Source organism: Neomonachus schauinslandi, chromosome 7 (genome assembly GCF_002201575.2).
Source record: "Neomonachus schauinslandi chromosome 7, ASM220157v2, whole genome shotgun sequence".
NCBI lineage: Eukaryota > Metazoa > Chordata > Mammalia > Carnivora > Phocidae > Neomonachus > Neomonachus schauinslandi.
This window is the reverse complement of record NC_058409.1, coordinates 126,155,088-126,227,176: the sequence shown is the minus strand read 5'-3', so window position 1 is coordinate 126,227,176 and position 72,089 is coordinate 126,155,088. Positions and strand designations below refer to the sequence as shown.

At 45.1% G+C, this 72,089-nt stretch overlaps 1 pseudogene; it reads left to right on the top strand.

Annotated features, from left to right (window-relative positions):
- The first annotated feature begins 13,944 nt into the window (after positions 1–13,944).
- LOC110584946 lies at positions 13,945–49,101 on the top strand (annotated as a pseudogene).
- Positions 49,102–72,089: the final 22,988 nt, after the last annotated feature.

The window sequence follows — 72,089 nt, the reverse complement described above, 5'->3', positions numbered from 1 at the left end:
CTTCCCTTTGGCAGAATGAGGTGGCTAATCATGCATAGAGAGATGGGGGACTTTTCCCCGATAACTGGAGGCCACAGTGACCAAGTACCCAGGATCAGTGACCCTGGGAAGTCAGTGTAGAGAAGAAATGTCAAGAGAGCCAAGGATTGGTTGACAAGAGGGCCATCGTGGCAGGCAGGGGATGATAAAATGGAGAGGGGGATGTGTTGTGAGTTGGGTCTTCCAGGAAGCAGACTCTGAGTTGGAGATTTGTGCATAGTCAGTTGATAAGGGAGTGATGCTGGGATCAACACCTGGGGAAGGAAGAGAAGAAAGCACAATTGGGCAGAAGGCGGAGTTGGTCTGTGATGCAGTCTTAACAGAGGCCTTAGCCAACCCCATGGGGAAATCAGAAGCTGAAATAACTCTTCAGAGTTGTCCTGAATTGGGGCAAGGAGCCTGGATCTTTATTTTGCCTTAAGAAGAGGGTGTGCTATTCTGCATGGAGCACTGGGTGTTATGCACAAACAATGAATCATGGAACACTTCATCTAAAACTAATGATGTAATGTATGGGGATTAACATAAGAATAAAAAAAAATTAAAACTCAAAAAAAAAAAAAAAAAGAAGAGGGTGTGCTTTGCTCTTTTTAGCTAAGGCAATTCCCAAAGAGGGCTAACAGCTGAGTACTAGCCCTGAAGGGGGACTGTAGGAAGCAGTGCCCTGAGGTATCCACTATACTGTGCAATTTGAGGAATCACAGGCAGGATGCCCAGAGAAAGGGAATCTCCCGAAGGTCTGTGAAGAATTAACAAAAGCTCTCGTGAGGTATTGTGAGGGCTAGACCAAGAAAGGGTCTGTCCACACCCCTGTTCCCACCCTGTCCCCACCCATCCCTTCTTTACCTTGGTAATTTCACAGGAGCACTGTGGTTGGCATGAGAGAGGCCCTACCAGGATTTTATTTTTTTATTTTTTTATTTATTTATTTATTTTTTTTTTTAAAGATTTTATTTATTTATTTGAGACAGAGAGAATGAGAGAGACAGAGAGCACATGAGAGGGGGAAGGGTCAGAGGGAGAAGCAGGCTCCCTGCCGAGCAGGGAGCCCGATGTGGGACTCGATCCCGGGACTCCAGGATCATGACCTGAGCCGAAGGCAGTCGCTTAACCAACTGAGCCACCCAGGCGCCCCCTACCAGGATTTTAGCCCACCTAGGGCCAACAGGATGTGACCAGCTCTTTTTGCAAAAGATTGGACCACAAAGGTTTTGACTTTGCAATATGCTGATCGGGAAGCTACTCCCTACTGCCCGGGTTTCTGACATTGGCTTGGCCCCAGTGTGGCATCTCTCCAGCTGTTAGCGCAATAGGTTTCTAGAAGACTGGCCAATTTTCAATTGTCTTGACGGTCATTTCGGAATAAAGTTGAATCTGAATGAGCCCATGTGCCAGCATGTATGCTTAGAGAAAACAGTCAGGCCCTGTTTCATTCTTGAAGACTGAGAGATTTTCTCCAAAACAACCTCAGGTGTGATTGGGGCCAGAGACGAACTGATAACTTACTATATTGCATTTTGTAATGACCCCACTGATGTCATCTAAGTTTTAATCATGTGGGAGTACTTGTGTGTGTGTGTGCGCATGTGCGAGTGTGTGTGCGTGTGCGTGTGTTCACTCTAAAACAGTGCTTGCTCCAGATATTAGGGGCCCATTGGAGAATGTTTTCTCACCTGGCTTCTCTGAGTTTCTTCCACCCATTCTGCACTTGCATCCTCTTACCCTTCACTGTACCTTAGTAGTCTTCAGTCCATATCATTTGCTACTGATAGTTTCAAATGTAGCAAGCTCCTTTCTGATGATATATATCTCCTTTCTTCAGTCTTTGCAGCCTCTTCCAGTCTCATTTTAAATATTACAGCTCATCATTTTGAACACTGCAGCACTTTGAATGATTTCATTGGCTATGGTTTAGTTTTTGTGTTAAGATTCAGTGGGTTTATTTAAAAATAAGTGTCATCTTTGATGGGTCTTGGAGATAAAAAGTGGGTATTTCACAGATGCCACATAGACATGGCTGATGAAGTTGGTGAGCTCATTCATGTCCACTCTCTTCTTTGTCTTCCATTGATCTATGGAGTTGCCCATCCTCAATAAATTCATAAAGAGTGATAGAAAATAGAACATTCCAGGGTACCTTGTGCTTACAGAGGTCATGAAACTTGTTTTGGATAACTTGGAGGAAGTTTGATCAGGTAATGGAAACAGAGCTCCCCTCTTCAAGACAATGCAGAATGCATATTGCTTACTGTATGAGACTCCAGCATGCGCTGGAGGGGCAGATTACTTGGGTTTGAGTCCCGGATCTCCTATTAAATGATGGTAAGTGCACATAATACAAGGATAATTGAAGCTGAAAGAGATCAAGTCAAGCCATTTAAGATGAACTAAAAATTTAAGTGAAGCTTTTTTAATCTAAAAAAAATAGAGCTACAAATTATGAAAATAAAAATTTATCTTATTCAATAGAGCATAGATTATAATTGCAACTATGTGTTCATTCTTCGAATGAACACAGATAAATTTCACATGGCTATTTTGGCATAATTTTTAAACTAAAATGGTACGTGGCATGATATAACAGCTTTCATTTAATGTATGATTTTATAGAAGAAATTTTTTGGCAAATATACTAGAAAGCTCCATTCGTTTTTCCAAGGATCTTTCATAATTCCTTGACATTTAAGTCATTGTTTTTTGAAACCCACATCCTGTTACCATCCTTGTTGATTTTTCTTCTCCAAATGTTAACTGCTTTACCTAGTTTGTCAATGGTTTTTCATGCATTTTTAAGCAATATTTCAATACTTTCATCAGCTTCATAGACTCTTGAATCTTTTGAAATAATTTCAAAGATATTTGTAATCAATTTGCATTTTTATTTGCAATGCACTATGTTCTCTTATTTTTTATTTTGAAATAGTTTTAGACTCACAGAAAAATTGCAGAAGGAGGACGGAGTTCCTGTATACCCTTTACCCAGATTCCCCTTAATGTTAACAACTTACATAATTAGGAAACAGTCAAAACCAGGAAATGAACACGGGCACATGATTTTTAACTAAAGTATACACCTTACTCAAATTGCACCAGTTTTTCCACTGATGTCTTTTTTCTGCACCAGGATCCGATCCAAAGCCCCCCTCCCATTGTGCTGTTCTTTTACCTCCTCAGTGCCCCCAGTCTGTGAGGGTTCCTTGGTCTTTCCTTGTCATTTACCATCCTGACATTTTGGAAAAGTATTGACCAGTTATTTTATATGCTGTTTCTCAATTTGGGGCACTTCTTATGCTTTCTCACAATTATATTGAGGTTATAGATTTTTGGTAAGATCTCAGAAGTGATGTACCCTCTGGGCATCCTATCTGGGGGGTACATGATACTGATATTTCCTATTGTGATGGCGTTAATTCTACTCACTTTGTGGAGATGATGTTTGCAGGGTTTCTCCACTACAAAGTTACTGTTTCTACCTTTGAAATTAATAAATATCTTGAGAGATAGTTTCAGAGTATGCAAATATCCTATTTTTCCTCAAATTCTCATTCTCCAATTTTAGCATCCATAGATGGAACTTGCATACAACAATTATTACTGTGGTGTTTGACACATGGTAATATCCTATTCCCCTCATTCCTTCTACACTTATTAATTGGAATTTGGATTTTGAAGACTTAGTACAAAAAGCAGAATGTAAAATATCTCATTAATAGCTTTTATATGGGGGCGCCTGGGTGGCTCAGTCGTTAAGCGTCTGCCTTCGGCTCAGATCATGATCTCAGGGTCCTGGGATCGAGCCCCGCATCGGGCTCCCTGCTCTGCGGGAAGCCTGCTTCTCCCTCTGCCGCTCCCCCTGCTTGTGTTTCCTCTCTCGCTGTGTCTCTCTGTCATATAAATAAATAAAATCTTTAACAAAAATAGCTTTTATATGGATTACATGTTGAAATGCCAATTTTAAAATACATTGGGTTAAACAAAACATATTAAAATTAGCTTCCCTTGTTTCTTTTTACTTTTTATAATGTGTCTACTAGAAAACTCAAAATGACATGTGTGGCCACATTTGTGGCTCATAGTACATTTCTATAGGACAATGCTGCTCTAGGGAGTCAGATAATGAACTTTTGTGCTATCTCATAGGATGATTGTAGGAATAAACGAGAGTGCTATATAAAGTGCTTGGCATAGTGCCTAGCAAACAGTGAGTACTCAGTAAAAATTGTCCACTATTACTGAGTTACGAAAGGACAGTCATTCTCATGAACTCTCGACATCTCAGGGGGAACTGAAATGTTTTCATTAAAGACATCAGTCAATCAGGACTTCCCTAAGTGGAGGAGAACCTGCTAGAGACACTGAGCTCCTTCTCAGGCCTAGAGGACCTGTACTTTAGTTGAGAGCCAGTGGAGAAAACCAGAGTTTACTTACGGAAAACTGGGCTCGTTGCTGATTCCAACAGGAAATCTAAGAAGACAGGAGGAGAGGGAGGAATATACACGAATTCAGCCACTGAGAAGTGCAAAAAATGTGTTGCCTTGTGGGACAGAGGCCCAAATGAAAAGACTTTTTGTGAATGATGGATAGGGACTCACACCAGGCCTTTGGTTATCAGTGATGGATGGCCTGCTTAAAAGGCATCTCATCTTTCTGGATCAGCCCGACAGGTAAGGCCACCTGGTGCTCTCCCTCCTTCTTGGGGCATAACTGATGAGCTTGCCGGGCTGAGTCATGTACCAGAATGTGCTTTTCCAATTAGTAGCATCCCAGGTGTATTCTCTTCCTGATGGCAGTTAAGACACAAGCCAAATTCCTTTGATCTAATGATTGGCATGGCTAGCAAAGCTTCTCTAGGATCTGTTATTTCACCCTAGAAGTTACTTGGGTCCCAAGCAAAAAAATGATGAAAAATCATGGAATGGTCAATACTCCAGATGTATCTGTCTAAAGGTACATGGATAATTCCCAAAACAACTTTATTCAACTACCTTACATAGGTAGTCTTACTAGGCTCTGTTCAAAGTGCTTTGCTTATAATCACTCATTCAATCTTCATGTCAACCCTGTGAGATAGATACTACCATTATTCCCATTTTATAGACAAGGAAACAGAAAGCACAGAGAGGTTAGATTAAGTTACTTTCCCAAGATCACATAGCTAGTTAGTGGCAGAAGTGGGATTCAAACCTAGGTAGTCTGGTTCCAGAGTCTATGCTTTTAATTATGACTCATATTGCCTCTCTATGGGAGCTGCCTTCTGCCCACACCCCCCCACCCACCCACCCACCCAAAGAGAAAACTCAATAGTAGTTTTGTATTTGAGGCTTTAAAATTAAAGCCCCTGGAGATTTTTGCTCATCTTAATGGGTAATTGCTCCCCTCTTTACCAATTTTCCAGAGGAGGAAACTGCATTTTCCAGGGGAGGAAATTGAGAGGGTAAAATGAAGGGTTGTCTGTGATTTGCTCAAAGCCTTGGGCACTTTCTTTTAAGAAGGGGATAGAGAGTCTTCTATATTGGCTGTCCCTTAGCTCTAAAGAGTGAATTAGTTTGGCTGGGTAGATATGTCTCTCTCTACTCCTTCGGCTTTCTGTGTTTGTGTGCTATCATTTGCTAAAGATACGACAATGTGCTCTTTGCTTGGGTTTGCAGCTAGGAGACCTATGTGTGTTTTCCCACCTCCCCCAGGAATGCAGCTAGAAAAAGTAATAGCATCCAAGAGCCATCTGGGAATGTGTCCCAGACCTGCTCCAGATTGGGGCACAGAGCCAAGTGCACACCCACCAGCTTCAGAGTTCACCTGGATTAGACGCACTGCAGAGAGGTTTGTCACCAGGAATGATTTATCTGGGATCCTAGCTGTTCAGATTCTGGCAGGTGACCCTCTGGGAGGGAAGTAGCCAAGATATAGCTCTGAATTTGATGTGTAAGGTTCAGAGTCGAGGTGTAGCTTTGACCCTGCCATCACCAAGCTTTGGAATGGGGATACATCTCTCACTTTGATTGCTTCCAGACTCCTGTTGTCTCCCTGAGAAATGTGGAGAACGGCACCTAAGCTCATATCAGCCAAGCATGCAGACTGTCTGAGAGGTAGCTGAGAGATCTAGAGAAGCACATGAAAACCTCTTGATGTGATTTCATTATATTTATTTAGGCAACGGAATTGTATGAGTCAGGGTCCTATCAGAAAACAGACAGCACATTCACACAGGAATAATTGGGGAGATTTTAATTGACAAAGGTGTGGACAAGTTAAGGAAAACAAAAAGGGATAATGAAGCATGCCAAGGCTAGCAACTGCAGGGAGCTGTAATTACTGTAGGCCAGAATAAGCAAGAGGAAGGAGTCCCTACAGAGAAAGGGCCTGGTAAGAGTGATGGGAACAGAGTCACTGTCAAACCACAGCCCAAATGAGGAGCCAGAGAGATCACTGCCTTCTTGCTATCATGCCTCTGATTTCCCTTTGGGGGTGCCCAAACCAGAAGGCAAGAAACAAGGAGGAACACAATAGGAGGTCAGCTTCCTGAGGCACGGAGCAGAATAAATGATGGGAAGTAGATCTGGAGGGCAAGCAGGGATTATCTAGCCTAGGAAACACATCTTAGTATGACTTTTGGTTTCTAGGATTGGATACATTGGTTTGTAGAGGTCTCACACTATGAGAAGTCAAATATGCTTGTCATAAGCAGCCAAACAGAAGAAATCAATTGAAGAACAATTCATGCTACACGTTAAGGAAGAAAATGCTTTTTAGGTACCTTTTGTTGTTGTTGTTGTTAAATTAAGAAGTCCAGGAGCAATGCAAAGTAAAAGCATAATAATACTACTTTGCCAGCACAAGGCAATTAACTAAATGGTCTGTGTGTATTAACTCCCAGTATCATGAGCACCTTATTATGCTTTTGCTACTCATCCATTTATTCAACAAATATTTTCTGAGTACTTATCTTGTGCCAGGCACTATGTCAAGAACAAAAACCTACATTTCTGAACCAGATAGACAAAGATTTTCTGCCAAAATACCTGCAGTCTATATTTTTAAAAAAGCAAACATTAAAAAAATAATTTCACAAAGAATGACAAGCAATCAAGACAAATGCTTTAAAAGAAAAATACATTGTGCCATGAAACAGGGCACCCAACCTGGGAGAAAGAGAAGGCTTCCTGGAGGAAGTGAGGTCTAGACAGAGCCCTGAAGAATAAGTAAGAATTGGATGAGGGGCAAATTGAGGAAGAAAAAGAGCCTCCAAGACAGAGGAAACAAAATTCTCCAGATTCTGTAGAATGAAAGAGCATGGTGTGTGGATCTGAAAGGCAGATAGCACTGCTGGGTTTGGTAAGCAAGAGGCAGAGTGGTACAAGGTGAGAATGACAGGTAGACAGGGGCCGATCACATGGGGCCAAGCAAACCAGGCTAGGGACACTGCATTTCATCCCAAGCAGGATGTTTCTGCACTGAAGAATTCTAAGCATGGTGATATGAGATTTTTAAAAGATGACCAGCTGTACGGGCATGAGCCTGACAACAGAACACCAGGCTTGGTACAGGGTGCATTCAGGAGGTTCCAGCAATAGTGTAGATCAAGGATTGGATGGACAAACTTTCTCTATAAGGACCAAAAAGTAAATATTTTCTGCTCTGTGGGCCATATGGTTTCTGTGGCAACTACTCGATTCTGCTGTTGAAGTACAAGCAGCCATAGACAATCCATAAATGAATGATCATGGCTGTGTTCCAATAAAAACTAATTGCCAACCGCTGGTGTAGACAAAAGATAAAGGTAGCTTGGGCCATAGTGACAGAGCCTACAGGTACTTGAGAAAGAATTGATAGGATGTGCTTTTTGGAGATGAGGCGTGAGGGACACTGAGGCTCTGGGTTTGGACAAGGGGGAGTATTAGAGCTCTGTTTATCGGGGTGGTTAACAATAGAAGGGAATTTGTGGGGGAAAGGGCATAAGTTCAGTTCATACTTATATAGCGTGAGGCACCTGCAGGAAACCCAAGTGGAGAGATGTCCCTGACAGAAGAAAGAGGAAGGTGGGTGTTGATTTGGGGAAGATTTATTAATCTGGAGGTAGGAAGTTAAAAGGGTTCTATCCCATAACTTTGATTTTATCTGAGAATTAGAAAGCAAGGTCGTCTTCAGATAAAGAGAAGGTAAGACAAGTGTAAGACAGGAGGAGTCAGAAATTTGAACATGGTGAGGAAGGTTTGAAATACTTATTGCATAAATGGGAGAGTGGGCTGACTAGAGAAATAGCAGTGGACACTGTTTAGAGCTGGTTGTGATAGGCAACCAGGAATTCACCATCTACCCACGTATGGTTTAGGGGTTTTGTTTTGTTTTGTTTTGTTTCTTCCCATCAGTGCTTCAGCCATCAGGCAGTGGTGCAGGGAAAGGCTGGTTTCATCCTGGAATGGAGTTTTCAGGTAGGTGCAACCAAGGCACAAGATAGTTTAGATAAGAGAGTGATAGAAACGATACGCCATAGGCCCAAAACATGGGGGTCCTTACACCATTCCTGACCTGGAGTTGTAAGGTCATGTTTGTTTAACCAAATACACAGACTCCACTGGAGAGAGCTGCAGGGAAAGCCGTGTCTTCCCTGGAGGGTAAGAGTCTGCAGGCGAGAGTGTTGAGAAAAGAGGGTGAAGGAATAGGGATGCTTGTCGATGACAGAGTTGGGACTGCCCGTGGCAATATAGGGGAGGAAACTGCATTGGAGTGGAGGTAGAATAGCATGGATCTGAGAGCATGGCAAGTGGCAGATCACCAAGAAACACTCCTAGTAGGGATGGACTAACGCAAAAGTGAAGAAGGCACATTTACATCTCCAGTGTGTCTTGGAGGCTGCCGAGCATTCAGACTTACCACATTTCAGTTGAGGTGTAAAAAAACAGAAAGTGGACATGGTAGGGCCAGGCCTGCCTCTGCTGATGGTCTGTGAAGGTTGACAGTTGTGCTCGGCAGCATGTGTGTGGTCATCCATGGGGCAGGAGGCAGGGCAGCGAGCGTAGCCTTGCATCATGGGGCATGGTGTTTGGGCCCAGCTGGCCCCAGGTCACCCCCATGGACATTGGCAAAACCTAGACCGCTCTTCGACTGTTGTGCTATTAATCACCATTGCTGCATCCCTGCTGAATCAGCATCCAAACCTCTCAGGGGTCTTCTGCATTCTGTGTGTTTGTCAGGGAACCAGGGCCAGGGCTAGAGTGAGACAAGAGAGGTGCCTAGGGCACAAAATTAAGGCGGCTCAGTCGGTTGGGCGTCTGCCTTCTGCTCAGATGATGATCTCAGGGTCCTGGGATCAAGCCCCCACATCAGGTTCCTTGCTTGGCGGGGAGTCTGCTTCTCCCTCTGCCCCTGTTGGTCCCTCTCTCTCTCTCTCTCTCTCAAATAAATAAATAAAATCTTTAAAAAAAAATTAAGGCAGTCCTCACTATCAGGATTAGGCACAGCCCAGAGAGTGAGCGCCCAACCCTAAGAGTGAGGGCTTCTCTATATTTTGTATCCTAGGCACCTCTCTGACCTCACCCTGGTTGGGCCCACCAGAAACCTCTAATATGAAATGGTATCTATGGGACCATTCACTTTAATTTTAGAAAAAGATTTACAATTAGCAATTCCAGAAAAAAAAAAAAGTTCAGTTTTGGAGTAGGTTGTGAGTCCTTGTTAGACAAATCTATGCATGCCAAAGAAGCAAACTTTGGGAAACTCTGCTATATGATGCTCTGTGTTACTGCATTTTCTGTGAACTTTTTTGATCTCTAAAAGCACTTTCTTGCAAATTCATGCTGGAGATACAATATTGATAGGCCCCATGACATTCTGACTGATGGTACATGTCTCAAAAGACTCTAATAAGAAAAACATCATTCTTTAAGGAGCATTTGGAATTTATCATAAAGAATTAATTTATAGGTCTGCTGCCTTCTGTGGAGAATATTTCCTCTACTCTGGCATGAGACAGAGGTATGTCTGCACCCTTCGACGGCAAGGGAACACAGATACCCTCAGTCCTTGAAGTCAGGCTCTCTATCCTCAGAGACCATCGTCCTGAGATGAGTCATCTTGATTGTAAACCAGGCATTAAATAGGCATAATTAGCATTTTCAAAATGATGGGCAGATTTCCAAAGTAGGGCAAGTTGATTCCTAAGGAGTCTCCTTTGGGCTCTAGAATTCTGAGCTCTCGGCGTCTTGTGTTGGCTTTCATTCTTTTGTTTCTTCTCTATTTCCAGGTGGTCTGATTGTCTCAGTTACAAAAACAAATTATTTAAAAGCAATTTAGGTTATTTGCTTTGTTGATAAGTACACAGTAAAGCAGAAAAGAGGATTCACTGCTCCCTGGATTAATGAAAAAAATTTAACAAATAGAGCAAAGCATTTAACTATTTTTTAATGGTTTTCTATTAACCAGAAATGAGGAGGACCCCATGACTTAAATAAAGGCCAACCAAGAGCATGATCCCTGGGGCTCTTTTCAAGAGCAGCCTTAGAGGAACCCACTCAGATGGGCAATTAGAAAGAAGGAGGTCGCTATTAGTATTTGCTAAAACAAACAAAAACAAGCTGTTCTCATATATTTTCCAATAGACAATGACTGGCTTTTTTCAAGTCCACTGTATTGTTTCTTCAAAGGTTCTGCTTTCTGTGGACCAGTATATCACTCCTGAACGCAGCAGAGATGTAAAATGCATTTCTTATGTTTGGCCCACTAATTCATACATCATGTAAATAAGTTGTTAATGATGATTCATCAACTGCCTTATCTACTGCCCTTGGTGATTCTTGCTGTACACTGAGATGAAATGTAAATCATCTTAGTCATGTATTTTCTGTGACGAACTGAAATGGCCATTCAAAGAGCTATTGCTCTCACCTTCTCTCATTTGGAGAGACCTTTATAGTTTTTCCAAGTATTTTTGCATCTATGATTTAGTGGGGGACTTGAGATCCTAATGAGATCTTTCGAGGCAAGTGTTATTACCCCCATTTGAGAGAACCTTGCCTGAGGTAACCCCACCCTTTACTGAGTTACCGCAGAACACCGCACTGATCTGTGGCTTTTGTAGGCTGGGTATCATTACCTGGCTTTCATTTCCGTGTCCATTTCAGTTGTCCCGGTAAAGACAGATGCTGAGATTGACAAAAGAGACAATGAAGAGTGAACGTAAAATTAAGAAAAGGACACAACAGCAGCAACAACAACAACAACAAAAACAGAAGAGAGAGACTAGTGTTATGTTGATTTTTATAATTGCTTTTTTGGAGATTATTAAATGAAGATATCCGGAAGGAGAAGTATCTGATGAAGGAGTAAAAATAGCATATGACTGACTTGGAATGATGCCTTTTCATAAGTAAGTAGAGCAGAACTGAACAAGGAGAATAATCAGCAGGGGAGATAGGAGTTAGGAATGAGAATGTGTTGTGCACAAAATGAGGAGTTAGGAAATATCTTACCTAAATAGTCTACCAATTTAGATGCACAGTGATTTGACTGAATTGGAAGAGCCACTGGGGGAGGACACAAGCTTCCCAATTTCTGGAAGGAAAATGTCTTTTACAAGTGTACCAATAGGATCGAAGCCCCAAGCCCCGAGAAGATCCCCATGTCCTATCTCTTGTGTAAATTCAAAATAAAGACACTGGCCAACTAGAAAACAAAACCTATGCATATGTGGAACTTTAGATATGCTGATCAGTACTGGTTATGTTAATCAAAGCTGAACCTCTCTGTCTCTCTTCAGTAGCCTGGTTTTACCGGTGCCCTGAGCATATAGGGTAATTCAGCACTGGACAGAATTATTGAATCATCTATATAAATTGTGAAAATAATAAGCACTATCTGGTCTGCACTTGCTAGTGTATCATTCATTTTTTCCTGCCAAAAATTTTAGTAAAAAAAAAAATTACCCTGGCAACCATGCTTACATAGTATAAATGGAAGGCTGAGTCAAAGATAAAATAATGGATGATTTAGCCACCTAAATAAATAGAAGGAGAGATAGTATATTCTGTATGGGACAGCCCCCTAGGAGAAAATCATAAATTCTGCATGTGCCATAATATTGTACAACACTGAAAACAACAAAACACATTTGCATAAGTTCCAATGTCATGCTTGCGGACACAGTGAAACTCATCTTTTTCAATATACACAGGATGAAAAGTACTTAAATTGTTCCCCTAAACAAGTATTTTAAAACAGGATACATCACATGTAGGTCCATTTTGTGTATTGGCTAATAAAAGATGTGGTCTGAGAATAAATATTACAAAATTTTCATCAAGGTTTAAAATAAAGTCTATTGGCACTAAGACCAAACACTAGAGTATGATCTAACTCGGGCTCCCTCCCATTTTTAAAGTCACTCTATTTCAGTATTTCTTCGGATATGCTCTGTGGGTCACCCAAGTCACAATCACAGGGCACAGATTAAACATGCAGTATCCAGAGCCGCCCTGCAGACTCAGCATATGATGATCTCAGGGGCTGACGCCAGGGTATCTGAATTTTCAAATCTCCCAGTGATCTTTAAACACATTCCAAGTCAGGATCCAATGAATGAATGCTTTACTGTCATTGTTCCTCAGTGCTCTTCTTAAACCCTTCCTTGGCCACCGGATGGCTCATTCCAATGTCAGTTCCTGAATGGAAGAGTTAGTGGCCAGGAATTTCCAGAGGAAAAAAAGGGAGCCTCATTAGCTGGGTAAACGGGAAGCTAGAACCTGTTCTGGAGAGAAAATGAACCCACAGAGGCTTCCCAGAGGAGGGAATCAAGCCAGTTGTTGACAAAGTCTCCTCGTCCCAACACACTTGGGGGAGCAAGATGGGAAGTGACCTTCAAGATTTCATTTGAGTTGGTGATGAAACTTCAATTCAGTTAGAGCTGCCTGGTGGGGGTTGTTTCTTCTTCACCTAAGAGGAAAGCTCAGAGGTAAACCAAAGGTCGCTGCAGCCCGTGGGGATCTCCTTGGAGTCCCCTAGAGTACGCTGCATTCTTTTACCTATCATTGATAGATTATGGCCCAGACGAATACATGTTTTTTTCCTTGGTTCATTATTTTAATCTTCTCTTGTCCCTAACTAAGCCTTAGATTTTCTAAATCCAACCTCCTCCTCCAAATCATGTATATTATGAGTAATAAATTAAAACGGCAACTTGGATAGAAGTACTAATCTGTGACTAAATATTTAAAAAGGGGGCAGGAGAAATTTACATTTTGATCTTCAAACACTGGAAAATAAATGCCCTCAGTTGTGAGTTTTCCAAACTGGCGAGACTGCAAGGGCAAAAGAAAATTTCCATGCATTTGACTGACCCCTTGAGAGGTGAGCTATTATTAGCAGCAAGACCTTGCCAAAAACTATCTGGAAAATATTGGATGAAAAGTGATTGAAACTAGAAGTATTTTAAGCTGGTCAGCAGAGCCATGTCTGAAGGAGACAGATGAGCAAATATTACATATGCATAAATAATATTTATATATAGTATTTATGCCTGCATATAACACATATAACATATCATATATATCTGTATATTTAATGATTCCTTTTAATCCAGCAAATATTTATTGAGTGGCTATTAGGGGTTGTGCACTATGCCATACTAGGTTTGGGGAACACGAATAATAAGATCTAGGTTCTTTTTCCTCCAGGAACTCACAAACTGGAAATGTGTGAGGGAACACTATGATTCCTACAACTTAATACAACCTGACAAGGGCTATATTAGCAACTTACAGAAAGGTTAATAGAGGAGAAGAAACCTGAGGTTGGTGCCAGTGATCAGAGAAGCCTTCCCAGAACAGGTGACATTTAACTCTTTGGGATTTCAGCAGACACAGAAGTGTGAGAATGTCATCCTGGCAGAGGAAACAATTTGCAGGTTAGGAGTACATGGCTGGAATGAAGGAGCTGGGGATGCATTGGGTAAGGAATGGCCGCGCTTATGGTTTGAGTGATAAATTCATTTACATATTCATTTATTCAGCAAACTTTCAGTGGGTGCTGAAGGAGGTAGGTGCTGGGTACAGAGGCTGAGGAGACAGGTTTTGCCTTTTCGTGGTTCATGTGCTAGGAAGAGAGTGGTGGAATATGGGACTGGGACTGTGAAACAAACAGGAACCACCAGCCCTGTCTGATTCTAGAAGGATTTTCTGTGGTGTCCCAATAGTACCTTCCTGGGTAATAGCTGCCATTTCATCCAGCATCTCCTAAGTGCTGTGCTGAGTAGCTGTGTCACTGCCAGTCCTTACAATCCTAGCTCTGGGTGCCTGACCTTGCACAACTTACACTATAGGAAGCTTGGATTTCTGCAGACATTGATCTCAGTGGCCTGGTAATTATAAAAGCTGAAGAACAGTTATTCAAGTACTTCCCCACCCCAGCCCCTGTGGAAAATACCATCTCAAATGCCTTGGGACTCCCCTGGCCTCTGATGCTGCGGGACAGCTCTGCACAATCTGTGCAGGTGATCTATGTCGGTCTGCTCTTCTGAGAGACCGGAGCTTATTGCCCTGCTGGGCTGCCCCGGATCCCTGCCCCACCCCACCCCATCCCCATCCCCCCAAAGCAAAGATTTCCAATTACTGCTCTGCAGCAAATGTCAAAAGCATTATTCAACTATTCATTATCCCAGGTTTTCTCATTTTTCATATGTTTTTAACTCTTATCTGCTAGCGCTTGAAAAAGACCAGCTTTTTCCTCTTAAGAGAGCTTAATTTGCAGAGCTGTGCAGTCTCCCTATTATGTTCTTATCATCCTCTCCCTGTGGTAGGCAGAATGACAGGGATGACAAAAAAAGAACCAAAAATATTTGAAGGGCTTCCTGAAATCCACGGGAATGGAGGATCCAAAAAGCCTGAGGCTTCTGTTCCTCGACTGACCTGGAATAAGGCCAAGGGCAATCGGCATTAGCTCTCACAGTCCACTCAAGCAGGGGCTCTTGGCTAGTTGTCCCAGGGACCAAAACCACCACTCCAGGGCCATAGGACTTTGTCTCTGAGGATTTCTCTCAGGAGCTTAACTAGGGGATTAAGCAGCTCTGAGGTGCCCAGCGGTTACCCCGAAATTCCCATACCAGTGTTAAATCAGTTTGGGTATCAGAAGAACCAGAGGCCAAAGCTTTCTTGGTGTGGGTGGTTAGTCCTTCCCCCATCTCCTTTGGCCTCCCCACCCCATTCTTGTGTAAGGCAATTGACATTTTTCTCGACGCTATGCAAAGGCAACTTCAAGTCCCCTAGCTCTCTCTTTTTCCACCTAGATGGCGCCCCAGGCCCCGCCATCTGGAAATTCTGAGCCGCCATCTCCCTGGATCCTTTCCTCCCAGGATCCCCAGGTTTCTGAAGACAGCGCACCAGGACTCCGGGTTCACCCGGAGGGACACTGCACGCGGTGTGCCTCGCTCAGGGGGGAATCCCCGCCCACCCTGTCATTCCTGTAGGGGAATCCCCGCCCCCCGTCCCTGTCACTCCGGGAAGGGAGTTCCCGCCCCTCGAATCTACCAGAGGGAGGGAATCCCCGCCCATCCTGGAGGCTCCGTGGATCCCCAGCGCCGTGCAGCTGGGAGAGCTGGGCGCCGGTGCGTGCCGGCCGCGGGCAGAGAGACGCGGTGGGGTGGCGGCTGCAGGGACCCGCCGAGCCGCGGGCGCCGGGGATTGCGCCTCCCGCGGCTGAGGGCGAACCGCGTCGCTGCAGCTACAGGCAGGCGCGGCGGCGGCGGCACCGGCGGTGGAAGCAGCGGTGGCGGCGGCGGCGGCGGCGGTGGCGGCGGCAGCGCGGAGACCCGCCGGGCGGCGCCTGGGTCCGGACACACGAGGAGCAGCGGGAGGCTCCGCCGAGCCGCGCGCAGGTGAAGCGACCGTCCCGCTGCGGCCGGGACGCGGGGCTTCGGATGGGCGGGGGAGGGGCGGTTTGGCAACCCTCCTTCCCACCCCTCCACCCCCCGAGACCGAGCGAGCCCGGGAAAGTTTAGTGACAAATCCCGGTGCGGGAACCCCAGCCCCGGCACCGCGGTGTGTAGGGAGCCGAACCCGGGTCGGGCGGCTCAAACTCCCCTCGTATCCGGCCGGGGGCGAGCAGGACGCGGCCACGGGAAGAGGGCCAGCGAGAGCGGGATGACCCGAGCCGCACTGCTGGGCACACTCAGGACAGGGCCAGGAGCCCCTGCCCGGGCCTGCGCCCCGGGTCCCCCATACCTGGGCCGTCGCCTGGTCCTCTCCTCCAGGGCGGAGGTACTCAGGCTCCCGCGCTTCCTCATCTCTCGCCGGGTTTGTGCCCGCGCAAGAGACGCGCCGGTAAAGGGAACGGAGGGGGCGCGCAAAAAGCAAGGACGTCTTTGGGGGCAGTATTGGCATCTCCCAGGGAGATGGGGAGCGTACACATGAGGAAATCCTGCTTCCCTGTGAAGTCGAGTTCCCCCTAAAATCTGGCCTTGTTCCTTTCTCTCTACCCCCGCCCCCTCTCTCTCTCCTCTCCCCTCACCCCTCTCCCTCTCAGGTTTGTGTTGATGTTTTAGGTCTTTGGGTTGCTTGTCTTCCTGCAGAGCTAAACTGAGTAGGGGGAGGGTCCAGGGTCCCTGACTGGAGTTTGCCAGAAGCCTGTCCTCAGAGGCCTGATCAATGTAAAGACCTTGATAAGAGACCCTGGAGTGTAAGAGGACAGGTCTGGCATGGGCTGGTCTCAGAGACTGGAATGGCAGGCACGAGGGCATTCCAGAGCTGCCCTGCACTGGGACTGGAGGTGGCCGACCGCCGAGGGAAGGAGCCTCATCTGTCTCCCGCCGCCGGCCTGGCCTCTGCCTGCCACAGAGTTAGGTGCTTTGGGTGGATGTGTTTCCCCTGACAAAGCACGATGAAGCTGGAGGGGGTCCCTGAGTGGCTGCAGAAAGTGATGCCGTGGATCTGCTTCTAGAGAGAGCTCCCCAGGACCTTCCGTGCTGCTAGTCCTTCCCCACTGGGGTCTCCCACATTCAGCCTGCTCTGGACGGGCTCTCTCCCAGCTTGCTGTTTCCACTGGGCCAGCTAACCGCCTCCCACCGCCCCCCCCACCCCCGCGGTGGCTTCTGGGTGGGTGTCGAATAGGTCCAGGTTAGCAGGTGTGGTGTGGGAGGGTTGCTTGCGGGGGCAGAATAGAATGTCTCCGAACACACCCCTGGCTGTAGGTGGTTGTTCTAGCTTCATCAATTCCTTCTTCCACTGCTGCTCCACTCATAACCACATAGTGGTGTGAGTGTGTGTAGGGGGGTGGGCAGACAGGGAAATGGAGGAGTGGGGGATGTGCTAGGAGGGGAAGAATCAGAGCCGTGTAAAGTATATACATTCACCTTCCCTTGACATAGTTAATATGCTCCTGGAAAAATATTGAATTATACTTTAAATCTTTGTCATTAAAATAGATTTTGCATGCACTTAAGGCAGTTTACTATTTAAGGAAACTTATGATAATTTCTCTATTCATTTCAACCATTTTATTTTTGGGGTACCTGTGGTTTGCACTGCATAGGCCCTCAGAGGTTCCTGGGGATGCGCAGGGGCTCCCTCCTTGAGCTCAGAGTTTCAGTCTGTCAGGAGAAGGGAGATGAATAAAATGACAGCTCCCACCCAAACCAGTGCGTGTATATAGGCATGTAATAGGTGCCCTGTATTTATTGGATGATGGGGATGATCTAATGAATAAGGTACCCGAAGAATGGTCCAGATAAAAACACTTTAGAAGGACAGAGGAGAAAGAAGTCACTTTTGACTGAGGAGATCTGAAAGGCTCTATGGAGGAGAACTGAGGTAGAGAAGCTGTGGGCTGAGGGGTTGATCCTGAGTGAGGATGTGGCCCCAGGGATATGATGGAAGAAGAGGCTGGCCTGAGGTCTTGGGGAAGCTTAGTTCTGCAGCTGATAGGGAAATATTTGGGATTTTTGAGCTAGGGATTGTCGCTTTGTGCTTCAGGGAGATGAATCTGATCTCTGGCAGAAAGAATCCGAACTGGGAGAGATGGGAGGTGAGTTGTCCAGGGAGAAGGTTATTGTAATAAGATGAGCACAGGAGGTCATGGAAGTCTGACAGCAGGCTGTGGGAAGAAAGGAAAAGTTCATTAGACATGGCCTTGAAGTATGGGCACTACTTGGATTTGGAGTAAGGAAGAAGCAAAAATCACCTGGAGGCTCGGCGGGCATGTGAATACATAGGTGACTGAAATAGGGAGTTTGGAGTTTTAACATTCAGCAAACGAGCAGCCTGAAGAAACCCTTCCAGACCCCTCCTCCCTCTTCCCACTTCTACTCAGTCTCCCAGACCTATCAGTGGCTCCCAGGATGCAGAATAAATTCCAAATCCTGTGTGCCTCCTCAGACTTCTTTCCTGCTATGTCCCTAACACACACACACACACACACACACACATACACACGAGCTGTAGACCTCCTGACCTGTCATACTCTCTGCCTCTACAATGCTGACTTGCTGGGGGTAGTAGTGGGAGAATTGAGGTCCTGGAATATCCTTTCTTCCCTGATCTTCCTGATGAACCACTTCTTACTCTTCAAGATCCAGCTCAAGGGTCTCCTCCTCTGTGATTCTCTGTCTTTCTCTCCCAAGTTGAGCAGTCTTACCTTTGGACTTGGCTCTACAGAGCCTGTTGGCACACTCATCATGCTGCCCTGGGCCTGTTTCTTTAGGACCATATCTTATTCACACCCAGATAAGGCCTCCACCAGCCGTCTGCTAGCTTCCTCAGGGAGAGAGGCAGAAGCAACACTCCATGACCTCCCTCTCCCCACCACCAGCTGATTGTACTTGGTGTTGTCCCAGACCTGGTAGGCTGGACAAGATAACACAGAGCTGCAGATACTCCCTTGGCCCAGATCACGTGGGCCTATGTAACTTAGACTATGGTGTGTGTGTGTCGGGGGGGTGGGGGAGGTCTCTGTTGGAATGTGGCCTCAGGGCCCTCTTACTGCACCAGTCACAAGGGGAAGCGTCCCAAGGAAGATGAACCCATAAAAGGTCAGGACAAAACTCAAAGAGAGGCTGAATCTCTAAAGACAGACTTGGAGACTGGACAGTTTTTAACCTCTTTCTTCTGCCTTCCAAAGTGTCTCCATAGGACCATGTAGGATGCGGCAGGCAAGCCCCTGAGGGAGGTAGGCAGGCAGGTAGAGGCAGGAATGTCTGAGAAAGGCCAGTCTTCACAAAGACTAAGAACAGTGTCTGTCAAGGATGGTCATGGGAGCCAGGTTCACCGGATGACAGAGAGAGTGATTGCCAAGATGATTGAAGTCTGGCGCATAGACACTGGATCCAGAGGTGTGCCAGTTAAAAATAATCTGGAGGGTATTTTGAGGAGGTGGTAGTGTTGTGGGAAGGTTTATCCAGGAATGTTCCCCAAATCCCCTTCCCAGGCATGTGTGGTAAACAAAAGAGCAGTGGGAGAGAACGAAGACAAGATAAGGGGTGTTTGGGAGGGAAGAAGCCAGAGGTGAACAGGAGCAGGTGCAGGGAAAGAAAAAAAGCTGGCATCTCCCTTCCTGGGAAGGTAGGAGGGAAGCAGAGGTTGGGAGAGGCGCTGGAGAAGGAGCCTGCAGTGTAGTGGAAGGATGTGTCGTCTTGGTAAAATGGGAGAGGTGCCTGGCTGCTGGGGGCGGGGGGCAAGAGGGGGTGGGGCAGGCGGAAGTACTGCTGGCAGCTGGGTAGGTGAACCTGGTGCCTGGCACCGGCCGAGGTGGCCAAGAAGGAAAGGAGGGTTTCTGGAATTGGGGTCAGAGGCTTTGGCTGGAGTCCTAGCAGTGCAGAAAACCTCTCACTGGCCGGATCATTAGAAATATTGAAGCCTCGGTCTCCTCTTGTGCAAGACTGGGACAGTAGCAACTTCACAGGGTCGTTCTCAGGAGGAATGAAAAAAGATCCTGAGGTATGTATGCAAACCCCTCAGTGACAGTGTCTGCTACAAAGTAGCAGGTCCTTCTGTTAGTGCGTGGAGAAATGAATAAGCCTCTTGTCAAAGCCCGTGACAGCCCAGTGAGTGTACAAGGCAGGACTTTTTAGCGGACCCAGCCGAAGCTTGCTTTCAGCTTTGGATGCAAAGCTCTGGACTGCTGGGAGCAGCCTCTCACCTCCCTGTTCCCACTTTAAGGAATCTTTCAGGATGTCTGCCTTTTTATTGTTGACTTGTTTCAGTGGATACATCTGTACTTCACATGTTGCCATGGTCACATGGTCACGTTGCCAGGCTCAAAGCAGGGAGATCCTGCAGAGTCTCCCCTCCTCTGCGCTTTGGAAGGGGTGATGCATTCAGACTTGCGAATTCCCGTATTGGAGGAACCCGAGGCCCAGAAGAGTGGAGAACTTGCCTCCTTCTAGCACAACTAGAAGTAGAATCACATCTGTAGTGGCTAGATTTGCAGAACTGTTGTCTTCAGTGGTAATAGTGCAAGATGCAGGTGGGTGAAGAGGAATTGAAAATATGTGTACCCCCTTGGTTTTATGAATGAATCATGATTATACTTAGAAAGATTAAATATTCTCCCCTATTAGTGAAGAGCAGAGGAAAAGGAGCACTTAATTTGCTTTACTAAACACTCACTACGTGTGTGTCAAATTAAATGATATTGGGGGAAAATGTGTATGATGTTTCTTTAAGGAACTCAAAGTATAAAAGTATTTTCTCAGATTATTCCTGATTTATTTATTTATTTTACGTCGATCGTGTTGTTCTTTGGGCCTAAACATAGGTCCATATACAATGATAGATCCTTCTATGGCATTTAAAGGTTTTAAATTCCCGATCTTATACTATCCATATGCTAGAAATGGGAAAAAGAGAGAATTGGGAAAGAATTCTTTTCCTGTGTGTTCTGCATTTCTGGGCAGAGGCAGGACTGGAAGCCAGGTAGGTCGGGATTTAGGCTCGGATTGCCTGTGATCTAAAGAGCTCTGCATTCTATTTACAAATGTGTTCAAGAAAACACTGGGAGCATTTACGGTTTGAAAAGTCAATCGTCGAAGAGGCCCTTTGTGGTCCGATAAGGCAGCTGAGCCTGGAGACGGCTTGTTAAGGCACTAAGTGTGCGGAGAAGACACATTTGTCTTTGAAGCCTCTCCAGCTCCGGGAAGAGGCCTGCCCCGGCTGTGGCCTCTCTCCAATGCCAATGGGGTCCTCTCCATCCCCACATTCTCAATGGGGCAGGGAAACAATCCCCGTTCTCAGAGCTCTTGCCTCCTTGATGCGTGCATCACCTACGTGAATACATTGAATGAACAGCGACTGGGCTATTAACTTGCACAAAATCAGAAACTTAAGAATTAGCTCTCTTTATGAAGCAATCCAATGAAAGCAGATAGCATTGAACATCTGGTTGATTAAGTTATTCTTGGATTATTTGTTTTTAGGTTTTAAAGGGTTTCTGGGGCTCGTAAAGCACTCTAGGACACATGAAGAGGTTTTGGAGAAGCAAGACTTGGAGAATTGACTTTACAGCAAAGAGGACTAGTTTGGCACACACTGTTGTCACAAGCTTTCAATGGAATAATAGCAAGGGAGTGGGGAAGCAGCCTGAAGTGCGTAGCTATTCACACGAGGATAAAAAAATCACAAACTCCTGAGGATTTGCAAGTTCTTGAAAGAGAACGACCCAGTCCTTTGCCTCCAGCTTGAAGGCCAATTTAGCTCATTTTAGGTAAGATCTACAGTGTTTTAACAGCCTCCTGAGGGGGGCTTCCATGGTATATGTGGCCCTTAACAGAATGATTCCCAGGCTGTGCCCTTTGAAGTTTTTAGCAACAGTGGAATTGAATTTGAGCTGAGCCACTTGTGGTCTCCTTTTTGTCAACATCTGGACAGTTCTAGTACTTGGCTTTGCATACACTAGACTTTAAGTCGGCTACTGCCACCAAATTGTCCATACATACGCTGTTGTCCTGGCCTCTGAAGAGTGATCATCTGCTTTGCTAAAAATGAAGACACATGGATACAATGCAGAAGAGGACCCCGACCATGAACAGGGGCCCTCCGTAGTGCTGTGCAAGTCCAAAGTCAACCCTCTGGCTAAAACCTGTCTGCCAAGGAAGTAGAAGTTGTGCTGGGCAGAGAGTAGGAGAGGGGGTATCTTTGGATCCTGGTATAGTCAGGAGACAGTGGGGAGACTAGCCTGCCTCATAGGGAGCCTCTGGGCATCCAGAGAAAGGGGGTGGTAGGGGGAGCAGGTGCCTAGGAGCTTTGCTCTCTTGGCACCCGGTTTGGGTACAGTTGCTCTTAACAAGATCTTGGGCTACCAAGGAGTAAGACAGAATAAACACTGGCTTTTTTGTCCCTTTCACTGAAGGCCAGCACTTTACAGATGCCTGTCTAACGTGAACCTGCTTATCCTACGTACATGTCCTGGGATGATACTGTAATTCCAGTATTCCCCAAGTCTCTTTCCAGAGAGTAGAGAGGCAAGTGTGTTTCAGATTAGCCATAGTATCTTGGGTTGGTGCCTACAAATTGAACACCCAGGAGGGTTCCTCACCCTGACACTCCCTATATTTGCATGCAGGTGATCACTAACTCTCTTCCAGTGTTTGAATGTTCTTTTCTCTACCTATGAAGATGAGAATGGAGCAAATCTTTTAAGCCGACCTTGCTTTTAATAAAGCAAGATGTCAATAAACTTTACCTTTTTGTGTGTTCGCCAAGGGACACTTATAAAATGTCTGATTTCAGCTGTGTTTCAGTTGGATTCCCCCCTCACCCGCCTTTTGGCACAGAGTATTTTATAGAGATTTGGGTAAAACTAGATTGTGCTATATGGGTCTCCTGGTGAAGAAAATTAGCCTCCCAGGCTAAAGCAGCCATGCAAATATTATTATAAAATCACTCAGCATACAAAATTGGCGTCATTTTCCTCCACAGTTTTCCACTGCTACTCTCTACCCCCACCCCGCCCTGGTCACCGTTATTCCCAGTATCATTAGGCTAAAGGAAGAGACAGCTGTCCCCAGAAAATCTGCTCTGAATGTCCTCATCAACATGGGTTCTCATGAGAGAGCAGGCAATGAGATGGTGCGAGCAGAGGAAGATACTGTAAAAAATTGCAGTAACACTTCTCTGGACCTACTACTCATCTTCAAAAACCTGAGCAGATGTAAGGTTTATTGATTTCTTTATTGGGGAATGCTGGGGAGCGGTGTTCAGCAGTTTGTAGCATCTGAGTACCCCTCCCCCTTCTGGTCCCTCACCTGCTCAGCTTCTGGGTGCCATCTTTATTTTCAGGGTCTCAACATATCTGTCTTTTCCCCCATTCTTCAGGATCCTGCACATGGATATGTCCAGTACATGGATAAAATTTAAAATTTAAAATTGTTTGAATGTTCCCTATTTGGCAGGCACTGTTCTAGATGCTTTACATATGTTATCTCATTTAATTCTCCTTATGAGTCAGTGAGGCACACACCGTTATTATTCCCCTATTCACTTCCTGGGGCTGCTATAACAAATTACCACAAACTTGGTGGCTAAACAACAGAAATTTATTCTCTCATAGTTCTGGAGGCCAGAAGTCTGAAATTTAGGCGTTGGCAGGGTCATGCTCCCTCTGGAGGCTCCTAGGGAGAATCCTTCCTTGCCTCTTCCAGCTTCTGGTAGCTGTTGACATTCCTTGTAACTCTTTCACTCTAATCTGTGTCTCTATCTTCATATCATCTTCTCTGTGTGTTCATGTCTTCTCCTCTTATGTCTGCATGTCTCACTTTGTGTGTCTCTTATATGTACACTTGTCATTTAGGGTTACCCAGATAATCTAAGATGATCTCATTTTGAGATCCTCAACGTAATTACTTTTGCCAAAGAAGGTCACATTCACAGGTCGAGGACATGGACATGTCTTTTGGGGGGACACCATTCAACATTGCAGATGGAGAAATGGCGGTCCAATGTGGTTAAGCAAATTCTCCAAGGTTACAGATGGAGCTGGGATTTAAATAGAGCAGTCTGGCTCCAGAGCTTACATTCTTGACCTACTATTACATTCTTTTCTCTACTCTCTCATTAATGTGCTCAGTGATCGTTTATAGTATGAATGGGTGGTGGGATGCATGGGTAGATGGATGGATAAAACAATGCTTATAACAATAATTGGCCAACATTCTCCTTCCCAGTGTTCTGAAAATAATAACAACAACTAATATTCAGTGTTTTATGATGTTGCCCCAGGACTTGACCTTGGGTCTTCTTCTCTAGCTATTCTCCCTCCTAGGGAGATCTTCTCTGCCTCAAGGCTGTACCCACCATCAATGTGCTGTCTCCCGAATTTATGTCTCTAGCCTTGATCTCTGCACGGAGTTCCAGACTCATACACCCCACTGCCAGCTAGATATTTCCACATCTGTGTGCAACAGGCATCTCAGACCTAGCTTGATCAAAATAGGATCCTTGATATTTCTCTCTCTGGCTAGTAATTTCCTTCTCCTTCTCCCAGCTCAGTGTATGGTACCACCATCCACCTAAAGGCTCGTTCCAAAAACCTCAAGACCTTCATTCTTTTTTCCTCACACCAGCAACCGAATCTGTAAGTCCTCTTGGCCCTCCGTCCACCTGTACAGCAGCCGACCTGGTTGGAACTGCTGCACAGTAGTCTTCTCTCTGGGCCTCCTCAGACTACTCTTGACTCCTAGTTCCTCTCCTCACACAAGCCAGAGGGGTCTTTTAAAAACGCACATCACAGGACACCTGGGTGGCTCAGCCAGGTAAATGTCCAACTCTTGGTTTCAGCTTGGGTCATGATCTCAGGGTACTGAGATTGAGCCTCAAGTTGAGCCCTGCATGGGGCTCCATGCTGGGTGTGGAGCCTGCTTAAGATTCTCTCTCCCTCTCCCTCTGCCCCTCCCCCTACCACTTGCATGCGTGCTCTCTCTCAAAAAAATAAATAAATAAATAAATAAATAAAAACACAAATCAAGTCATGTCACCTAACAGTTTACAACTGGGGATTTACTGCCATTTGAATACAACCAGGCCCTTTGCCTCAACCTGCCTCTCAGATGACCTCCTCTGCTAGGACTCATCGTCCTTACTCTCTGTCATCGCCAACACACTGTCCTTTCTGTTCTGGGACATGCCAAGCTGTATCCCAGAGTAGGGCCTTCCCTCTGCCAGGAAGCTGCCTCCAGATCTGCGTAGGTCCTCTCCTCCCTGACCCCCCACCAGCACTCTATCACGTTACTCCTATTCTGTTTGAAAAAGAGTTTTGATTTTTTTTTTTTTATTGGTTGTCTCACCTGTTGGAATGCAAGCTTCATCAAAGCAGTGGCCTTGTCTTGTTCACTGGATCTCCGGTGCTGACAGCCGTGCCCAGTATACATTAGACACCCAATAAACAGCTGTTGAACAGGTTTAGCATTGTTCCCACTTATCCTTTTTTTACAGAGGCCGAAAAATAGGCTCAAAAAGTTTAAGTTATTTGCCCGAGGTTGCACATCTATTAAGACTTGGAGCAAGATGGGGTGCCTGGGTGGCTCAGTTGGTTAAGCAACTGCCTTCGGCTCAGGTCATGATCCCAGGGTCCTAGGATCGAGCCCTGCATCGGGCTCCCTGCTCGGCGGGAAGCCTGCTTCTCCCTCTCCCCCTCCCCCTGCTTGTGTTCCCTCTCTCGCTGTGTCTCTCTCTGTCAAATAAATAAATAAAATCTTTAAAAAAAAAAAAAAAAGACTTGGAGCAAGAATCTGAATCCAGATCTCTCTGTCCTCTAAGCCTGTGCTCTTAATCTTATTCCGTATAGCATTTCTGAGAAGCAGGAACTTCCACGATCCCTAAAGTCCCCACAGATGTCTACGTTTTCTGATTCATTTTTCTGCTTATAAACCCAGGATATAGATTGGTAAAACACAGGGAAAAAATATACTTACTTGAATTCCAAATGTACTGTTTCTCTGAGAAGTTGGCCCTGGAGCTTATTTCTTTTTTCTCCATTTGGGCATTTAGGCTCATGACTTTTTCTGATCTATCTGGACTCTTGATGGTTTAAACCCTCTTCCTTGAACCTGTACAGGAAGGGCAGAAATGACCATGTCCTTCACGTGTCCTTTACGCAAGGGTAAAATTTGCATTCTTAAAGCCCTGCAGTATTCATCCTCCTGGACACCAGCATTTCCTTACACACCAACATTTTCCTCAGTTTGGCATTTTCTGCCTCCACATGTCTTCCTAGGTGAGAACATGGACTCCATTTTTAGATTCGTTGGTAGGGGGACCCTCTCTACTGGGTCTTGCTAAGAGACTGGTTCATTTTTCTGGGCCAGTCATGGAAGAGGCCAAAGGACAGGTTCTAGCCAGATGTGGGACTCAAAGGAACTTCTGTTAATGTTGCAGAGTGGGGAGAATGAGAAAGCAGCTGTTGGTTTCCTTCCCTGGTGTTGGACCTCCTTTTAAAAATAAGTTCCATTTTGAGAATTACATCAGCATCCCAATAAGTAAACATCAGACAGAAGCTACTATTTCAGGCAAATAGTAATTGTAAGAATAGCCAAGACCCACGAATGTAGGTTGGGCTTTTATTCGTAGAGAGGGCTGTAGTAGCTGATTAGTGTATCTGGCAAATATAACTGCTCTCCTGCAGGAAGGCGGAACTCTGGCTATTTGATATGTCATGTGCTTTGTCTCTGCTGTCTGTTGTGAGTGGGGTTTGCTGTGGTAACCAGAATTTTGCCCAGAGGGTTGTGCATGTAAAATGTCACTCATAGGCAGTCTCCTTTATTTTTATCATAAACCAAAGAGGGCCTGCTGACTGTTCTTGATAACAGGCAGGTGAGTAATCACAGTGAAGTCCAGGTTGAATTGTAAGTGCCATTCCGATGCGGAATATCACCACCCACCACAATTCTCATTTGCTGGATCAAGAAGCACTTCTGTATTTCCATTGATAAAATCCAGACTGGAACCTGCATACTAGGATAGTTGGACTTATTTAATTTTTTGTTTATTTAAATTTCTTAAAAATTTATTTATTTATTTATTTTTCAAGTAATCCCTACACCCAGTGTGGGGCTCAAACTCACAAACCCAAGATTAAGAGTTGCATGTTCTTCTGACTGAGCCAGCCAGGTGCCCTGGACTTACTTATTTTTATAACTCTTTCTCAACTGCTATTCTCCATCTTCAGCTTGACAAAACATATGAACTTTATTAACAGTGGTGGTGCTGTGGATGGGAGGTAGGTAGCTGCCCATAAAAACCACTGAAAACTCTGAGTGCTCAGCAAACATTTGAAGGAGGTAATATGATCAGTTATGCTCAGTTCTCTCCTAGAGCTCATACTTTGTCCGCACTGCTGCAAACTTTTTTTTTCTTTTCCATTCAACTAATATTTACTTAGCATGTGCCACATAGAGAGAAAAGATATATACATTTCATATTCTATGCATGGGGAATAAAAAATAAAATTCAGATCGCCTTGAATTATCAATGCTATCAAATTATTTAACTGTCTTTTGGGACAAGGGAGAGACAATGGAGAAGGCATTGCTTCAAGAACATACTGAGCCTCATGAACCCCTCTTCTGTTGGAGACTTGGAACTGGCTCTCAAGGCTATCAAGGTCACTAATGAGGTCCACATTGCTGAATCCAAGGACCAATTCTCAGCCTTTTCCTTGCACCTTCAAAGCATTTGATGCACACAGTTAATCCCTTCTTGAAATGCTTCCTTCCCTTAACTCTCTGGACACCATAGTCTCTAGGCATTCCTCCTTGCTTACCAGTCTGCATTCTTTCCCAGTTTTCTTGGCTGCCTGTCTTCTCCCTGACCTCTTAATGCTGGAGGGCCCAGGAGTCATTACTTTTGCTTCTTGTCCTTTCTTTCTGCGATTGTTATCTGTGATGTCAGTCATTCTCATGGCTTTAAATGCTATCCATAAGCTAAGAATTTGTGCCAGTATATCTTCATCTTGCATATATAATTATCGACTTGAATCTCCACTGTCTAATGCTCATCTCAAACATTAACATCTAAAATCAAATTCCAGATTCATACCCCTGCCCCTTCCAGATACTTTGTCTCTGGCTAGTTCTCCAAAATATACCCAGAATCTGACCATTGCATACCGCCTCTCCCCTCTTCCAAGTTGTCCTCATCTCTTAGTTGGACTATTTTGAGAATTCCTCAATTGCTATCTTGCCCCCTTCCCCAATAGTCTATTCTCAACAGAGCAGCCAGAACGATTATCATAAAACTGTAAATCAGATCATGTCACTTCTCTGTTCGGACCTTCCCAGGGGCGTCCCATCTCACTCAACGTAAAAGCCAAACTCATTATTACATAGCCTACTAAGCCCTTCCCTTTCAGACTTCTTCATCTCTATTACTTTCCCTCCCCGGTCCAGCCACACCAGCATGCTTCTGCCTCAGGGCCATTGCACCTGCTATGTCCTCTGCCTGGTGTGTTCCTCTCTCCTGTAGCTGAGTTCTTCCCTCACTTCCTTCAGTTCTTGATTTAAATGTCACCTTCCGTGAAGTCTTCCATGCCACCCTACTCCAGTCTGAGACTTTGTATACCCCTTCTCAGCTTTATTTTCTCCTTAGCACATTGTCAGTTTTTTAACATGTCATATATTTTACTGATTTAATTTGCTTTTTCTGCCTGCTTGACTTCATTATAATGTAAAATCGTAAAATCTATGAGGGTAGTTTTTTGAAAGGGGGGTCTGTTTGGTTCATTCTTATATCTTCAATACTTAGAGCAGTGCTGGCATATAGTCGGCACCCAGAGAATAATTTGTTGAGAGAATGAAGTAGGATCACTGGTATTTTTAATTTAAATGCTGATACCCCAGGGATTGTGATGGAATGGGTAGGAGGTACAGCGTAAGCATCGGTCTCTTCTGAACACCACCCCTCCCCCGCCCCCGGTGGTTCTAATGTGGAGCCAGTGGTGCAAACCCCTACTTGTTTTTCTCCTTCGTGGGATTTTACCTCTGTGGCGTATGTTGTTGCATTCTTAGAAAAGCCATTAGTCTCAAAACTTAAATTGCAGTGGAGGATTTTAATGAAATTTGTGCTGTGTATAATAGTTTATTAGGGTTTTCATAGGAGCATCTTGTTAAGAGTTAATGTAGTGGACATCGATCCCTGCGTGACCTTGGCCGAGCTTCGATGGGACGCACAGACCCTGTATGGCAGAGTCAAGTGTTTCTTTGTTAATTTCCCAGTTGAGCATCAGGCTTTTCTCTTTATATTTGAGAAGTGAGAGGGAATTTGGATCTGACTTAACTTCTTTTGTCTACATTAGCTATACACATTTATTCTACACCTCCTACCCAGAAGCCCATCTACCCATTGCTTAAATTCTGTTCATCCCTTAAGGCCCCAGTGAAGTCTCATTCCCCGTAAAAAGTGTCCTCCCCACCTGCCCCCCAGCTGGCAGCCTCCCCCAGAACGTCTGGCACACCTACTGCCTGGCACTTCACTTGGCATCTAGCACGTGCGGCTTTTGGGTGGTGCACTTTTTGGTGAAGGTGGGTTTTTTTTTTTCTTTACCCAAATCCCAAACTAGACTGCGAATTCTCTGAGGACACCTGGCCATACTTTTCACCTCTTTGTGTCCCCAGCAGTGGGCGTTAAACAGATGTTGATGGATTGGCTAAACTATTTCTGTTTAATGCGTTGGCAGCTTCTAAGGAGTGTTGCCTAGGGAAAGAGGTGTCGCTCTCTGTGTAATTAGGGATTATACCTTTCCTAAACGCCATGGCATTTTTCACCCTGAGTTATTGTGGATCTTTGAGTTATATGTTTCTCATCTTTAGGTTTTCTTTTAAGTGACTGAATACATAGCTAGTGAGATTTAAAATTCCAGGATTTCAGTACCCTCTTTGAAAATGATGTATTCAAGAAAGCTCAGAGACAACCATATTTGGCTTTACCAAAATGAGATTCAAGGAAATAAAATTTAAACTGCCTTTTAGGGCAGCTGGGAGGAAGCTCCAACACAGGACAAAGGGGGCCCCCCATAAAAGCGCCCCCCCATTTGAAGGAGTTACTTTTCTGATACAGTCTCATTATTAGGCTAACATTCTTCATTTCAACCGCCTGGGAGATCAGGTAACCTGATATACTTGGGTAGGAGGAAGGTTTAGAAACTGAGTTCTTAACACCTTTGTGGACTTTTGAAGCTCTAGGCTTGGGGAAAAGTGATGTCATGGTGAGACAGGAAATGTTATAAAGCCGTAAAATGTCATAAACCAATTTCCATCTGGTCGTAGGTGTATAAGACACAGCAAAGAAAAGTGCATTGTGTTTTTATCCAACGGGAATAAGGTTACTAGACTAGTACATCATGGGAAAGCTGTTGATATAGTGTATCTGGACTTCTCAGCAAGGTGTTTGGATGATCCCTTGTGAGACCTTTGTGGGCAAGATGGAGAAATGTGGATCGCACAGTAGCAGTGTTTGGTGATTTGTAGCTGACTGGCTAAATGCTGTACAAAGAGCTTGATGGATTGGTGTCCATTTAGAGGGAGGGTTCTAGTAATGAGAGTCAGACACAGTTCTGCTATTGGATTTATCCTTCTCCTGCTCAACATTTTTATCGCCAACTTGAATAAAGATATGGATGACATGTTTATCCCAATTGCTCATGACCCAGATCTGGGAAGCACAGTGACCTCATTTCATACCGGTATCAGAATCTAGATTTACAGGATAGGCCAAATCTTGCAAGAGTCAGCCAAAGGGCTCAAGTGAAGGTTCTGTATTTATGTCTGAAAAAACCAGTTGCATTTATTATAGGATGGTCAGGAACCTGCTTTAAAGGGGTCTCTGTGTAAAAGATTTAGGAAATTCATTCGCCTCTACAGTCAATGTGTATCAATACTGGAGTGTGACTATTAAGTAGGCCCAGAAACAGAGTGTTGACCCTTTGTACTAGGCCCACACATCTAGACTATTGTATGCTGTTCTGGGCAACACATGATGCCAAGCAACATATCCCAAAGCAAGGGGTTCAAGATGGGGGAGTTAGTGGGAGAGATTTGCAGGGAAGACAATAGCTACCTTCAAAGCCTTCTCCTTCCAGCCCACACCCCTATGGACGATAGCTTTATCCGTTCCTTTGCCAATACTCTAAACTTCCTTATCTCTTTTCCTCTTGCTATCCCTACCCTCCCAAATCCTACTCCAAGTAAGTTCAACCACCTGCATTTTCTGCCTCTATCTCCTGGCTGCCAAGCATTTCTATGAAAGAAAAAAACCTACCTGTCTACTTCGATGGGAGCACCTGCAGAAAAATGGTCTCTAAACTCGTCAGCTACGTGGGCTGCAGATAGTCTCTTTACAGGATCCCACTCACCTTCCCTTGCCATTCTCCTGCCAGTGTCTGACTCTTCCCCTTTCCCTCCAACTCCTACCTCGTGATTTGCTCCCACCCTCCAAGCTAGGGACCTTAATGTTTTCTTCACAGAGAGAATCAGTAGCCACTCCCTCAGTCTTGCTCCCTCACAAACTACCTATTTCCACATCCAGCCTGCACTCTGACCTGAAAACTTGGTCTGTATCAGCTATTTTCACATATTTAATCTCTCATTAATTCCTCAATGGACCATGCAATCTGATTTCCATTCCCAACCCTCCACTGAAATTCCCTTGCCGTGTCACCAATGGGCCTCTGCATTTAAATCCAATGGAAACTTTTCAATACTTAATTCAGTTGACACTCTGACAAGCTCCTCCTTTACGAAACACTATACTCCGGCTTTTCTGACACTACTTCTCTCCTGGTTTTCTTCCTACCTCTTTAAACTAACACTTAGTTTTAATCTTATCTCTGAGCTCCTCTCTGTGGAGCCCTTTCATATACTTTTGCAACCACTTTTATCCCCCTTTACTTTTTGGACTAGATTTTATAGTTTGCCTCTTAAACATTGATGTTCTCATTTTCCCCCTGGACAATTTCAGCTGCATTTTCATTCTACCACTACTTACGTTTTGATCACTCCCAAATCTGTACCTTTAGAGCCAACCCTTCTCCTGAGCTCTGGACTCACGTGTCCACTGTAAACCTACCATCTCCATCTGGGCGACCCTCAGCCACTCCATAGCAATACACCCCAAACTGAACTCATCACCTTCCTTCCCCAGACAGACCCGCTATTCCTCCTCTGTACCCTATCTTGGCCAATGGCACCCGTCTCAACCAGCCCCCCCGAATAAGAAATCTAGACCCATCCCTCACTTCTCTGTGGTTCTGTATATTTGCACACAGGAGGTTTGCAACTACAGTCCATTGGATGGCCAAATAAATAAAGTTTTTCAGTGGCTTTCTTGTGCAGGACCGCTAAGACTTATTCTCATTTCTGGTGCAGAAGCCAAAACAAGGCCCAGAACACTGAAATTAAGGGAAAGAGATACAGCTCCATGCTAGGCATGTTTTTGTGACCATTCTAGTCTCAAAGTGTCATGGATTGCCTTGAGAGGTAGTAAGTTTCCCTTCACCGCCAACAGCAAGCTGAGGCTGGAGAACTAATATTGTAAGATTGGGCTGGGTGACTTCTGATGCCTCTACCAACTATGAGACTTAGTTCAGCAGTTAATAAGCCCCTTCTATATACTTTGCCCACATCATCTCATTTATGCTTCCTAATAGATCATTAGCCTCATTTTATGGATGAGAAGCCAAGAACATGGAGGGCCAAGTAATTTTCCTAAAGTGACACAGTCAGTATTAGGGCCAGGCCTCCAAAGCAGCCCTGGTGTCCCTAAATCTCAGTTTTTGTTGAACCACGGCCTTCTATCTGACATTGGAAACAGACTTCAGGTCAGTAGAGAACAGCACCATCCGCTGTGTACCTTCACTGGTGGAGGTAGACCTTTGAAGATAATAGAAGGGAACAATTCTTTGAAACAGAGCATTTTTAAATAAATAAATTTGGAGCTTAAGTTCTTAAATATATCCCCATGTTTATTGCTATATTACCTTTCCCCTCCATTTCTACAGATACTTTATTATTATAATAAGCAATTCTAATAACCAAATGCAATTTTCTTCATAGGTCACCACTCCCATTTCCCACAGGCTTGAGAAGGAACAAGAAAGGGTTAATTCTTCCATTTACTTAGAATGGCTTTTAATGAAATGCAGGTCCCAGCAGCAGAGGTACCAGGTTGCTGTGTGATGGAGGCTGAAGGGTGAAATCCTGGGTTTTCTTTACAAACTTGAAAGAAAAGAAGATACCCCATATTTCAGGGATGGGGTGGGGCAGGGTAGGATTGGCTTGAAGTATAGAAAGACTATATAAGCAAATATTTACCTCATTTTCATTTTTGCCTTGAATACATGTCCTGGAAGGAACCAGAGGTCTGATTAAAACAGCAGATAAGCATTAAAATGGGAGGCAGTCCGTCTAGGGTAACACCTGGGCTGGAGGAAGGAGTCCAAGGGGACAGTTGAGGCAAGGATCTGCAATCCAAGCTGTAGAGACTGGACTTGTAGATAACCTGTGAGTGGTTATTTTTATAGTCCTCCTTAGCTGTCATTCCCAGAGCCCTAAGGAGTACTTATCCTCTTAGGTGCTCGAAGGTATGGGATTAGTTCTCCATCTTTCACCTGATCCGAACCTTATTGTTTGAGTATTCAGAGAGCATTCTTAGTGTGTGGGCTTGAGGGTTAGGTAAGACGTGAAGAATTGAAAGCCAACAGTAATCCTCCAGCCGTAAGACAGAATAACCAGCGCCTCTGTCCGTGTTCAGAGAGGCAGCAGGTGCTGCAGCAGGTGCAGAGCAGGATTGGGAAGGAGTGTGACAGTAGTGATGAGTGACAGGTCAGCAGCCGGCACTCGGTTCTGGTCTAGATACTGCCACCCTCAAGCTGTAGTAGCTAGCGCCGTTAGGTCCTACTTTCTCTGCACTTAGAGCGAAGCAATTGTGTTTAATGATTCTGAAAGTCTCTTTTATTTCTAAAAGAAGAAAATGTCCTGACACCCAGTCATGGCTCACTAATGCACGCATCGCCTTTTACTTGAGAACGGATCATCCCATTCTTGCCTCTCACTACTGAAGACCAGCTCATGTCTCCTGTGCCTTGGACCTCACGTTTCGTCCTAAATGAATAAATTCCTCTAAATTAAGCTACCCATAAAAAATACCCTGTTTCTGTTAGGAGTAGGTTCCATGAATATGAAAACACTTGCAAGGCATGAAAAATTCAGATTTACTTCCACTGACTGTTACTTCTTCTCTGGACTGTTAGAGATCATCTATTTTAATCTCCTATTTTATAAATGAACAGATCTAGGCCCAGAGAGGTAGGGCAGCTTTCTAAGTTCACACAGCAAAGACTCTTCTGTAGGACTTTTCCCCCACTGCCCAAAATGGCAAGATGCAGGTACTTGGCAATCAGTGTTTAAAAGAAAATTATAGTTTCATGTCCAAGAAAGTTATTTTTAAACAGGAGGCTGTTTCACCTAGAAGTTTTTTAAGGAAAAAAAAAAAAAATAAACAAGTGCACTAGATTTGTCCTTTTAAGCCAATTTAAGAAGTGTGCCTTCTCTGTGCTGTTGAAATTGGCAGGCCGACATCTTGCAGACAGACTGTTCTGGTCTACTCGGTTAGTTGTTATCCCAAATGCAAATCTGACTCACGGGTGAGATCATGAGAAATCTGGACTATTTTTCTTGATGACTTTTTCTTTCCTATTCCAATTTTCTTTTGCGGTATTTGGCCCTGTATGTTACCCATGCTGGGGAACAGAATCTTGAAAGGGTTGTTCCTAGGGTAGTCTCTGCTGTCATATGAATCTAAAAACAGCCGGAGCAGGTTTGGCCATGAAGTGTATGTGGCTTTGGTGTAGAAAATCAGGTTGTGTGTGTGTGTGTGTGTGTGTGTGAGAGAGAGAGAGAGAGAGAGAGAGAGAGTGTTCTGGCCTTAGAGCAAAATAAGAAGATTTTTGTTTACTGGGATTTGAGGGATTCTGGGAAGACCCTCCTTCTAATCAAATGGATTCCTTTCATTCAACAGATGTCTAGTTGATATCCACGTTTTGCTAGGTGCTGGCATCTGGAGAAGGTTACCTATAATTAAATAAATAAATATTACCTAGTCTGTGTATTAGGGTCCTTTTAGCTGCTGTGACAATCAAGACCCCGAGTTTTAGTGGCTTGACATAACACCAAAGTAGTTCTCTCTCCTGTGATAGCCTAGTGCAACAGTTCATGCTCAGCATGTAGTTCTCCTCCATGTGGTGATTTAGGGCTACATGCTCTTTCCATCTTGGGTCCCCACAATTTTCTAGGGCTGCAGGGTCATCTACCTCCCAGTGGTAGAAGGGGAAAGAGGGAAGAAGGCACAGTTACTTCTGAAACGCCTTGGTTTGACGGTGGCGCACATCACTTGGCACATTTCACTGGTGAGAAGTAACCACAGAGCCCCACTTGGAGGCAAAGAGGGCTGGGAAATGTAGCCCATGATGAGCCTATGCTTTGGAAGCATATGGAATTCTGGTGTGTGGCTGGCCGTCTCTGCTGTTGTCTGTTAAGTACTTTATGGGGCAGAGCGCTCAGGATAGGGCACCTGACTGTGTGTGGCATGGGAGTTATCACTGGGCACTCTTTCCCTGCCAAGCTTGATTTCAGGTCTCCAGCATGCCAGTGTGTCTCTCACACAAATCCCTTCCTCTCTCTAGAACTTTCCTCCCACCTGTCCTTGCCCTTCCCCTGGCTAACTCATTATTCCATCAGGTACAAACGTACAGTGCCTTTTCCCGAGAAGCTTTTCCTGGACCCACAGTCCAGCTTCCATGTATATGTTCTGACCTTCTGTGAAGACAGAGCAAGAAGATTATTATTTATTGGAATTTGATTTCCCCCAGGAAGGCACTCCTGCTAATCAATTGGCAGTTTTACCGAGCATAAACTTCAGGGGGTCAAGGAGCATTTAGGGAAAAGAGGGAGGTAGGGAAGGCATCAGATGATGGGGGAGTGAGGAAGGGACCATTACAACCTCCCAAGAGCTCGGAGGTGGGAGCTCTAGCTCTTTGGAGGTAGAGAGGCAGCATGGGGCGCCCAGGCCACTTCACTTTCAGATCCTACACTTCGAACAGCAGTTTTCAGGGGTTCTCAGCAGTTTTCAGGGGTTCTCAGAGTTCATTTCTGGAGAATAAATGAGAAAATTTTGCAAATGCTCGTGGTGAAGGAATGGAACACCCAACCATGTTCTCCCTGGGTAAGCATCCTGTGTGACCAGGAGAGGAAGAGATGGTTATCCAGCCAGCCTCGGTCTCCAAGTGGAAGCCAGAGGGCATGCAGAACCTTCTAGGGTCGGAGTCATCATGGAATGTATCTTCCTGTTCTGACAGGCCCAGGACCTTATAAAGGAGCATGGGGTTTTAATTTTTTGGACATAAGAAACAGGCATGTTTCTCCTGCAGCTGAACTTATCTCCTTATTCAAAAAATATTTTCTTACTAATTATTTTTAATGATCTCAAGGAAAAGTGCCTTTTGTGATTATCTTGACAAGTTCATACATGCAAGAGGCCTGCTGATCCTGCATTTATGAGGTGATGGCTGTTTTTACTGTTTAGGTTACCATTAGAGTGACCTAAAAATAAACCGGTGAGCTGGGTGCTCAGAAGAAAACTTGGCGGCATGGTTTAGGAGGGATTAACCCCCCTGGCTCTCCACAGAGTGCTCTCCCTTTCTCTGTTCTTCCCCACCATGGCCTGAAGGCTTGGTTTTCAGAAGCCTGGGAAGAGAACTTCCCCAGTATACTATGGGAGGATCATCATGGATGCAGAAACTGAAGGCAAAGAATCCAAGGGATGGGGCAGATGTTCAAGATCATTTGAACAGTACTTGACCAGAAGCCTTTCAGGACCGCGCAGGTTCTCGGCCTCCCCTGTGGTGCACTCTCTATTTCTTGTGACCTCTCAGCCCGAGATCAGACAATCCTCCACTCAGCACAAATTCACGGAGCGGCTACTCTGCCCTTTTCTAGGCAGTTAGAGATGCAGCGGTGGGCAAGGCCTTCGAAACCTCAGCCCCACATAGCGCTTACGTTTTAGGAGGGTCAGGGACAGGCAGGAGACCGGTAAACTAAGGCATATGCAATATAACTCCAGGAACCAAATGCTTCTTGTAGTAGAACAACACAGGTTAAGGGGCTACAGGGTCATGGAGGGGCTTGGCTAGGTAGCATGGCAGGGAAGGCTGCTCTGGGAGAGGGACGTTTGAGCAGAGGCCTGGAAAACGAGCCAGCCAGGAGCTGATGTGAGGGGAGAAGGAAGAAGTTCGAGGACCCCGAGGGAGGAGGAGGGAGGCGGTCAGGGGCCTGGCGTGGAGCATGTGTGTGTCTTGGGCTCGCCTGGGAAGGGCCTTCTGGATCACCTGAAGGCAGGAGGCAGTACGGGTGACGCTACGTGAGAAAGGTGGGACCCCTCCCTGCACGAGGAAGGTGAGGGAAGTCTGTAGAGAGCAAGTTCTCTAGCGAACTGGCTTCTTTTCATCCCTGCATTCTAATACATGCCAGCATGGAGGTCTGGTTTCCAATCTGGACAGGAATTTGCTTTTCGGTAAAAAGGAAGGAGTTGATAAATGCAGTTCACCTTGTTGCCCCCTTTTGGAGAAAGCCATTTGGAATATAAAACAATTCCTTTCTGTCCCTCAAAACCGTGGTGCTGCTCCTGCCTGCCTTGTGAGAGGGTCCTGATGTGGCGCAGAGAACTCTGGGTCTAATTGGCCCATGGTAGAGCAACTTTGACCATTGCCTGGAAAACTCCTCAGATCAGTCTAGTTAACAACAGCTCTGTTGCTAATAAAGCCTTTGAAATCTTCTGCCGTTGTTGGGTTTTTATGACACATTTGCATGTCAAGATCATTTGGGTTTTGGAGTTTAGGTCCCCTGCTGTTCCTAATGTCATAAACGGATAGTAATAACCGGGAGGGGATTACATTCTGGGGTTGCAAGTAGATGAGCTTTAAAAAAACATCCATCTTATTTGCAGGCAAATATAGCTAATGATAGGCTAGAGAAAAAATAATTCAAAATCTGCAATGAATGGTTGGTGATTTCCAGAGGCCCTGCTTTTTAATGAAGTAGAGAATAAAGGATAAGAGGAAAAACCGTAGAAATAGCATCTTAGGAGTTTCTTGGGTATTGGAGGGTTTGTTTTTTTTAATAAAAATAAAAACAGCCCAACCAAGACAAGGGAGCAGTGTTGGAACCCCTACCTTGTGTGGGGCGAGGGGGGCTGAGCACTCCTGCCTGCCTGCCCCTCCCCGTCTGCTCTCACCTCCAGCTGTGGGGTGAGTGGCTCCTGGGAGCTAATTCATCTCCAAGTGAAGGCCTGGAAGGGGCCTTGGAAATAATCTAACACTAATCCAGGTTTTATAAGTAAGGCCTGCAGGACATCGGACAGATTGCCTTTCCTAAGTTCACCCAGCCTTTGAGTCACAGAGGTAGGATTAAAGAACAGGAAGAGTTGTTAGGAGCTTTTGCAAGAGGAGTGTTTGCAGGCTTTTTACATTTTCCTTCCAGGTTGTCATTTCTTTCATTCCTGCAGCAGAGGACTGTTGCGTGTCCGTTACGTACCTGGCACCCCGCTACCATCCATCACCTGAAGAAACGTGAAGACAGCCTTAAACAGGCAATACAATCAGAACGATAATTACAGTAATGTTGAGAACATTTCTTGAGGGTTTATGCTGGGCCAGGACTATACTAAATCCTTCAGTAAATCCTTTATTGTATTAAATCCTCCCCACAACCCTGCAAGCAGGTACTATTATTATTCTCCCCTGACAGGTGACAAGACTGAGGCCCAGGCCACTTAGCAGCTCTCCAGGCTAGGAATTTGAGCCTAGTTCTACTGGACTCCAGCGCTAGAATTCCTACCTACTGAGCTCTCCTCTTTTTCTACACTATGATGAAAGATTGAACTGTTACTAATAGTTAGGTGACTGTTGTTTTACAGTTGTGGCCAAAACTCAAGGAGAAGAAATGTAGATGCATTTTTCTGGATCGTATCACCCAGGCCATCAGTGGGTTTTTTGTTCATTTTTGTTTGCCGTTGTTTTTGGATTTTCCAGACATATCAAGACTTTGACTTCCATAAAGACTTATTTTTGTGAGCATTGACCCTGTTGGGGGAGGGCTAAATACTGGGGATTCAGCAGTGAGCAAAATATCTGTCTTAGTTTGGGTTCCCCCCAAAGCAGGCTCTGAGGCAAGGATTTGGGTGCAGAAGGTTCATGTGTGCAGAAATGGTGGTGAGGCATGGGGAGGAGAGTTGATTAAAGGGGTGCCCCTGAGGTTATTGGTATGACCAGGGCAATGGCAGCTCAGGCACTCTGTAGGTCTTTAGGAGACAGTGCAGACCACACCTCAGAATTGTCCCACAAGGCAATAAGTAACGAGGATTATTTGTCCGTCAACTCCCACTCTTATTCCTTCATCGGGCACAGGTTGCTTCTGGGGGAGTAAACTCCCTGGCACTTCCCTCAGGCAAAGAGTCAGAAGCACCCTAGAGCAAGTTTGAGAACCACATAGGTGATTTCCAGGAAGGGTGGGCCAGGGACTGTGTCCCAAACCTCTGCTACAATATAATTCCCGTCCTCAAGGAGCTCATCTTGTTGTGGGCAGGAGAATTAGCAGAATTCACAGTATAGGAAGACAATGAGAATTGAGAACAATGAATGAAAAATGACAAAACAAAACAAAACAAAACATGATGACTCCATCAGGGGAAATCAGGGAAGGCTTTCCAGAGGAGGTGGCATTGAAGGGCTGAGAACATATTAAATATAATTCCCTATCACCAACATCCTCCTTATTCTCATTGCTAGGTCATGGTGCAGTAACACCACTTTGAGTGTTTTCTGAAAGCTCTGAATTCTGCTTTCCCTGTGCGCCATCATGCCACGATACTCCTGTGGCCAGCATCAGGACAGGAGCCTGGCACATTGCTCACAGCAGTGGCCAAAACCTCTAAGCCAGTTGTGTACCGAAGAGGCTGGTGCCAACCCCATTACCCTCCACAACCACCAGAGCTGGCCCTTCCTCAAACCCTGGCCACACTTTTTACTGGTGGGAATCTTGAACAAGTGGAGAACCTGGATGAGCTTACCTTTCCTGGTGGCCATCCTGAGGGCAGGGACCCATGGCCTATGCTAATGCTTCTCAGTGCAGAATTCAAGAAGCAAAAAGCATGTATGCGGTTCCCATGGAGAGCTTGTCAAACCCAGATTCCTGGGCTCCACCCCCTAGAGGTTCTGATGCCATATAGGTGGGGGTCTGGTCAGAGATTTTGCATTTAACAGCCTCTTCCTCTTCTGATGCTGCTGGTTTGCAGTCCACGCTTGGAGTAGCAAGGATCTCTCATCCAACTCTCTACTGGACATTTTCATCCAGATGGGAGTTTCTCAGTGTCAGCACTGTTGACATTTGGGGCCAGGTAATTCTTTGAGTGGGGCCTGCCTTGTGCATTATGGGATATCTAGCAGCAGCCCTGGCCTCTACCCACAAGATGCCAGTAGTACCTCCCAGTAGTGACAACCAAAAATGTCTTCAAACATTGCCAAATGACCCCAGGGGAGGCAAAATTACCCTAGTTTGAGAGCCACTGACCTAGATGTTCCAGAACACCGCTTCTCAGACTTTGATGTCCAAACGACTTTGCTACAATGCAGATTCTAATTTAGTAGGTCTGGGGAGGAGAGTCTGTTTCTGTTGAGCTCTAGGGTAATGTTGATAATGCTGGTTGGCAGACCACACTTTGAGTAGCAGTGGTCCACAGCAGTAGTTGGACCCAAAAGCTCAAAGATGTCCCTGCAATTGCGGGGTTTTGTCCCAGCAATTTTGGTCTGTCCCTGTAGTTCCTTCTTATTCCCTCAGGTTGATTAAAGGTGTGGCTGTTGCATCCCCTCCCTCACCAGTCCCTGCTCCAGCCCAGGGGCCTCCTGTCCTGCTTGTCCAGGGAGAGTTGGCGTTCCTCTGTGAGTGACAGCAGATCTGAGTTTGCCTTTGATATATATAAGGATTTCACTAGGGCCTCTCGGTACCCAGAGAGCCCACTTTGCACTTTAGAGTCTTTATTTTTTTAATACAAGTTTAAAAGGGGCTGGGGGGGATAGGAGGAGGGAGTGTTCCTTATGGAAGGTACGAAGTCCAAGTGTGCCAACCTGAAATTCTGGGAGCTTCAGAGAAGACAGTCTCTGGGGTTAGGGTTTAGGGAATGGTTCTAGGAGCCAAAGAAGCATCTGCTGATACGGAGCAGAGAAGGCCGAAGGCAGATGGGGCTGGGAGGTGGGGGGACTCGCCCCTTTAGGTACCACTGAACTCAGGAATTATGCTGCTGAGGAACTCTTTGCAGACTTTGAGAAATGCTATCACCTTGCCTATTGTTATTTTTAGCCATTGTCCTTTCCTTTTGTTGGCGACAGTAAAAATTCCTGGGAGACCTTTTCTCCATGTCTTAGTGAGAAGGTTTGAGATAGTGGAGGGAGAAAAAGTGGCTGCTGTACCAGGAAAGTCACCCAAAACTGGCATCCCAGTGTGGGGACAGGAGAAGAGCAGCAGGGAGCTGCCATCCTCGTCTCTAAATTGGTGTCACGGGCATCCCCGCTGGGGCATTTCACGTGGGAATGCTGGCTCTTTCCCCAGAATAGCTCTCTTACCTCTGGCTGCTGGTTCTGGAGGGCTGTGAGGACAGGGCTGCGCTCCCTTTCCTACAGACTGTGTTAGGGCATGGGGGTCTCCCCACCTCATGTTTCCATGTCTCTATGGGAGAATGCATTCCAAGGTCTAAAATGCAAACTCTGACACTGGGGACACCCTCTGGCTGAGCCTGGGATATTGTGTTAGATGAGCCCTAGCCCACAACAACAGGGTGTGACCCTTGCATTTCCAGGAAGAAGGTGATATGTATAGGGTGCATTGTGGGAGGATTTGTGTGGGGTGGAGAGGAGAGAGATCAGTCCGAGCTGTATACTGAATGTTTGCGTGTCGTCCCCCACCCGAAATTCATATGTTGAAGCCCTCATCCCTCTTGTGATGGTATCTGAGATGAGGGTTTGGGGAGGTAATTAGGTCATAAGGGTGGAGCCTTCAGGATGGGATTAGTGCCCTTAAAAGAAGAGCCCTAGCTGTCTCTCTATGTGAGGACAGAACTGGGAAGGGAACCAAATCAGCAGGCACCTTGATCCTGGAGTTGCCAGCCTCCAGAACTATGAAAACTAACTGTTGTTTAAGCCCTCCACTCTATGGCAGTTTGTTATAGCAGCCTGAGCTAAGACACTCAAGAAGATGACTTAGACCACCATGCTTCTGAACACTGTCTGAACCGGCGGGAGCTGGTGAATGCTGGAATCTCTATCAGTCTGGGGTAGCTGAAGAGAATAAGGCCCGTACGGTGCATTTTTCTTAAAGCTGAACATACTCATTTTATTTTTTATTTTTAAAGATTTTTTATTTTTACTTATTTGACAGAGAGACAGAGAGAGCAGGAACACAAGCAGAGGGAGAGGGAGAGGGAGAAGCAGGCTTCCCGCGGAGCAGGGAGCCCGATGCGGGGCTCAATTCCAGGACCCCGGGATCATGACCTGAGCCGAAGGCAGCCGCTTAACGACTGAGTCACCCAGGCGCCCCTGAACATACTCATTTTAAAAACAGCTTTATGCCGCATTTGTGGCCTTCTTACTTTGGAAGAGATTAAACTGTCTTGCCATTAATTAAATTATGGTGTTTCTTAATGATATTTGTTTATTTATATCTCTATTGGCAAAAGAAAAGTTAGAAATACTTTAGTTCCAAAAATAATTTGTAAGCTTTTTATTAGCCTGTGTAATTCAGATGTCTAGAAATGCTGAATTGGGCAATTATAAAAGGGAAGGCAAGAGCTGATAGTAGTCTGGACGAGGGTGGTGGCCGTAGGACAGGCAGGGAATGGAAGGAGAAGGACAAGGCGGAACTCTGTGCTGGATGCCTTGGCATTGGGAGACATACACAGCAAGGATGGGAACTTGTAGAGGAATGCGGGAGCTGGAGAGGGAAGGAGTCTGAGACAGCTGAAACATTTGGGATTCATAATCATAAAACATTAATGACTGCAGTTTGTTGAGGGCACAGCACTGTGAGCTTCATTTCCGTTATTCATTTAATCAATGCAACAGCCCTTGGTGCTATTGTAGCCTCAACGTAACAGATGAAGGCAGAGAGGGGTCAAGTAACACTGTCATCTGCCGGAAGCTGAAAGGTGTGGAGAATTCAAACTCGGGACTTTGGGATCCTAAGCCCAAGAAAGCACCAAATTATGGTCTGTGTTACACTGTTATCTATGCGAAACCCACCATCTATGTGAGAATCTTCTGAGTTGTGATGTTGGTTTCATGGATATATACGTATGTTAAAAGTTACCAACTTGTATGCTTTATTTTTTTTAAGATTTTATTTATTTGACCGAGAGAGAGAGACAGAGAGAGCACAAGCAGGGGGAGCGGCAGGCAGAGGGAGAGGGAGAAGCAGGCTTCCCGCGGAGCAAGGAGCCCGATGCGGGGCTCGATCCCGGGACCCCGGGATCATGACCTGAGCCAAAGGCAGACGCTTAACCGACTGAGCCACCCAGGGGCCCCAACTTGCATGCTTTAAATATGTGCAGTTTATTGTATGTCAATTATACCTCAACAAAGCTCCTTATACAAACCCAAACAGGTGAGAAAAATGGTCAATGAGCATTCCCCGAGGGCCCATGTGTGTTGCAGCCTGGATTTCCTCAGAAGCCAACTCTGAGTGGTAATACCACAGGGATGCTTCTGGGGCGTATCTCGAGATCAGATCCAGTGGGGGAAAGTTGGACCAAGGGATTGGGTCAAGGGAGAAGCTGGCTGCAGTGTGGTCTCAGCCAAGGACGCACGCACTCCCCAGGAGCTCTGGAATAATACTGCCCTTAAGAGTTGCCCTGAGCTGTGATCAGGGAGCCAGGCCTTTCTGTCTCACCTCGGAAGCAGCTGCTGAGGGCAATTCCCCGAGTGAGTGGGCAGCTGAGGGCTGTGTGCTGGTGGAACTCCTGCACCGGGGGGGCCTTCAGTCCTGCATCGCAGGGCACAGCCCATAGCCTGGGCATTTTAATTGATTTTATTTTTTTTTAAGATTTATTTATTTATTTTAGAGAGAGAGAGAGTGCTCTTGCAAGTGGGGGGAGGGCAGAGGGAAAGAATCTTCAAGCAGACTCCCCGCAGAGCATAGAGCCCCAAGCGGGGCTCGATCTCATGACCCACGAGATCATGACGTGAGCCAAAACCAAGAGTCAGACCTTAACCAACTGAGCCACCCAGGCACCTCTAGTCTGGGCATTTTAAATCATGTTTCTTATTTTTGCTTTTAAGTTATGTTGTAGGGAAAATTAGCTAGGATCCTGCCTCATTAGGGACTCTTTTTTTTTTTTTTCCCCAGACACTTAGGGAGGTCCTACCACACTGTTTGAGGGGAAGAGAGGTGGGCAAGATGGTGGTCTCTGCTTACCAGCCCCCGTCCATTGGACTAACCGAGGAGAAGGGCTGTCTTGTCTTGTGTGGGAGACATGCTTATCAGAGTGCCATATTCCTATTAAAATGACTTTCCAGGTGCTTCTTTTTTCTTTGCACTTGATGGAGAGATCCATGCTGGATTGGCACAGAGTCCAAGTTTTCTTGTGGAAATCAAAATATTTTTTCACTTTCACAAAGCAACTTATGCTTAAAGACATTTCCAGGAGCTTATGCTTTCAAAAGTCTTCCTCTTAAAAACTGAAGATTTTAAAGAGAGGGTTAAAGCAACTGCTCTTTCATCTTGAGAATGTTGTCTCTGAGGACACTGAGATTCATCACAGCTATCTTGTGGGGTGTTTGTGACCTGATAAGATACTTGTCATTGTATTGTGTTGTCCTGAATTGTGTTTTTTTTTTTTAACAATTTAGGCAATGCTTACTATGTGCCAGGGATTATTTCCGTGCTTAATAAATATTAGCTTAAATAAATAAATAAATATTAGCTCATTTAATTTACTCCGTAGCATCCCAGTGCAATAATAATACCTTTTTTACAGATGAGAAAACAAAGGTATTTCTGGCCACCATCTAATGGGCTGAAAATTTGGAAAGTTGCATGCTTATATCCACTTATCCATTTTTAATTACTTCCTTTCAGGAATGAATATTAGATTTCTGAAGGTTCCTTTTTTTTTTTTTTTAAAGATTTTATTTATTTGACAGAGAGAGAGACAGTGAGAGAGGGAACCTGAAGTTTCCTTTTTTTATTAAGTTGCTTAGATTCTATAGTACTGAGACTATAACAACCAAGGACTGCTAAACTCAAGGGCTCTGTGGATTGCCTAAACTTATGTAAAAACTCAAGAGTCTGTAGAATTCTATCAAATCCTTAAATACCATTATCTCCAAAATATTCAGCTCTAAAGGTCTTAAATTCGTCTGGCTTAGGTATCAGATATGGAATTATTTTATGTTTATGATACGCTTTGCACTCATGAAATGATTGAGAAAGCTTGCCAAGTCCCCATTCATTCACTGATTCTTTCATTCATTCGCAATTGGGGTGTGTGTCACGGAAAAGCTGAATGGAGGTTGAGCTTAGAGAGGAAAAGACCCTGCACTGGCCACCTGTCTCCAGAATTTGCCTGGATCCTAGGGGACAAGTATGATGGTGACTCCAGCATCCCTTCACAGCAAGGCTCTTGTCGGAGGGAACGAGTGTAGAGCAGATATTAGGAACCGGCAACACTTTGCTTTGCAGACAGTGCAACAGAAAATCTTCCACCTGTCCATCTAATCGGAGAGGAAATCCGAATAGTGCTGGGTACAAATAAAATCTCTGAGGCAACTGCTCATGGGACATACAGCTGGCTGTGGATTCAGCCTCCTGAGGATTGGGAGAAACTTTGCTCTTTGAAAACCTATTTTAAAAAATATTCCTCATTCATGTCAGCCTCAGGAAGAGAAGTCTTCCCGTGCTGCCTGGAATCAACCTGCATGTTGCTCCCATGTTTGTGGCCAGACTCTTGGTGGTGAACACACACAAGCAGCCAGAAGCAAGCCTGGGGCTCTGCAGCCCGGGCCTGCCAGGCTCCTCGTCTGGACATGTGAGCTTAATTACTCTGCTGCTCTCTGGAAACGCTGCTGGCTTGTCCTTGAAATCCCTGACCAGGCGCCAGGTCCTGCAGGGTTTGTAAATACCTCCTGTTGTGGGTGTAGGGAGCCTGTGCCCAGTCTGGCAGCTTGTCTCCTGCAGTTTGGAGAGAGGCACTGTAGAGACTGGTCTAGCTTGTGCTTCTCTAGCTGGTCTTGGCTTCTCAGACAATAGCTGATGTCCATTGTGGGGGAGTTGGGGGGCGGGGATTGGCCAACTCTGAACTCCTTCCCAGGATTGCCCAGCCTTCTTGCCCTCAAGGTCGACACCTGCAAAATAATTACCACCATATATGTAAATGTTTTTTGCTTTTTCCATGAGCGGAGACCTTTGCCAGATTATCACTAAATGATTCTGAATATGGAACCACCACTTGGGTGGAAAATGACTTGTTTCCTTCCTTTAACATGTGATAAACATTAAAGGTTTAAGACTGTTGGCTTATTGATACTTACGTTTATTTATTTATTTTTATTTATTTATTTATTTATTTTTTAAGATTTTATTTATTTGACAGAGAGAGAGAGAGCACAAGTAGGCAGAACAGCAGGGAGAGGGAGAGGAAGAAGCAGGCTCTCCACCGAGCAGGGAGCCTGACGTGGGGCTCGATCCCAGGACCCTGGGATCATGACCCGAGCCGAAGGCAGCCGCTTAACCGACTGAGCCACCCAGGCGCCCCGATACTTACGTTTATTTTTAATGAACTTTCTCTTCTGTAGTAATTTTAGACAAACAAAAATTGCCAAGATAGTAAGAAGTCCTTTTTTACCCTTCACTCCTTTTCCCCCTTTTGTTAACATTTTACATAACCGTGGTACATTTGTCAGAACTGAGAAACCAACAAGGCACGTATCTATTAACTAAGCTCCACACTTCATTCAAATTCAGTAATGTCCTTTCTCTGTTCCAGGATCTGATCCAGGATACCACAGTGCATTTAGTAACATCTCTGTTTAATATCAGAGTATCTTAACTCAGGTCATTAAAAAAGCAAGATAGTAAATTGCACTGACTGTGGGTTCTTTTGCGGGAATACATTTTCCTCTCTAATGACAACTAAAAGTTGACTGTCATCTGTCATCTTGGATTGTGAACAGCAGATGGTATCAACTTATTTGATATCACAGATAGCATAGATTTTCCACAGGATTCGTTGTCCAGCTTGGGTTTGAATCCAGGGTATTAGTTTTATGGCCTCAAGAAACTAAAACACTCTGAAGTTCATGTTTCTCATATAATATACATAGAAAAATGTATGTATAATATATAATGTGTATATGTTTAAAATATGTGTGTATATCTATCTGCCTATCAGTCTTGCCTTTCGTACCATATTGGATCATAAAATGCTATGTAGAACCTTTCAAAAGTTAATCCTTATAATAAAAAGTTTACCCTAAAAGTGTTCTGCCATTAGGAGCACCTGGCTAGCTCAGTCGGTAGAGCATGCGACACTTGATCTCAGAGTCGTGAGTTCAAGCCTCACGTTGGGTGTAGAATTTACTTAAAAAAAAACAACCAAGGGGCGCCTGGGTGGCTCAGTCGTTAAGCGTCTGCCTTAGGCTCAGGTCATGATCCCAGGGTCCCGGGATCGAGCCCCACATCGGGCTCCCTGCTCTGCGGGAAGCCTGCTTCTCCCTCTCCCACCCCCCCTGCTTGTGTTCCCTCTCTCGCTGTGTCTCTCTGTCAAATAAATAAATAAAAAATCTTAAAAAAAAACAAACAGGGCCCCCTTCCACACGATCACGCTGAGCTAGTACCCGGGCTTGGAATTGGGCCGCAACCTCAGCCGCGCCTGCCTCCTTTCACCGCCTCTGGACCATAGACCCCCGCAAAGTGAGCGAGCATCGGGCCTTCGTGAAAATGTGTAAGCAGGATCCGAGCGTTCTGCACACCGAGGAAATGCGCTTCCTGCGGGAGTGGGTGGAGAGCATGGGGGGTAAAATACCACCTGCCACTCATAAAACTAAATCAGAAGACAATATCAAGGAAGAAAAAACAGATAGTAAGAAGGCGGAGGAAAACATAAAGACAGACGAACCATCAAGTGAGGAAAGTGATCTAGAAATTGACAATGAAGGTGTGATTGAACCAGATACTGATGCCCCTCAAGAAATGGGAGATGAAAATGTAGAGATAACCGAGGAAATGATGGATCAGGCAAATGATAAAAAAGTGGCTGCCATTGATGCCCTAAATGATGGTGAACTACAGAAAGCCATTGACTTGTTCACAGATGCCATCAAACTGAATCCTCGCTTGGCCATTCTGTATGCCAAGAGAGCCAGTGTCTTCCATCAAATTACAGAAGCCAAATGCTGCCATTCGAGACTGTGACAGAGCTATTGAAATAAATCCTGATTCAGCTCAGCCTTATAAGTGGCGAGGGAAAGCACACAGACTTCTGGGCCATTGGGAGGAAGCAGCACATGATCTTGCCCTTGCTTGTAAACTGGATTACGATGAAGATGCTAGCGCAATGCTGAAAGAAGTTCAACCGAGGGCCCAGAAAATTGCTGAACATCGGAGAAAGTATGAGCGAAAACGTGAAGAGCGAGAGATCAAAGAAAGAATAGAAAGGGTTAAGAAGGCTCGGGAAGAACATGAGAGAGCCCAGAGGGAGGAAGAAGCCAGACGACAATCAGGAGCTCAGTATGGCTCTTTCCCAGGTGGCTTTCCTGGGGGAATGCCTGGTAATTTTCCTGGAGGAATGCCTGGGCTCAATGAAATTCTTAGTGATCCAGAGGTTCTCGCAGCCATGCAGGATCCAGAAGTTATGGTGGCCTTCCAGGATGTGGCCCAGAACCCAGCGAATATGTAAAAATATCAGAGCAATCCGAAGGTTATGAATCTCATCAGTAAATTGTCATCCAAATTTGGAGGTCAAGCATAATAATGCCCTTCTGACAAATAAAGCCCTTGCTGAAGGAAAAGCAACGATCCCCTAATGGATGTCGCAATAATACAAACCAGTGTACCTCTGACCTTCTCATGAAGAAAGCTGGGGTGCTGTGAAGAGAATCCCTACCCCTCTGCCCCACATGCAACTGAAACATTCTATAGTGGTTTGCCATTAGGGTAGTCATTCAGATAATGTTTTCCTAGTAGGAATTACAAACTTTAAACACTTTTAAACCTTAAAAATATTTAAAAACATATTAAAAGGGTGTGTTAGTCCCTAAAAAAAAACAAAAAACAGTGTTTGATTAGAATTGTTTTAAGATATTTACAAACTACTTTAGCAACTGTTTGAATCAAAGGGTTTATATTTTCTTCAGTTCTCCATTCCTGATGATTTTAACTTCATTAAACCTTGAATCCTTGTTTTCGGGTCATGGGACAGTGTGGGTAAGGTTGAGTTAATTAGTGTTTGGACAACCCTCTCTTCCTATAACCTAGCCTACAGCTCTTCTCTGTTGCTCTCAGGGTGTGTCATGCTTTTGGTGAATATGGAAACTCCATTTAAAAATCCCCACTCCCCTGGGCTACAGTCTCTCCCAAGAAGGCAGTAGTAAGTTGAAAGGAAGAGTGCTGCAGAGGTGTTACTCCTACTAAATATATCTCGGCGGCATAGTTTAGATTCCTCTCCCAGAGGCAGAAAATATAGAATATAGGACCAAAAGAAGGGTGTAATTTTTTTTGGAACACCATATTCTTTCTTCTCCCTGAGACCCACAGAGATAATTATATGATTGGAAAATGAGACCCAAGTGGTAAGTTTAAAGGAGCTGGGACTGGCTCCACCAGAGGAGGTGAGGGTGACTGTAGATTTGCTGGCTTGAGCAGCTGTTCTGCATTTCCTGTAGGACCAGTGAGGAGGGGCAGAGCTGTTCAAGCTTCCCCAGAGAGGTGTAGGTTAGACTTGGCAAGGACAGGGGATCAGCATCTGAGTGGGATGCTCTAATGTCTGTGATCACTTTTGAAGATGCAAGGCCAAGGCTAGGAAGTTTATTTCTGCCAAGGTACCATGTCCACAGTCAGGGCAGACTGCCCCGCGAGCAGGTCTCGGTGCCTCAGTGATATCTTTGGGGTTTCCTGCAGCCTGGCTTCCCAGAAAAGTGCTTAATTGGAAGAGGTACAATGGGACACTCTTGCTTCCTGTTAAAAACAAGGCTTTATTACAACAAAGAAGCCTAGCACTAACTTTGCATTTAAATAAGGTATATCATTTTAAAGGTTAAAGAAATGTTTTTAAAAAGGGGCTAATTGGGTACCTTCCTTCCTCATTTAAAATTCTTAATAACCATTCAATTGAATTCTGGTTTTGTTTTGTTTTGTTTTTTCCTTTTCCAGGGTTAAATACAACTAGTGCATTCTCAGTGTTTAGGTAGTGTGTGTGTGGTGTGTGTGTGTGTACCTGCGCACACACACGTCCATGGTTCAGACATTTGGGGATTTCAGAGCATCTAAGCCTCAAAAGCCCTGCAGGTGAATTTCACACAGGCCAAGACACTCCATTTCCACCATGAGCTGCTTTATTCTTTTACATCCTCAGCTCCTGCCTTTCTTGCATTTTCTCATCCGGGAGCTGCAGGAGAAGAACCCCTTCTGCTCTTCAGTGAGCTGCAGGAGTCCCGTGATAATCTCCTGCTCTCCAAATCAGATGGGAGTCGTTTATCTTCCTCCGTACCGGACCCATGCTCTGACTTGATCTCTTTGAGGTGCTCTCCCGCATGACCCCTGCCATCTGGTGTTTGCAAGCAATTTGCATCGACCCTTAAGTTTTGCTCATTAAACACCCCGTTTGGCAGCTTTGTAGCTCCCCTGCAACTTTTACAGCTTGGCTTTTGGTACAGGCTGCTTCCAACAGAGCCTGAAGGTACAAAATCTCAGTTACATCAGAATGCCAAAAATAAATAAATAATAAAAAAGAACTGGAAAAGAAGGTCATGAGATTTTCATGGAGATTTCAAGCGATTTGACTACACTCTTAGTGGGTAGAATGTGGGACCATATTCTTTGACTTTTTTTTCTTAACACCTGCGAGGTGGCTTTTTAAAAAATATACACAGAAGTATAAAGAAAACAAAAAGGTGACTGATAATTTTACTGTTCAGATAATCCTTTTCTGATAGGAAATTTGTACACACAAAATTCAAACAGTGACGAATGATAAAAAAATGAAACTGAAAGCCTTGTATGTAAACATACACATGTAATCTACACAGAAGGTTCTGGACTTTGCTATTTTTCATTTAATGTGTCTTAGAGTTCTGTATCAGCACATAAAGTTTTCCGTCACCTTTTGTATCATCTACAGATCAGTCCATCGTGTGGACATATGATCATTTATTTACCCAGTTCTCTGTTGAGACACACTGCCTGTTTATAATTTTTTACTACAGCGCGTCTGCAGTGACCATTCTTGTACATACAATTTCTTCCATGTATATCTGTTAGATAAATTAACACAGATAGTAAGATTACTGGAACAAAGCAAACATGCATTTTAAGTTTGATAAACAATGCCATATCATACATAAGAAAGACTGAAATTTACACTCCCAGCAAGAGTGCAGGAGGGCCATTTTTCTGTGTACACTTAGCAATTAAAAAAATTTTTTTGGACCGTTTTGGCAATTATTTTGCTCTGAGCTTGAATTTGAAGCTTTTTTTTTTTCATTCCCAAATGCAAAGTTGTTTGTCCCAACACCAGTCGCCAAACACTATTTTCCCTGTAGATCTGAAATGCTACCCTCATTCTTTATGCTGGTGATGCTCAAAAGTATATTTCCAAGGTTGAGCTCCATGCTCACGTAGCAGTTGCCTGCCCATTGCCAACTCTCCTTGGATGCTGATAGACATCTCAAATGATAGATATCCTAATGATAATAGGGTCCTTGATGTGCTACCATCACTGCCAAACGTACTTCTGCCTCATCCTGTCTTTCTCAGTTAATGGCCCCATCATCTACTCAGTGATTCAGTCCAAAACACTGGGCATAATCCTTGATTCCTTTCTTTTTCTCCTCCTTCACTTCTGATCCATCAGCAAACTGGCATTAGGTCAAAATTGTATCCCAAGTCAGACCACTTATAACCATTTCCACCACTTCTAGCTGCTTTATGCCAACATGATTTCTTGGGTAGACCATTGCTGGGGAAAACTGAAAATTGCATGTGCATGCTTGTCTTCATGGAGCCCTCTCTCTTTGTGGTAGCCAGAGTGATTTTCAAAAAATGCTAATAGGATCGTATCTGCAGACTAAAACCCTCTACTGGCCTTGCATCTCAATTAGACTAAAATCCAGATTCCTCACCAGCCTCTGCAAGGTTTGTATAAGCTGTCCCCTGCTTATCTTCCTGGCTTCCTCTCCTGTTTTCCACAGTCTTCTTTCTCTTGAACACATGAAGTTCATTCCTTTTTGCCTGGAATGGGCCTCTCCTGGACCTTCCATGTCCTGACGAGTTTCTAAGGTCTCAACTCAAAAGTCACCCTGCTCACTCTTTTATCTCATTGTTTTGCTTCCTATTCTCTGCGGCATTTATTACCATAAGAATTCTTTTATTTATTTAAAGTTTAGAATTTTTGTCTATTATCCAGCCTCCTCAAGAGCGCTTGGCACATAGTAGGCACCTAAACCTACTTCTGGAATTTTATTTTGCATGATTGCCCTATTTGTTCTCTATCACTAAGTTGCTTTAATTAAGTTTTAGTGCTTGTAAGACCAGGCTTTCTTTGCCCTAAACCCCATCACTCCTACTCTTTCTTAATTTTCCTAGCTATTATATGTTCATTTTTCCAGAGGAACTTTCTAAAGTACTCCTTGTTGGTATTTTAATTAAGTTCACATTGAATTTATAGTAAATTTGGAGGAAAACAAAATCACACCTTTTTATTTAAAAGCAAGCTAGGTCGTTCTCTCAACTTAAAAATGTCTTCCAGTCCCTCAATAGATTTTTTAAAAAACTTTTTAGTATGCAGAATTTAGGATATACACAAAAGTAGTGAGAACAGTAAAATGAGCCTTTCTGTACCCATTAAACAGCCTCTACTACCCTCAATCCATGGCCGCAAGTTACTTATCCACACCCGTCCCCTCCCCATGTTATTTTCAAACAAATCCCTGACATCGTTATTCCATCTCTAATTGTTTCAGTATGTATTTCTAAAAGATGAAGACTTCTTTTTTTGAAGATTTATTTATTTATTTTAGAGAGAGAGAAGAGAGAGAACGCGGTGGGAGGGGCAGAGGGAGAGAGAGAATCTTAAATAGGCTCTGCCCCCGGCGTGGAGCCCAGTGCTGGGCTCCATCTCACAACCGTGAGATCATGACCTCAGCCAAAATCAAGAGTCAGTCGCCCAACCGACAGTACCAGCCAGGCACCCTGAAGATTATTTTTTTAAATATAGCTATGATGCCATCTACAATTATACCAAAACAAACTAATACTATTTCTTTATCAATAGTTTTAGGGGTGCCTGGGTGGCTCAGTCGTTAAGCATCTGCCTTCGGCTCGGGTCATGATCCCAGGGTCATGGGATCGAGCCCCGCGTCGGGCTCCCTGCTCCGCGGGAAGCCTGCTTCTCCCTCTCCCGCTCCCCCTGCTTGTGTTCCCTCTCTGGCTGTGTCTCTCTCTGTCAAATAAATAAATAAAATCTTTTAAAAAAATAATAGTTTTAGGGCGCCTGGGTGGCTCAGTTGGTTAAGCAACTGCCTTCGGCTCAGGTCATGATCCTGGAGTCCCAGGATCGAGTCCCGCATCGGGCTCCTTGCTCAGTGAGGAGTCTGCTTCTCAACTCTGACCCTCCCCGCCTCATGCTCTCTCTCTCTCTCATTCTCTCTCAAATAAATAAAATCTTTAAAAAAAAAAAGTTTTAAAGTTGCTTTCTTATTAATAGGCCAGGCATATTTTTATTGAATATCTTTGTATTTATAGATATATATTTCTTACCGAATATCAATGTATCAAGGTTTTAAAAGTCTTTTTCAGGGGCGCCTGGGTGGCTCAGTTGGTTAAGCGACTGCCTTCGGCTCAGGTCATGATCCCAGGGTCCTGGGATCGAGTCCCACATCGGGCTCCCGGCTCAGCGGGAAGCCTGCTTCTCCCTCTCCCACTCCCCCTGCTTGTGTTCCTGCTCTCGCTGTCTCTGTCAAATAAATAAATAAAATCTTTAAAAAAAAAAAAAAAAAAAAGTCTTTTTCAGGGGCGCCTGGGTGGCTCAGATGGTTAAGCGTCTGCCTTCGGCTCAGGTCATGATCCCAGGGTCCTGGGATCGAGTCCCACATCAGGCTCCCTGCTCCTTGGGAGCCTGCTTCTCCCTCTGCCTCTCTCTCTCTCTCTCTCTATCTCTCATGAATAAATAAATAAAATCTTTAAAAAAAATAAAAAATAAAAAAAATAAAAGTCTTTTTCAGTTTCTATTGGAAGTGGAGATACAGACAGTCCCCAAAATACAGTGGTTGGATTTATGATTTTTCAACTTTATGATGGCGTGAAAGCAACACATACTCAGTAGAAACTGTACTCCAAATTCTGGATTTTGAACTTTCCCCAGGCTGGCCATCCGCAGTACGATCCGCTTTTACGATGCCGGGCAATGTGGCGGCTGCAGCTGCTAGTCAGCCATGTAGTCATGAGGGTAAAAATCCCACCCACGTACAACCGTTCTTTCCCATACAAGCACACTGCTGTCCCCCGTCAGTACAGTACTCAACAAATTACATGAGATAATCAACACTAGTATAAAGTAGGCTTTGTGTTAGATGATTTGGCCTACATAGAGGCTAATGCAAGTGTTCTGGGCATGTTTAAGGTAGGCTGGGCTAAGCTGTGGGTTATGTAGCTTACATGTATTAAATCCATTTTCGACTTAGGATACTTTGAACTTATGATGGGTTTATTGGGACGTAACTCCACTGCAAGTTGAGGAAGATTTGTATTAGTTTCCACTGTATTTTCCAAACTTATTTTTGTATGTATTAAAGCTAATAATTTTCATATATTAATTTTGTAATCTGCCATCTTGTTGAATTTTCATCGCATTTCTAGACTCCCCTGTTCTTCTCATGCCTGCAGTTGCAGGGTTCTGGAATCAGTGCGGTGAGGGCCTAAGCACTCAGGATCTTTGTACACCTGACATGTGCAGGGCAGTGGAGTTGGTGCAGTGAGGCTAAACCCAAGCAGGTAATTAGGTCCCAGAGGGAACTTAATTCATTTGGCAATTCATTTGAGACATAAAAATGGACAAAATCATATATATTCGTGATGCTCGCAAATGCACAAGAAATTCATCAGCAGGTCCAAACTAAGTCACTGAGCTTCAAGAAAGGTTTCTGAGGACAGGAGAGCTCACAGCAAGATCAGGTTCATCAGTAAAGACTTCCAGTAGGTGTGGATCCAGTCTGGCAGAGAAACACAGAAACACATTCAACCTTAGAACTTCTCAATTCCTTACTCGAATCCTCAAGGCCACATGTGTTTCAGAACTCAGCTCTTTTTTTGGATCCTTTAGAATGGTCACTCGATGCATATGTTATATGCCACTTGCAGGGGGGCTCTGGAGTAGCACCTCATAATCAATGAATTTATAATCTGACAGCAAAATATAGGAATATTACCAGAGTATGATGAAGAAAGACTCTACATGGCCTTAAGACAGTGCACATCAGGCAGTTTTGCTGCCAAATGCCTTACAAAACAAACTCAGTTCTCAGAGCTCTTTGGATTTAGGAGTTGCAAATAGGAACTGTGGACCTGGTGTGACTAAACAAGCCCCCTGCGGAGGCAGTAAAGAGATGAGCAAGGCTGGCCCCTTTCTCGTTAGATTGGCTGCCATTGAATTAGTTGACCTCCAAAGGTCCCATGCTCTGAGAGTTTCCGGTTACACAGAGAACGTGCCAGAACCTTAGGTTTGCTAATAGTCCATGCTTCTTACTGCCTCTTATTATTCTCCACACTACCCCCCACCCCGCTGACTACCCCTTTGTGGTAAAACCCAAGGGGTTAGACGCTGAGCCTCTGGCCCACTCTGTACATCCACCCAGGGTGGGTGCTGGATGTACAGAACCAGCTGCAAGCATTGAGTGCTGGGACGTGGAGGGATGGACAACAGGCTATCTTCTCACTGCTGGAAGCTGAAGAGAGCCACTCCACGGTGGTGATGACCTCCCAGGGTCCCCTCCCTTTCTATTCTCCTCAGTGAAGATTGAATGAATACACTCCTGCAAAGTTGACTTAATATTTGCTCTACTTGAGGGAACAAGGTTTCCTCTGCAGAACAGGGGGTGGTTAGACAGGTTACAGCAAGGCATGGCTACTCTTGTAGCAGTTTCTGTTGAGTTTATGGGCCTCCCTGGGGTGATTAGCATTTCTGGTAACTCAGGTAACCAGAAACCATCACTGCTCTCTACACAGGGATGGGGATGGCCAGGGCCTGGGACTGAATGGCCCGGCATCTGTGGGATTCAGCATAGTCTTGTCCACACCCATTTCCACATGGAACCACATCCAGCCACAAGGTATGTTCTGTACAAGGGAAACTGTGGGTCAGGCCAGCCACCTCCTCCCATGTATGTGGTGAGTCTAATAAGAGAAGTTAAAGATGTTGGTGTGAGATTTAGTCCTTGGACCCCCTCCCCCACCCCTTCAGACTGGATTCTGCTGAACCTTGTCGAAGTTGATTATATCCTTAGATTCCTGAGTGGAGCTAATGCTGACCTCTGAGATTCTCCTCTCTGTTCCTAGAGAAAGTACAGGAATCCTTTCTGGTGCTCAGGAGTCTGGGCCAGAGAGCCTTCTAGAAGGTTATGATGTTCTCCTTGTGTGTCCAGTTTACCTTAATCTCTGTTCCAAAAGAGGGCAAAGATACTGTGTTGTTTTTCTGCTCCGGTGGTCAGTGCTGAGGTATCTATTGGTGGGGTCTTGGCTTCAAAGTCCTTCCTTAGGAAGGAGAACAAGAAATTCCCTCAGGCCCATCTGAGCTATGTGGATGCTGGCAGTCATCAGAATGCCACTCAGGTCATATGAAACGCTGTGTCCTGGCCCCACTGTTAGTCATCCCCTGACTTCTGGGAAGAGCCAAGCCTCAGTGATAACTCTGGTAAAAATATCATTTGGGATAAAAATGAGCTCAACTCATATGTGCAAATTCCTGAGGTGGTTGCAAGGAGGATGCTGTCAAAGCACTTACGGCCTTCTGGCTGGAAAGAGCAGCCGGACAGGGCTGTGTTTCAGGGGCTCTGGCAAATAGCTCTGGCAAGTTCCTTTCTGTCATGATGCTTCAGTTTGCTCATCTGTTAAATGGAAGTTAACAGAGTTGTTGGCAACCTCACAAAGCGCCTAACGCTGCCTGGTGCCTGGAACATGCTGGTGGATGCTCAGTATGTGCTCAGTAAAGGCTGCCTGTGATGATGGTGGTGTGGTGCTCGGTGTCCTCGGCTCCTGGGGCTGCCCTAATGGATCAACATACACCCCGTGACTTAAAACAACAGACGTTTATTTTTCTCCCAGTTCTGGAGGTCAGATGTCCAAAACCAAAGTGTTGACAGGGCTCTGCTGCCTCAGAAGGCCTAGGAGAGAATTTTCCTTTGCTTCTTGGACTCTTCTTATGCATGTTCCTGGGCTGTGGCCACATCACTGGGACCTTCGTGGTCACGTTGCCTCCTCCGCTCTCCGTGTCTTCTCTGTGTGTCTCCGTCTAACTTTCTTCTGCCTCTCAGCTGTAAGGGTACCTGTGGCTGCATTTTAGGGCCCACCTAGATAATCCAGGCTAAGCGCCTTCTTTCAAGATCCTTGGTCACATCTGCAAAACCCCAATTTTTTCCAAATAACGTAGCATTCCCAGGTTCCCAGGATTAGGATGTGAACATATCTGGGGGGGGGGGGGGGGGGCGCTGTCCAGCCTACTGTGCTCAGTAAACGGTACCTGTGGTGGTGATGATGAAGACAATGTCGGGGATGGTACAAAGCAGAAGTACAGGCAAGTGTAAGGGTTTGTGGTGGGTGGTCACGGGTGGTGCCGAAGAGGGGACGGGGCTCCGGCCTGACTCAGTATCCTACCCTTCGCTGCATTCCAGGCAGTCGTCCGTGTCCAGCCTCGTGGCATTCTGCCCTAGGTTTGTCAGGCTCCTGGGCCAGCTCAGGTCAGCCAGGACACCGAGGCCTCCGGCTGTTCCTCAGGCTAGGTGCCTGCCTCTCTCATGAGAGATACGAAGTGAGGGACATGGACTTCTGTGAGGGCTCAGCGTGATGATGTTTCCACAGGCCCAGCCTGGCCTGTCACCTGCCACAGAGAGGAGCCACGGAGCTGTGTGAGAGCCGGTGACAGGGTCCCAGTGGCCACCGGCCACCGCCCAGGCCCAGGGAGGATGAGCCACCAAATGGGACGGCACTCCTTTCAGCTGCATTCTACTGTCCTGAGGGCGCTGCTTGGCTTGGGTTTGGCGGCATATTTGTTTTAAATTTCAGGATTGAGGCAGCTTTGGATCTGGCAAGGACCTTGGTGTGAAGTGAAATCCTAGGTTGAGGGGATGTGCGTGACAGGGGCCTGCTGAGCAGTTAATGATTGGCCCGGAGGTTTCCAGGCTCTCTGGCTGCCCCACTGGGGGACGGAATCTGTAGGTCAGGCAGGAAGAGGGGGAAAAGCATTTTGTGTTGTTCTGTCTTATGCTGATGAAGCTGTGGGGCTGGTCATTCTCCTGCCACCCACAGTGGGAGCTCAGAATGAGCCAAAGTGGTCTGCAGGCATTCAAGTTTGCCCCGATCAGCTTGGAGCCGGGAGCTGCCTTATCAGCAAAGTTTATATGGAACTGAAGGGAAAATGCATATTTCATGGGGAAGAGAGAGGAGCATAATGTCTTCAGAGTCCTACTTAGACACCTTTTGCTTCTCTTCTCCACAATTCGTCTCTCCCATCAGCCATCTTCTCTCTCCTTATGCTTCTTTTCATTTCCATATTCCTGTGCCCCCCTCCACGTGTACACTCACTGAGCAAAACAAACACCCAACCACTGTTGTTCCTTAAGATTTCCTCTTGAGTGATGGTGTTGATGGGAATACGGGGCAGATGGCCTTCGTTAATCATCCTGCCCCACAGACAGGATGCCTGCTCCCTAGAGGGGCTCAGTGAGTGACGGATGAGTGAGTCAATGAATGAACAAACAAACGAATGAACAAAGCCTGGACTAGCAGAGGAGTTCTTCCACACCTCTTCTTTTTTTTTTTTTAATTGAAGTTCATTGGCAACACTGTTACATTAGTTTCAGATGTACAACAGAGTGAATCCACAATTGTATTTATTACACAATGCTGACCACACGTGTGGTCACCCTCTGTCACTCTACGACCGTATTACAATATTATTGGCTATATTTCCTATGCTATAGTTTTCATCTTCATGACTTCTTTGTTTTACAACTGGAAATTTGTACCTCTTAATCCCTTCACCTATTTCACCCATCTCCCTTATTCTCAGGCAATCATCAGATTTTCTCTGTATTTAAGAGTCTGGTTATTTGTTGTTGTTTGTTTGCCCACACCTCTTCTTAACTGAGCCAAAAAGACCCTTTACAAGAATCTTGAGGGGCTTTGGCAAGTTTCAGTGGTTCTCTCATTGCTTTCTTTCAACGAGGGGTAAATTTCCCTAGAAACTGTCCTATGAAGTGTCTCAGCCTCCACCACTCTCTTCCTCATTATCTGTCCCCAGCTCTGGGCTTCTCTTACCCATGAGCACTGACCATAGAGACAACCGTGGGTACGCTGAATGAGCCTGCATCCTGTGTTGGGGGAGATCTTTCTTCAGCTAACCTCTTAAAAGCTGTAGTGATTCTGCTTGATAATTGGAAGGTTCCAGGGTCATCATGGTGGTAGGAGCATCCTTGGACCCCGGGCCACAGAGTTCCGAACCACCTCTGTCAGAGATTCCAGAACAAAACTGAACGTTACAAATTAAATGCGCTCACAGGGGCATAACTCGCCTGGGACTCAGGAAAATCGGTCCTTTACTAAGGATAACACGGGCATTGTAAATGTTTTCAGACAAGAGAAGCAATTCACTCTAGAGTTATAAAGTAAAAAGGAGATTAAGAAAATTAAAAAAGAAACATCTGGAATCTTGCCCCAGAGGTAACCACTATTAACATTTCCTCCTGTTCTCTTTCAGACTTTCTTGTTCCTCTTTGCAGAAAACGGTGATCTTCGAAGTGGGGAAGATGGGGAAAAGCCTACTGTCTGTCCTGTGTCCTGATCTATTCCTCTGGCATTGAACGTGTGTGGCAGGGGGAGGGAATGTAGGCATGAAGCCCCTGCGAGCTGCCTTTTGGGTGTGGGGAGTCCTGAGATTTCTGTGTTTCGAGTCAAGGAAGCGGAAGATGTTTGAACCCAGTCCAGGTGCTGTGGGCCATACCTATCTCTTCCGGGTTTACAGTCCAGGAAGCGAATTTTTGCCTCCTTCCCTGTTTCTTTAGATTGAGTCTTACCAGCAGGAACTGCCTGTGTGTGTTGGCAACACAGATTTTATTAGGCTCTGACTCTGCTTCGGTGACATTGAAAGGAAGGGGGCTGGGTAGGACCAGCTCTAAATGCCTGCCAAGTACCAACAGTTTTACATACATAATTTCATTTACTCCTCATAATAACACAGCGATATGGGTTATTACTCTCCCTGTATGATGACGTAGGAACACAACACTCAGGAGGTTAAGCAGGTGGCCAGGGCCACACTTGGACTACCCGCAGAGGCAGATGGCAGCTTTGGACTTTGGGGAAGCCCTAACGCTGCGAGGACCACCAATGCCTAAGGCAGCTTTGATGTCATACATTTGCATCTGCCTCCAAAGCCCAAGCCCATTCTTCCTCCCCACCATGGTTTGTGCCAGGGCTGGGAGAGTAAGAGGGGGATTTATCTTTGCTTGGAGTATTTTCTGTTCTCTCTGTGGAGCTCTGACTCCTGAATGTCAACCCTCTTTGGGCATTGGCAGTGTGTCGTATGGATGAGGCTGCTGGTTTTCATTTATTCATTCAACAGCTATTTTAAGTGCCTAGTGTGTTCCAAGTGCTGAGCTGCCATTATATATGGGAAGTAAATAAGTATGGAGTCCCTGCTTTCTTTCGGTGGGCTTGAGTTCTGGTAGAGAAGAAAGACAAGTCAATACCCTGTACCCTGCAGGGTGGTAGGAGCAATGGTAGAGAGGGGTGAGGTAGGACAGAGAAGCATCTACATCCCAAGTGATCTTAGGAAGGTGGGAGTGGTGGTTAGGGATGTCTTCCCAGAAGAAGCTGTTTTTGAGCTGAATTTTGAAAACACTGAGGTGTGAAACAGCACCAAGTGTCCAGGAAACCACACATGGCTCATGATGGCTAACTGAGGGTGTAGAGTGAGGGGTGAAGGACATCATCCAGAGGGCTCAGAAGTTCCATATTAGAAAGGAGGGTGGGGGATCCCCTAACTATTCTGAGTGGAATCCCCCAAACTTGGGCATCTGTGGACAGGTTTTGAGGATCAGCTCTGTGCTTTAGAAAGACCACTTTGGCTTCTGAATCGAGTCTGGTTGGAGGGGAACAGACTGGAGACAAGGGTCTGTTGTAGCAGGGAAGTGACTGGCCCAGATGACAGCGCAGAGCTAGTGGACTGGGTTGACAGGGACAAAGTGTGAGAGAGACCAGGAGGAAGACTCCACACAAAGAGGCAATGAGTGAGGTCCGGGCAAGAAGGAGAGGGGAAAGCAAAGATAAGGCCTAATTTCAGACTTGGGCTGCGTGGATGGGTGGGGCCTTTTAGGAGATAGAAGGGAACAGTGGTAGAGGTGGGGGCCAAGCTTGGAAAGGAAAGGGTTGGTAGACAGAGGAGGATGAGCTTGAGATGCCCATGAGTTAAACAGATGGTTTCCAGTGGTCGGAAATGAAGGATTTGAGGACCTTGCTTTGATCCCCCTACTCTGTTCCTTTCCTATGTTCCTGCTCCCTTTTACCCCCACTCCCAGCCTCCAGCTGCAGTCCTTTTATTTATTTACCTCATTCCTCTGAGCACTTAATCTAAGCCAGGGTTGCTACATTCCCTGTAAGGCCCTGCTCATATCCCCAACATCCCTGAGAAAGGGAGTTTTCTATTCTTTCCATTGTACAGATAAGGAAACTGAGACCCCCCACCCAAATTTTCAAGCTGTGATATATTAGTCTCCTAGCGAGGGAAGGGTAAGCCACTGTGCGACCAAGGGAGAGAAAGGAAGAGGGGACATGAGCAAGGTGACCGACTCATCCTAGTTTGCCAGGACTGTCCCACACCCCAGCATTGAAGGTCCCACATCCCAGGAAACCCTTTAGAGCTGGGTAGGCCTGGAGGGTCATTCACCTTCGATTCAGTGGGAAAAAGGAAAGGGAATCGTCCTGCAGTGTTAGGAGCTAGGCATGCTCTCAGGTTGGGCTCCTATCCCGCAGGGGGGCTACAGGGTCTCAGGCTCCATCCAGTCCTGGAGTTGTCCAGGTGTTGTCCAAACCCAGTCCTGAGTGCACAGTAGATCCCATGTAAATATTTGTCCAGTGACCGAAGCCCGAGTTCTATATGGAAAAGGGGCAGAGTGAGGATAAATACTCTTTCTTGACCAGTTAAACAGCAGACCTCTAGGATATACACAGGTGACTTTCTGTTCACAATCCCCTCTGAAGCCTCAGAGATGAAAGCTTTTTTTTTTTTTTAAAGATTTTATTTATTTATTTGACAGAGAGAGACACAGCAAGAGAGGGAACACAAGCGGGGGGAGTGGGAGAGGGAGAAGCAGGCTTCCCGCAGAGCAGGGAGCCCGATGCGGGGCTCGATCCCAGGACCCCGGGACCATGACCTGAGCCGAAGGCAGATGCTTAACGACTGAGCCACCCAGGTGCCCGAGATGAAAGCTTTCTGTTTTAATTAGAAAAACCAATACCTGTTCTAATCTCCCTGAAGCCCTAACACTGCAGGGACCACCAATGCCTGAGGCAGCTTTGATGTCATACATTTGCATCTGGGGACACAACTCCGGTCCTCTCCCACATCTGGAAACCGTGGGGATAACGAGCAGATGCTTTCCTGATAACCAGAAGATGTGCAGGCGCCGATAACATGAGAAGAGTTTCCAGTCCGTACATTAATTAGCAAGCTGGGGAGCCCAGATGAAGAAGGCTTTCTGTTTCCTTCCCTGGAGTCTAAAATATCGGATCTGGAGCTTCCTCCCCATCTTCCCTCTCCGCCCCAAGCTGCAGCAGGATTTGAGGGGAAGCATTGAGATGCCTGGGAATTTGTGTGCATGGAACTGGTTCCTAAGCAGCCATTTGGCCTGCGTTCCACAGAAACTCCCACGCACCGACACACAGTCAGGTCGCAGTTTTTTGCTGGCTGATTTTCTGTCTCTCCCCACCCACCCTTGGCTTATAGGGTCTTCATACTGACTTTCTCGTGCGGCATTACTGTGGGCAGAGGGGGAGAGGAGTTAGGGAGCGCGTCATGCCAGGCCCTCTGGTAGTGGCCTTTTTTGTGTCACATTAGTCGTCAAGCAATCCCACGAAGGAGGCATCCTTGCTATCCGTCTTGTACCAACGGGAAAATGAAGTCTTAGGCACTTTAAGCTGCTCTAGCTGTCGGGGGTGGGGTGGGTGGGGAGTGGATTTAAAGCCTTTTGTCTCACGGCAGAGCCCAAGCTTTTCGGCAATGAATGGCCATCAGAGTTCAGCAAATTCAAATCTTCCCTCCTTGAATGATGTCCTCGTCGGCTCAGGCTGCTACCAGCAAGCGCCACAGGCTGGGTGGCTCATACTACACTTACGTCTCCCAGTTCCGGAGGCTGGGAAGTCTAAGATCAGGGGCCGGCACATTCAGTGTGTGGAAAGGGCCCTCTTCCTAGTTGGCAGCCGGCTGGTGGCTTCTCCTTAATGCCCTCACATGGTGCGTGAGGGGAGGAAGAGAGGCCTGTGTCTTTTTCTCTTTGTGCCAGGGCATGAATTACGTCACGAGGGCCCTACCCTCCTGACCTCATCTAACCCTAATTACCTCTCACAGGCCCCACCTGCAAATACTGCAAATACCCCCAGCCCACTGGGGGTCAGGGCTTCAACATATGAATTTTGAGGGAACACATTCAGTCTGTGCAATGTTTAAGCAAAGCCCTTATTCCAGTAGGGACTTTTCGTCGACAGGTGTTGTCTGACAATAGAGATCTAGGGGCTGACAGCCTCCCAACTCTCGGATTCTACTTTGCCTGCTCTGCAGTTCATTAGCCTTCTCTTTTCTCCCTATCCCCCACTCTTTAAAAGTCTGCCCTACTGATCTTCTTTCTTTGAGAAATGGTAAAAATGGGATAGTTACTTTTTTCAAGCAGATTGAAGAGTCTTTTCAAGAAGTCAGAGAGAAGGCCCAAGAGATTATCTCAAAATTTATTCCAGCCAGAATGTCCTATGTTCTTTGTAAAAATATAATACTCCGAATTTGAGACTTGGAGTTAAATGAGCGTGTTCCGCTGGTTGATGGCGTGTTTACTGAATATCAGTGGCTGTTGCTAACCATGCTTTGAAACAAGAGACATGTGTTTTTAATAGAATTGCAAGTTTTATGCCTTGTTAAAAATACCAACAGGGATATTGGCTGGAGGAATGAGCACTAGCAATGAATTCTCTTCTCAGTCTGCTGGGACAGGGGAGAGGGACTGAGAGTTGATGGCCCATGCCCTCCATTGGGCTTATTTCAGATGACTGGCCCTCCCTGTTCTCTTTTGGAAATGACCACTGGCCACCAGCTGGTCTCAGTGGCACACTCTTCCCTGCCCGCCCCCCCTCCCCCCCACCGCCCCATACATGGGCTAGCAAAGGGCTTCATTCTTTCTGAATGGAAGGACAAAGTACTCATGTTTATTTCTGGAGAAGCTTTTGTCTTATTTGTGAAAAGCATCCATTGGACTTTGTGGAAAGCCTTAATTACACGGTATTTTAAAAGAAATGCAACCTTATTACTTAAAGCTATACTTTCTGAATGCTAGGATCAGGGGCCAGGCCCTGACCCCTCGCCTGCGATAAGTGGCAGTCCTCACATTCCCCAATGCAGCACCCGCCCCTGAAGGGATGCTTTGAAATCCTTCTTTAACTTTAGATATCAACACCGCATGTGTTCTTTTTTCTAATTGTAAAATAATAGCTCTATAAAAATGACGTAAACTTTCATCAATAATTTCACCACCCACAGATACTTTACATTTCATTTCTTTTTTTTAATTAAAGATTTTTATTTATTTATTTGACAGAGAGAGAGAGACAGCGAGAGAGGGAACACAAGCAAGGGGAGTGTAAGAGGGAGAAGCAGGCTTCCCGCTGAGCAGGGAGCCCTATGCGGGGCTCGATCCCAGAACCCTGCGATCATGACCTGAGCCGAAGGCAGACGCTTAACCATCTGAGCCACCCAGGCGCCCGATACTTTTCATTTCTTTTTTTTTTTTTTTTTTAAGATTTTATTTATTTATTTGAGACAGAGAGAATGAGATACAGAGAGCGTGAGAGGGAGGAGGGTCAGAGGGAGAAGCAGACTCCCTGCCGAGCAGGGAGCCCGATGCGGGACTCGATCCAGGGACTCCAGGATCATGACCTGAGCCGAAGGCAGTCGCTTAACCAACTGAGCCACCCAGGCGCCCGATACTTTTCATTTCTAAGACATTTCTGTTCAATCTTTTTTTCTGTGTGTTTGTAGATATGTAAATGAATTATTTACAAAATTGAGTGCATACTCTGCTGTTTTGAATACTGCCCCCCCCCGCCATCTAATAGCACATTGTGTACTTCTTCCTGTTTCATTAAAGCGCCTTCACATGTTTTTTAATGAATGCATAATACTCTGTCCAATGGATGCACCACAAAGGATTTAACCAGTGCTCTTTTCTCAAATATTTTGACTGCCGATTTTTCCTATTATAGAAAACACTAATATTCTTGTCCTTTACTCTTAATTATATGAAATGTTTCTTTTGTTTGAAGTATCATTGCTTTTTTCCCATGTTAAATGATGGATGTGTTCTAGCAATGTAAATCAAATTATCTTTTAAATGCAGAAGAATTGCCTTCACCCCAGTTAAGGAACCATGTATTGTTTTGCAAAGACGGCTAGATTTGAAAAGTAAAATACTGAGAGTAGGAATGAGAATGTTCACACACTACTTCATCTCTTATGTGAAACTAGATTGTATTGTAGGGGTTAAGAATATACATTCAAGGGCGCCTGGGTGGCTCAGTTGGTTGGGCGACTGCCTTCAGCTCAGGTCATGATCCCGGAGTCCCGGCATCGAGTCCCGCATCGGGCTCCCTGCTCGGCGAGGAGCCTGCTTCTCCCTCTGACCCTCCCCCACTCATGTACACTCTCTCTCTCTCTCTCTCATTCTCGCTCTCTCAAATAAATAAATAAATCTTAAAAAAAAAAAAAAGAATATACATTCAAGATTTTACAATCTATTCCAATGGAAGCCTGATTTATACACAGGGAAGAATTAGAGAGTATAACACTGTGTCAAACTATACAGTGGGTGAATATGTACTAAGGGGAGACAGTAAAGGAGAAAATCCTTGCATTTTCTGGTACCATTAAAGACTTCTAGAGAGGGCGCCTGGGTGGCTCAGTTGGTTAAGCGACTGCCTTCAGCTCAGGTCATGATCCCAGGGTCCTGGGATCGAGTCCCGCATCGGGCTCCCTGCTCTGCGGGGAGCCTGCTTCTCCCTCTCCCACTCCCCTGCTTGTGTTCCCTCTCTCGCTGTGTCTCTCTCTGTCAAATAAATAAATAAAATCTTTAAAAAAAAAAAAAAAGACTTCTAGAGAGAAGGGATTTGAGGTTGGTCTTAAAGATTATCTGGGATTTTCAAAGATAAAAAAGTGCCTTGTATTGAGCCTCACAATCATGCTTACAATGTGCTTAGGATGTTATACATAGCATCAAATTTATTCCTTACAATGTTACAATGAACCTACTTGGGGGCACATGGGTGGCTCAGTCGGTTAAGCGTCTGCCTTCGGCTCAGGTCATGATCCCAGCGTCCTGGGATGGAGTCCCACTGGGCTCCCTGCTCAGTGGGGAGTCTGCTTCTCCCTCTGCCTCTACCCCTCCCCCCTCTGCCTCTACCCCTCCCCCCTGCTTGTGCTCTTTCTCTCTCTCATACTCTCTCTCTTAAATAAATATTTTTTAAAAATTAAGAAAACAATGGCCCTACTTGTTTATTTTTTTTTTAAGATTTTTATTTATTTATTTGAGAGCATGCACATGCACGTGTGAGTGGGGGGGGAGGGGCAGAGGGAGAGACTCTTGAAACAGACTCCCTGCTGTTCAGGACTCATGAGATTGTGACCCCAGCTGAAACCAAGAGTAGGACACTTAACTGACTGAACCAACCGGGGGCTCCCCTACTTGTTTATTGTTAAAAGCAATTGGACCCTTGCAAAAAACATACCATTACGATAAGATTATAGATTTATACAGTGTAATAAGATTGGAAATATCTGCAACTACAATATGATTGAAATAGACAAAGGACAATAAATATTTCAAAAACAGATGAAATCAGGGCAAAGGGAGAATATGGGCAGAAGGAATGTAAGCTCTATGAAGGAAGGATTCTTTGCCTGTTTCGTTCACAACTGGATTGATGACTGCATATATTCGGTGTTCAATAAATATTTGTTGAATGAATGAATAAATGAATGAAAGAGTTGACTAAGATCTTTGCTCTATGGTCCTCACTAGTCAGATGCAGTTTTGACTCTGAGCTTTTTGAAGACAAAGCACATAGGTTAACCTGTTCAGAAATAACCTCAATTTATAAATAAATAACAGGTTTTGAAGGCAGTGAGTAGGATTTAGCCAGATTATGTCTGGAAAAAGTGGGGGACCTATTTCAAGGAGTAGGACTGCCATGGGCGGCAGTTTGAAGGTGTGGCTGGTGAGTTGGAGGAGCAGAGAAGCATATTGGCAGGTAGACGTGGGGTGAGTGAAGAGAAGCCTCCTAACTTGGGCAAAGGGCATGGTAGGAAGCTATAAGAGAGAGCATGGGCAGAAGGCAGATTTATTTAAAAGCAAAATAATCCCGGGGTGCCTTGCTGGCTCAGTCGGTGGAGCATGCAGCTCTTGATCTCAGGGTTGTGAGTTCGAGCCCCATGTTGGGTGTAGAGATTACTTCAAAATGAAATATTAAAAATAAATTAAAAAATAAAAGCAAAATAATCCCATCATTTCCATCTGGAAGGAAACGTTAGTCTTCTGTTAGGGACTGAATTGTGTCTCCCCCTCCACTCCCCCTCCCCCAGTTCATATGTTGAAGCCTTTCATCCCCTCGTGTGACTGCATTTGGAGATAGGGTCTTTAAGGAGGTAATCAAGATTAAATGGGGGTAATAAGGACTAGTGTCCTTATAAGCAGAGGAAGAGATACCAGAGAGCTCTCTCTCTCTCCCTGAGAGTGAGCAGAGAAAAAGCCATGTGAGGATATGGTAAGAAGGCAGGTGTCTACATGTCAGGTGCCTTCCTTGATCTTGGACTTCGAGCCTCCAGAACTGTAAGAAAACAAATCTCTGTTGTTTCAGCCGCCCAGTCTCATATTTTGTTATGGCAGCCCTAGCAGACTAATACACTGTCCATAGAGAGGTGAACGTGGAAAAGGTAAACACCAACCTGGAAAAGGTGAACACTGCAAAAGTGAACTTTTGGTCCCGGAAGCCTACAACATCACAGGGTTTTCAACTCGTTCAAGGATAAAACAATACCAGGCTGCGGGTGATGGGAAGGGCACGTTCATAGTTTGAACTGGCTAAGTTCATTCTCTTCAATTTTGGTCTGGCATTTTTCACTATATCGTTTGCAACCTATTTATCTAAGTCCCTTGGGTCCCCACAGCCCCTCCCTGCCCCTCTCCAAGCACAGATAGAACTCATCCACAATTATAAATGAAAATTGTCCACCATGGGTAGCTGGTAGGGGGACAGAAGCAATCACAGCATACCCCTTACTTACGGCATTTGGTCCCAACCATAAATGGCCCGTGGGAAACTGGGAAGGGGCCACGTGGCTGGAGCCTGGACATGTGTTTATCTTTGGCTGTTCTGGGCTTGGATTTTGTTTGTTCTTTCTCAAATAACTTCTGTGGCCCCCAAATCTATTTTTAAGACAAAAGTGATGTTTCTGTATTGTCAGAAAAGGCAATGCTATCTCTGAAAATCATTATTTGTAAAGTTGGGCTGCCATGGACAGGGTGTGCACTGATCAACTCAGAGAAGCAAAAGTCAAACCCCCGGAATCGTGCAACATGGTGGGCTTAAGTCTGTGCTTGCATCTTGGCTTCAGGTCAAGGTCATTTGGGGTTGCCTACAGCTCAGGCCTAACCTCATGCTTCTTTGATAAGACATTAAGAGAAGACTTCAGCTTGGATCCTCTCCTTCCAACCTTCGTTTTTTTAAACTTGGGCCTGATGGCCTTGGTAATTTTCACCAAAATTATTTTTATATGATTATGATAATAAATTATAGGGATTTCATGATGTTTTCCAAGAAGCCATAGGAATAACTGTACTAATTCAATTCCGTATTCTAAAATCATGGGCTTTTAGGCAGTCATAAGACTTAGAAAAATTTAGTTAACTCTTGCTTCCCCCCAGTTTTTTCTTTTTTTATTTAAGATATAATTGACGTATAGCACTGTATAAGTTTAAGGTGTACAGCGTAATGATTTGACTTACATGTATCATGAAATGATTACTGCAATAAGTTTAGGTCGTATCCATCATCTCATATTAGATTAAAAGAGAAAGAAAAATTTAAAAAGTTTTTTTTCCTTGCGATGAAGACTCTTAGGATTTACTCTCTTCACAACTTCCATGTACTGTACCAACTCTTTTGTTGTTTACTCTTTGGAAAGTATTTAGTGATTTTAAAGAAAGTATTTAGCTACTAGAAAGATGTCTTTCAATGGAAAACCATTTCTTAGCTTGCACTTGTTCTTCCCCTCCCCCCAGATGTTTTTGTTGTCCCTCTTAAGGAAGTCAGTGTACAAAATATACTCCTGAGCTTTCTACAGGATTCTCACTATAGAGTCTGTGTTTGGAAAATCAATCAATCAATAAGATACACAAGCCCAGAATGTAAATATGACAGAACAGAAATTATTAATAGACTGTGTTTCCAACCTTTCTCTCATTTGCCCTCCCGACCCAGGAGGATTTCAGCCCAGGGGGTTTCTGCCCCTGGCCCGCCCTCTGAGGAGGAGCCTGCCTCGACTGAATAGTTCTTTGAGGTCTATGTAAGGGTTAAGGTCAGGCTAGTTAGTCATCAACAGGTTTTTCTCTTCAGGAGATATAAGTCTGGAGCAAGGCTGCACAGCTTGCATGAGTGGGAAACACGTTTTAGAAAAAGCACCGCCCTCCATGCCTCTGTGGCCTCTCTTTCCACTGAGCTCCTCCAGTATCTTCTCCAAAGCCATAAACTCACATCAAAATATTCCTTAAAAACTAGCTGAAAATGAGCCACTTTGGGAGAGTGTAGTGTACACAAGGAAACAGCTGCTCTCCTTGAGTTCAGTTTCTATCTGGGGAAGGAGACTTGGGGCAGATCTTGAAGAGGGAAGTACAGTAGGTTTGGTTGGTGAAGGATATGGTTTAAAGATAGAAGGGAGATTTTAGGAAACATAGCTATGGTCTACGAAATTCCTCCATGATGTTTAAAAAAATGCATGTAAAGAACATGAACCACATTTCTCAATATATACAAATATCAAATCATTGTGTTGAAAACTAATACAATGTTATATATCAATTAAATCTCAATTTAAAAAAAAGAACACAAACTATTTGAACTTCCCTTTGGAAGCTGGACTGTATTTCTATGATCTCTGTACCACTCTGAGATTGTTATATAGGTTATGGTTTTATATGTTTAATATGAATTACATTAATGAACCGTATGGAGATAAGTTTATATAAATCAATGCAGTATGGTGGCTCAGGACATGGATTTTGGAATTGGCTGGACTTCTGTTCAAATTCTGGCCCTGCAGCTTACTTGCTGGTCACCTTGAGCTTGTTTCTAAACTTCTTTGAGTCCCAGCCTCCTCATCTGTAAGGAACAGAGATAGTAGAGCCTACCTCAACAGATCGTTGTGGGGATTAAAAGAGATAACCCATTTGCAAAGCACCTAGAAGACTGTCTGGCACATAGGGCATTATTGATGGTAATTGAAAGTACATGTTGCAACAACTTCCAACAATGCCTTGTGAAAATAACAATTGTTTGAGGAGCTCTTCTGACCTACTGAGTCTCTGTGGGATGCCACCAAGCCTTAGTCTTCAGGCTAGAATCAGAGCAGAAAAGGGCACTTGTGGGCACCAGGGTCCATGCAGAATGTTCATCGGTAGATGGGTATGGATACATGGATATCGGTAGAGGGATCTGGATTTACCCTTTTTGCTAAAACAGGAACCAGCAAGGTTCAACCCTTGTGGTTTTGCACCAAAAAATGCAATCCAACATAATTAAAGGGCAGAGGGTACACATGTACAGTATTAAACCAGAAAATATCCTATAACTGGAGGTACTGTATACATGTGTTGGGGGATGGGAAGAGAGTTAAAAATAGAGGAGAGGGTCTTTTTGCTCTTGGCTATGGTGCAGTTTTCCTTGGGCTTTTGGAGAGAAACCCCCAAGTGGAAGCAAGCCTGTGCTTGGCTTGTATATGTGCCTTAAACCAAAGTGATTCAAAGGATGGTGCAGAGGCCACACACAAACCAGAGGGTACGCAGAGGAAGTGTTTCCCTGGGGGTGTCGGCCTCTTCCCCAGTGCCATCAGTATAGGGAGACAGACAGTACTGGACTCCTGTACTGTGACTCAGGGGACTGGGGTCTGGCTACAGGCTGTGCTGACTTCATCTTTGACCCTGAATAAACCACGCCTGGTCTTCAAGCCTCCATGTCCTTATCTGCCAAATGGGCTGGCTGGACTCTGTGA